The sequence below is a fragment of the Trematomus bernacchii genome, unplaced genomic scaffold, assembly GCF_902827165.1.
Source record: "Trematomus bernacchii unplaced genomic scaffold, fTreBer1.1, whole genome shotgun sequence".
Lineage (NCBI taxonomy): Eukaryota > Metazoa > Chordata > Actinopteri > Perciformes > Nototheniidae > Trematomus > Trematomus bernacchii.
In genome coordinates this window covers 888,513-939,714 of record NW_022987708.1, presented here as the reverse complement: position 1 = coordinate 939,714, position 51,202 = coordinate 888,513, and the positions used below count along the sequence as shown (strand labels likewise).

The window sequence follows — 51,202 nt, the reverse complement described above, 5'->3', positions numbered from 1 at the left end:
TGACCGAGAAATTATATCATGAAAGTTACGGTGCTTATTAAGCGAGCTTTGTTTTGAACGTTCATCAGTATTATAATCAAAAAGAGAAATATGAACTTTAGTTTTTACTGAAATTATCAAATAAAGTCAACATTTCACAGTCTTTACTGAGCTGTGTGGGGTTTGTTCAACTTTAAAAGATGTTTGAATGGTGATATACACAGTGATAGATGTTAAGGACTAACGTTTATAATAAATACATTTGTATTGATTTTAAGATCTTTTCATAGTTCATACAACCAGGGGCGTCGCCTGGACCTGAAAACATTCTGGGCTTAGCCCACAGTGGCGGCGGCACTACAGTGGCATTTTTTACTGCAACACTCCCCACACGCACACACACAGTACACCCGCGACTGTTACAATGAAGGCTCGATAATCAGCTCACGGCATATAGGCAGGGGTAAAGTGGTATTTTTTATGAGTGGGGGGCTCACCTCCTCTAGGGGGGTCCGGGGGGGGTGCTCCCCCGGGAAGATTTTTTTTTAAATATTGAAGTTAAATGCATCAATCTGGTGCACTTTGAGAGCAAAATGAAGAGATCTATGGATACCTCTCTCAACACCCATATGAAGCAGAACTGTAAACAGATGTACTTTTTCTTTATGGATATTTTACTAATCACTCCCCTTTTAAACTCTATTCTTGTTTTACTGCCATACTGTATAGTATTTCATAACTGTTTTTCCTTTATTCTCTTTTTTTTAATAACTATAATGATCATATGAAGGTGTGCCGCGGAAATAATCTTTTGAATAATTTGTGACCAAACCGTTTGAGACCCACTGAGATAACTTAGACTAAAGTTAACTATCTAAACACTCAGAGAGTCCTTTAGCTCACCTGAGTCTCTCAGTCTGAGAGGAGAGGACTCTCCTCCAGCTTCTTGTGGAACAAACAGCTCCTTATGTCCGTTAGTGCAGCTAGCTAACCAGATGCTAACAACACGGTCCATGCTGACACCGGTCCCTCCCTCTCTCTCTATCACACTAAATGCGCTATTGCCACACACACAGAGCCGAGCTTGAATGACACAAGCACACATTTATTTCCATGCAACTCTCTGATTGGTCTGGTGTCATGCCTCTGTTGCATTCACTGAACACGGGAAATTACAGTGCTGCCGTCCTCTCTTGTGTCATGATGAGGTTCACGTAAAGCACCGTTAATGTATTATATTATTGAGGGAGAATTGTCCGGGGCTACAGAAAAAACATTCGGGGCTAAAGCCCCGGATGCCCAGGCCGGGCGACGCCACTGCATACAACCATACGTATTGGGATCATTTGTATTAATGTGGACCAGAGGAAGAGGGTGACGAGCATAAGTTTCACTATCCTTTTTTATTTCAATTCCAACTTTGGTCATGAAGAATATGTTTCTCTGTTGTCCACGTTCATAAAGCATAAAGCAACAACATCAGAGCACGGTGCAGAGTCTCTAGATGAGTTTACAGTAGTCCCTCGTTCTTATTAAACATCCATGTTGTAGTCCGCTGTATAGAAAATTGTAGTTTCCATAGTTTCCCCACAGCAGCAGACGCACGTTTATGACGTCCGCTGGCGCATCATAAACACGTCGGATAGTGAAAGTGCAGTCGGATTCTCTAAAGTACCGCAGTCTCTCCTCCTAAATCCTTTTGAATTCTCCTATCCACTATCCCTTAACCCTGTGACGTTTCACACAGAGGTTAAGGGATATACGTTAGGAGCTGATTTTTGGACTATTCGACTGCAACCTCGGACTCGCGCACTGATTGACGCGACTCGGACTTGGACTCGTGAATTCTCGCGCACGATGACTTGGACTCGGACTCGGACTCGTGCATTTTCGCGTACGATGACTTGGACTCGGACTCGTGAATTCCCCCCCCCACTATGACTCGGACTCGACTTGTACATTGACGCTCCGACTTGGACTCGGACTCGAGCAAGTTTTCTCTGGAGTCTGATGTCCTCTATCCTGGCGTGTGCACCTGCGAGGCGAGTTCACGTACTGGGCCCCGCTATTTCAGTCTAAAGATGTCTAGAGACACACCCCACATCGTGCTGTATGCTTTCACACATTCTGCTTCCACATTGGAAAAGAGCAGCGCAAAATGCTCGTTATGTGGAAAAAAGATTGAAGCGAAGGCTCCGTAACACATTACTCTAAGGATCGAGTTCAGACATATAGGCTGTCTTGAACACTATCATCAGAGTAACGTGATCTAATCAATAAATAAAGATTCAGCCGATAACACGAAAGCACATGGCTAACATGCAGAATGACGTCATGTGCTTTCTGGGGCTTAATCTTTATTGATCATATCATTTTAGATATAGTTAGACATATTAAAGGTCATTTACAATAAAAATAATAATAATAATAATAATAATATTAGTAATAAGCTTTATATTTGTATAGCACCAATTACAAGAATTGTAGCCAAACTGGCTTCACAGCAGTTCAATAGACAGATTAGTATAAGAGTGATTCTATAATTTAGGGTGCATTTCACATCAACAAAACAGTACAAAGAAAGTGTTCTTTCTCAATAGAACAATCAGTGGTTCAAGTTAGTATATTCTTCATTATAAAACGGACAAGTAAAATCAAGCAATCTGATTGGTTCTTAGCCGTGGTATACTGAGCGTATACCACGGGTAGAATTGTAAGTTACTTTTCACAACAACTCAGTAACCCTCCGCGTCTGAGATAAACAGTATACAGTTGGGCCGAAAAGCAAACTGCTTGCAGTTTGCTTTTCAAACTGGAACAAGAAAGCAGCGGAGAAGTAACGGAGCAGAAACCCTCCTTTTTACGCAACGGTCCAGACATAGACATCAAACGGCAAAACCATATTCAGTGTGCAGTTCCTTTGGCATTAGGGCAGGGATATTTAGATACTTTCCAAGGTTTGACATAATGAATTGTGCTACTTTTAAAGCGAGCAACGATGTTTTCAAATCTGTAATCAAAAAGGTCCGCAAAAACATTTAAGATTAACTTCGACCTCCGGGGGGGGGGGGGTGTCTTACTATGGAGGAGTGGATTGAGGAGTGCCTATCTCCAGAACAAAAAGCACCTAAACGACGACATGTAGAGCTACGTGAAGAGCAGGTCGACCAACTGGAAAAGTATCACCATTCAAAAGCTTTCTGATGCGGGTCTTGAAACAAAGCAGAGAAATTATGACCGTTAGTGGCCACAGGTGCGAAAGCTCTCTCCAGAGCTACTGGAAGCCGAATCTCGGGGACCGGAGAAAGTGGAGCAATATTCTCGCCACGCCAAGCAACAGCCTAGAACAACCTCAACCTATACAAGTAACCACGTAAGCCATGCTACTGATGCTGGACAGTTTTTCAGTGAGTGCACAATAAACGGCAACATACACATTAATGTAAATAAATAGCCAAATAATGGATCAACGCTCTCTGTCTAATATGTTCGCTAGCTGTTGTTAGTGTTGTTGCATAGCAACCACCTCGCACTATGTTTCGTGCAGAAGGCAACAGAGGGACTATTTTATTTTGAACATCATTATTTACTAATAAAAACTATTTAAATTAGAGTGTGTATTTTTCTTTCATATTGCCACACTTGGTAACCGTTTTATAAAAGCAATAGCTCACTTCAGGCCGTGATATATGCTCATTATATCACAGCTAAGGGGGTTGTCGACCCTCCGCTTCGCGTCGGGCCGAACCACGCCCCTTAGCTGTGATATAATGAGCATATACCACGGCCTGTCGTGAGCTATTGCTTAAGTGTAACATATCCACTAGTTGCAAAGCTTAAACATTTTTTTATTTTATTTTATTTGAAGGGAAAGGATGTTTTCACTACTATGTTACGGACAAACTTGATGTCATTACAATCATTTGATTAAGTCCTGCACTTCAAGTAAAATCACATTTGAAAGGCTCTTGAGTCTATTCTACCATATATCCAAAGATTTTTTAAAGTTTAAAAAATAATTGTATTAAAGTTTTGTTTTTTCATGTGATATGTTCAGCACTGTCATTAAGTTTAGGGATATTTTGTATTATAAAACTACCATACAGGTGATTTTGATAGTTTTAAGAGATGTCATGTAAAACTCCAACCTGTGTAGATATACATTATACTATAAAGGATATCAGAAGCACTATTTTAGATATTTTAAATTTGAAAAAATGAGGTGCAACATAGTTGACAATGAAAGTCAAACATTTGACGCAAATAAAATAGTTGACTGGACACATTATTAACCATCAGCACTATGTTAATTTCAAGGCAGAAGTGCAAAATTCCATTGATAATGATGTGTAATGACGTCTACATGTCCTACAAATTGTCAACTAGGTTACCTGTCAACTAAGTTACTACAGTTATTACAGTACTGGGTAACTTAGTTGACAGGTAACTTAGTTGACAATTTCCCTATTTTGACCCATCATTTCAATGGTAGGCCTTGCTTGGATGACCACATGTCATTTTCTTGAACAGGTAAACATCACATTTGAACATATAATTGAATTAAAATCATTAAACAATTGTAAACCATAACAATGTACGTAACATTGTTAATTGTCAATGAGTATATTAATTGACCATGTGCTATTATACATAAAATATTGTAAAAAATTAGAGGACAATCACCACAGTGTGTTCAAAATGTCTGCCAAAGAGGAACATGGCATCATGTGATGCTGGTGACATGGTATTGGGACAAACCATTTTTGAGTTAAAGGGGGGAGTTCTGTTAGTAACATAGTTGACAGAACTTTTGCGGACATTCATATATTAAGATATTTAAATTATTTAAAGGAGGAAATCAATTAAAAAGATGTTATTATTCTTTAGTATTTAGACTTTTGAAATAAATGAATACTTTTTTTTATTTACTTTAATGGTTTTTATTCATTATTTTGAAACCAAGACACCCTCAACTGAAAAACGGACAGAGCAAAAATTGACAATTTAAGAACATCATGACACATTTCAAGCTAAATAAAGCATAGGATGCACATAATGTTTGTGTGATATTATAACATGCTTTCCAATAATAGGCAAAATATGATATTTTTGAAGAAAATACTTAGAATAATTATAATTATCATCAATGGACATCAATGGACATGGAATGTACCCTAAATTGTAGAATCACTCATATGACAGGATAAAAGCAATGTAGACGAGCAGCTAAATTTCAACACATATATCCATGAAGATTAATACATGAAGACTTGTGACTCGGACTTGACTTGGACTCTTCTTGGGTGACTCGGAGTTGGACTCGGACTCGAACACAGGTAATGATGACTCAGACTCGACTCGGACACTCCTTGGGTGACTCAGACTTGGACTCGGACTCGACTACGACTCTCCCTTGGTGACTCGGACTTGGTCTCGGACTCGAAGAGTGGTGACTCGAGAGTGACTTGGATTCGTGAATTGGTGACTTGACTACAACACTGGTGTGCGTGCGCAGGACTTAAGCAGCAGAGCGCAGCACGAGCAACAGAGAAGGCAGGAGGCAACGAGCAGACGGGAAAACACAGGAAGCAACGAGCCCACGGAGATCAGCAGCAACAAGCAAGGCCAGGAAACAGGAGACGCTAACATCCGGGAAGGACGAGGCGGACTGTCTGTGATGGGCAGAGGCGGGCAGTGAGGAGGATTATCACCAGCGGCTCCAGTAAGGGGAAGTGACGTGGAGCAACAGGGGTGTAATTGTGATTCACCCCTCTCTCAGCTAAGTACCCTTTTGGATATCTTCAGCCTTTTAACCCTCACTTTTAAATGCCTTTTTAACACTTTTAATTGGAGCATTTTAGTCCTTGCTTTTAGCCCTATTTTATAAACTTTTAGTATAAAAACCACGGGACCCTGGACAATCGAGTCCCTAGGCTTTTAAGTGTGCAGTGAAGTGTTTGTGTGTGGAGTGGCTTTTTAACTTGAGTGTGTCTCACCCAGTGGCTTGATTATATTGTTTTTATCCGCTCAGGGGATCTTGGAGCGCGTCCTCGGGCTACCTGGAGGGACAAGACCGAGACGCAAGACCTCTCGAGAGACTTTGGGCTGGGGCATTTTTATTCTATTTTTAACATAATAAACTGTTGTCAACTTTATTTGTTTGTGGTTCTTAACTCTGCTCACCCCTGATTTTAAAGAACCTGTGTAGCCTTTTAAGTAGGAGTCCTTGGCTCCTTTTAACCTAGGTGGCGTTGTCGGCAACTATCTTAGTTATTTTCAAACCTCGCCACAAATGCACCTGCCTGACCTGATCAAGTTAGTTGCCGCCAATCACAGTGCACTGAGATTTGTTACTAACTATAAAGCATTAACTCATCACTGTACCCTGTATGCCAGGGCAGGTTTGCCTTCCCTAACTGTACGGAGGCTCAGTCACTGGTACTTGTTCATCTACAAAGCCATGTTAGGTAAACTACCATCTTACATCTACTCTCTGATCACACGGCAAATTGAAAGTAGCTACTGCCTGAGATCTCATGCTGTGGTTTTGTTAAATGTGCCAAGTGCTAGGACTGTCAAAAAGAGACTGTAGCGGAGCGCGGTTTAAGCGTGCCGTGCCGTGCCCGGCCCGTTTTTGGTTGCGTTTCCACTAGGCGTAGTTCCGGTTAGCGGGTACTTTTTCACAGTTTTCTGGCTCTCCAAAATCGAGGTTCTTTCCGGGCCAACAACCGGGCTGAGTATGCTAAACTAGTGAGAGAATCGCTGGCAACTACAACAAAATGAACATATTTTACCGTGATTTAATTGTAATACACGTTTCAAAATGATGCCGAAGTAACAACATACTGATACCGGTTAGTAAAAACCATGAATTAATGCTTTGACAAGTCTGCAGACAAGACGGCAGGCGAAAAACCTTTTAAAATGCGTGTTTTCTGAATGGAGATTGGCTAAGCTAAAGTTGTATATGCTCCGACCGTCCACACTCACAACAACGGCCTACAGACATAAATAAACCAGCGACTGTATTCGCCATGACACAGAGAGTCTGTGGTTTGTACTTGTTTAACTTTTGTCTAGTTTCTGAGCAGATATGAGGAGCTGTGAGCTCTGAGTGCTAACAGCTAACGGCTGATGTTGGTTTTGTGTTTCGCATTGAAGATGACGTCACGGCTCCGCCTACACTGCGTTACTATAGATACTACCCCAGTTCCTAAACTGTAATGGAAACGCAGCATAAAGTGAGCCTGGCCTAACAAGGCCTAACGAGACCTAGCCATACCGTACTAAGCCGAGCGAGGCCCTGCAGTGGAAAAGCGCCATAAGGGGCGAAAGCTTTTAGGTGTGCAGCTCCTCTAACTTGGAACAGTATGCAAAAAGAATGGAAACTGAGCAATTTGGTTCCACTACATGTTTTTAAAGCTCGGATATATACTATGCAAGCTGATACTGTTGGTACCTGTAAATGTCGTTAGGTATGTCAATTGTAAATTCCTGCATCTATGTTGTATGATGTCCTTTTTGTTTTTCTGTCTTCATGTGGAACCTACTTGCAGCAGGTCTCCCTTGAAAAAGAGATTGAGGATCTCAATGGGATTCACCTGATTAAATAAAGGTTTGAAATTAGATAGATAGATAGATAGATAGATAGATAGATAGATAGATAGATAGATAGATAGATAGATAGATAGATAGATAGATACTGTAGATAGGTACTTTATGGATCCCAATTTGGGAAATGTTTGCGCTGCAGCAGCATCAAAAACACAAGGCACAGAATTAAACAGTCCAATATATTTCAGAAATAGAATAAAATGACATTAAAAAGTAAAAAAACCTATACAATTGTTTTATCCTTTAGGTAAAACAACAACTGAAAGCAGCGTGATTTAAATAGAAGACAGTGGTTAATCTCTGCCCTGAAATGGAATAGGAAAAATGGCATGCAATGAACTGTAAATGTAGTGTAGTGACACGCCTCATCGGCAGGGGGCAGGCTGCCGGGAAGATGCACCAAAACCTGCAGGAGGTAGCGTAGAACCGGAACTAAGATTAATATCAACAACCTGAGTTACTACTAGGCAAAACTTGTCTCCAGGTAAAACTGACACACTTTTAAGTTATTATATTCGATACGATTCCGTATTATGGGGGAAGTATTTTCCTGCGCGTTAGAGAAGTGTTTTGTTTGTTAGTTTAGCATGTGTAGCAACTAAATTAGCTAACTTTGTGTCACCTGTCTAGCATACATTCATGTTGACAGTCTCGGTTAACAGACAGTACTTGAATATGCCCAGGTGTCGCTCTGTTCTCAGCTTTAACAAGGTTGCGGGTGTAGCTGAATTGTGTGCGAGCTGTCGTTGACACGTCCTGGTAGTTTTATGTGGCGCTGACAGAACCCGGGTCGTTCCCAATGCTCCTGCAGCTGCTCCCACCTATCAACTAGCCGCCCGGCTGCTCTCCTGTCCGCCGCCTGCCATGGCTCACTGCGGCCCCGCAGAGCCCAGCGCAAAGGCGCAAGCACCGCGTCCCGACAGCAACAAGCCCGCGCAGGGCAGTGTCGACCAGGGTATGAAGCCGGTGCTTTTCGAGATCTTTGGGGAGTTGTGGACCGTCCAGTCCCGGCTCGGCCAAGGAGTCTCGGCCTCGGTGTACCAGGTCAGCTCGGGCAGAGCCAGCACAACCGCCGCTGTCAAGGAGTTTCAGGCCAACACTCAGGGAGGAGACTACGGGTATCACAAGGAGAGGTCCGTGCTGGAAGATATCCAGGGACATAAAAACATAGGTAACACCATTATTTGTACTAGAATATCGCAGGGTTTAGGATACTGGCTACTGTTTTGAACCCTTATGTGTCTTTTACATAGAGCAAAAAGGCCAAATTCTATTAAAACATCTATCAATTTAATAGAAACGTGCTTGTCATCTGTGGAATACACCTGGTAGAACATACAGCGAGACCATTCACTAATAGTTATGGTCTGGCTTTTTAATTCGGCACATGATATCACATGACAGGATCTGAACTCAGTGTAACATCAGGCTTTTAAATGTGTCACACTGTTGTTCTGCTTTGGCTGACAGTTGTAAGCTCTAAAGAGTAGGGTAGTAACCCTAGTAACTATCATTATCCTGTAGTAAATGGTCCTGTCCAGTAAGAGGGTTGTTTTTACATGAAAACATGCATCAGGTCTATCTGTTTGCACTGACAGCTCTGTTCTCCTCTCAGTCACACTTTACGGGGTGTTCACCAACCACAGCTGTATGGGTGTTGCCACCCGCTGTCTGCTGCTGGAGCTCCTGGATGTCAGTGTGTCTGATCTGCTGACCAGTGGTACCCAGGGTGGAAGGTAAGTGAAGTCTTGTCTGCTTCTCATACAGTATTCATCTGACTGTAGCAGGTTGCCAGTTCATCAGATTGGCTCCACAATTTTTAGATTTGAGGGTTATAATTTGCACACTTATCTGTATTGATTAAAAGGGATACATTCTGATTTGTTGAAGTGGAGTTGTTTGAGGTACTTCATAGCCAGTGTAGCACATACAGTAGATGTAGGTTGGCACACCCCCAGTATGGAGATACAGACAGGAGTACCGCAGAAAGATAAGCAATTAACTGATTGGGGCAGTAGCAAAATGTATTTCAGACACACTTAAAAAAACAATATCAGTCACTACAGTACACTATATTTAGAAAACCTTCGCCGTCAGACAGCTCTTTCCGACGGGGAACTTAAGTACTTTTCAATGCTCTCTTCAAAGCCACCTGACTCCATTGACAAAAACAATAATTTTACCTGGCCATGTATCAGCAGCTCTTAGTCAGTTGCAACTGATTTAACACGAATACAAAAGTAAAATGAGTAACTTGATACAGTGTAGTAGTAGGGCTGCTCGATTATGGCAAAAATCATAATCTCGATTATTTGGGTCAATAATTGATATCACGATTATTAAAAACGATTATCCATTTACTTTGAAAACATCCATTTATTGAAAAAAAAATGTGTAGTATGTTTTTAACAGTTGATTACCCTGAACTTTAAGTATAATTCAATTGAAAAACCAATACAAAAATATATAATTTTCTTTTTTTTTAAATAAATATATATTTTTTTTAATAATAATCGTTTTATTTCGATTATGTTGTTTTCATAATCGTTGCAAGCCAAAATCGTAATTGCGATTAAAATACGATTTAATTGAGCAGCCCTACAGTGTCGATTATATTTCTAGTTGCAATGACTATTAACTTATGACTGACATTGAACTCAGTTTTTTAAATGTGACAAGGGGCATTCAGGTAATTGTAAAATGGCAAAAAAGGTTCAGAAAGATTATGCTGGTGAGTGCAGTCACTGTGAAGCTTTCTTTAATTTAGCATGCTCTCTCGGTTTAACTTGATTTTTGATGTTTTTGTCAGACCCCAGCAGGGCCACTCCATGTGGCTGGTGCAGCACTGTGCCAGAGACATCCTGGAGGCTCTCGCCTTCCTCCACAGGGAAGGCTACGTCCACGCCGACCTCAAGCCACGCAACATCCTCTGGAGCGCCGATGATGAGTGCTTTAAGCTCATCGACTTCGGACTCAGCTTCAAAGAGGGAAACCAGGTGGGTGCCTGGGAGTCTGAGGCCAGTTTAAGGAGCAGCTAGGATAATAAATGTTGGTCTTCTTAACATTGCAGTGTGGGGGGGGGGGGGGGATCTATATTAAAGATGATTGAAAGATAGTGATATATATGAATTTCTAACTCACCTCTTGCTTCACTTCTTCCTTCAGGATGTCAAGTACATCCAGACAGACGGGTACCGGGCCCCGGAGGCGGAGCTTCAGAACAGCCTCGCTCAGGCGGGGGTGGAGGTGGAGGGGGACTCGGGCTGCACCCCCGCTGTGGACATGTGGGGCCTGGGCATCATCCTGTTGGAGATGTTCTCCGGAATCAAACTCAAAGAGACCGTCCGCTCACAGAAGTGGAAGGTACTGTATGACAAAACTCTTCTCCATACAAATCTTTGTGTTATTAAAGGAAGTTTGCCAAAGCTCCATATGTTTTGAATTGAAGTCAGAGCATATAAATAACTAAATACAAATATGAACCTGAAAATGACTATAATAGGACCCCTTTAAATCCTCTTTAAATGTATACATATTATTTGTTATGTTGAACCTTTGATCATTGGGGTTAAGTGACCCCCCCATCCCCACCCAGCACTTACTCTCTGCCATTATCTGAGCAAGCAGAAGCCTTGGTTCCTTCAATCTGTTTTCCTCTTCTTCAGGATAACAGTGCTTCCATTGTCGACCATCTTGTTGCCAGCAACAGTGTGGTGTGTCCCGCCATCCCTGTCTATCACCTCAGAGACCTTATCAAAAGGTACGCTCTACACATACAGCCGTGAATTCACACTGCTTTCATATGTGAACTGTGCTGTTAACTATACTGTGTATTGACCTGCTTTCCTGTGTAAGCAGTCTTATGGCGCATTTCCACTACACGGCCTCGCTCGGCCTCGCTCGGTATGGCTAGGCCTCGTTATGCCTTGTTAGGACTGGCTCACTTTATGCCGCATTTCAATTATAGTTTAGGAACTGGGGTAGTATCTATAGTAACGCAGTGTAGGCGGAGCCGTGACGTCATCTTCAATGAGCGCCACAGAAAAACAACACAGCCGTTAGCTGTTAGCACTCAAGCTCACAGCTCCTCATATCTGTTCAGAAACTGGACAGAAGTCAAACAAGTACAAACCACAGACTGTCTGTGTCATGGCGAATACAGTCGCTGGTTTATTTATGTCTGTAGGCCGTTGTTGTGAGTGTGGACGGTCGGAGCATATACTGCGTTAGCTTAGCCAATCTCCATTTAGAAAACACGCATTTTAAAAGGTTTTTCGCCTGCCGTCTGTCTGCAGACTTGTCAAAGCATTAATTCATGGTTTTTACTAACCGGTATCAGTATGTTGTTACTTCGGCATCATTTTGAAACGTGTATTACAATTAAATCACGGTCAAATATGTTCATCTTGTTGTAGTTGTAGCCCCCTTGCCAGCGATTCTCTCTCTAGTTTAGCATACTCAGCCCTGTTTGTTGGCCCGGAAAGAACCTCGATTTTATGGGGCCAGAAAATCTGGAAATAGTACCCGCTAGCCGGTACTACGCTAAGTGGAAGCGCAACCAAAAACGGGCCCCGCACGGCTCGACACGCTTAAAGCGAGCTCCGCGCTGTAGTGGAAATGCACCATTAGGTGCTTTCACACCAAGTACTTTTCCCAGGAATAGTTCCCGGAACTTAGTTCCCCGGAAATCTTTAGTTCCAGAACTATCTAGTAGATTACATTCACACTGGAACAAGTCCCTGATGGAGGATTACGCAAATGAAGCCGCTGACGTAACTTCTTCTTCTTCTGCTTTGGGTTTACTGGCAGGCCGCAAACAACTTCACGGCGTATACTGCCACCCGAAATCCCCGACCGGAAGTCCCCGGAGTTGGGGACTGGCTTCAGTAGAAGCTGCTGGGACTCCCAGCAGCTTCTACTGAAGCCTTCCGAGTAAATCGCCAGAACGCCGACACCTCCTCATCTCCACCTCTCCCATGTTTTCTTTTGTGTTGCCATAAGTTAGTCTCTCTCCGTTGGTGCGCTGGGCGAATGCTAATAATGCTAATGCGAGCAAATAAAATGGCAGCTTCACAAAACTTTTCCGAGTTTTACGGGGCGTGGTTTGCAATCCGCCCAGCCAATCAGAAAAGGTTCACAAGAAAAAGTTGTAGTTCCAGATCTTTTTGGTGTGAACGCAAAATCCCAGGAACTATCGGAACTATTCCTGGGAAAAGTACTCCGGTGTGAAAGCGCCTTTTGTCTATATTAATTTTGTAACAATTTTATTAAACTACCACAGACTTCCCCTTGAACTAAGGACTTAACCAAAAGAAAAAGGGGAATAAAAGAAAGGAGGATAAAAAACAGACATCATTTAGAATACAAGAAAAGTGCACAAAAATACAAGACACTCAAAATCCCCCCCCAAAAATAAATATTTAATAAACACTACAGGGGAAACAAGCTCTTGACAACATTTACATTGGCATTTCTTTCAGGCATATTTAGTTTTGTAAAAAAATAAGGTATAAAGGATCATCCTTTCTTATATAAACACATTTGGAAATCACAATTGAAGAAGATGCTAAACAATGATCATATGTAAAACCTAGCATATCTGACGAATCTAAATGTCACAAAGAATGTACAGTTACATAATGTTGATAATGTTTGTTTCTGTCCGCAGCATGCTGCTCAACAACCCAAAACAAAGATGCTCTGCTGAAACTGCCCTGCTCAGCCCGTTCTTCAGTATTCCCTTCGGTATGTTGAAATATATAAAACATCCTCCAAGAGTAACATGTGATATTTACCTGTGTGTGTGAATGTGTGTGTCAGCTCCTCACATTGAGGACCTGGTCCTGCTGCCCACTCCTGTCCTGCGCCTCCTCAACCTGATTGATGACAGCCATCTGCACAATGAAGAAGAGTATGAAGGTACACCATTTCTTTCCTAAACTTAAAGGGGACCTATCATGCAAAATGCACTTTTGTACGTCTTTTATACATGAATATGTGTCCCCGGTGTTCCAGGGAACTCACCAAGTGTCAGAAAACACAACCCTCTCTATTTTCCTCCATACCCAAATCTCTAAAAAAGGGGCTGCAACGGATCTGATAAAAACTGATCCAGATTTGAACACTGTCCTGACGTCAGGACGGTGGCGCTACGGCTATTGGGCCAACTCCACCAATCAGGAGGAGACAGCCACGGCCATTGCCATTCGAAAGCGCTGGAGACGCTATAGTACATATGCCAGGCCAGTAGATGGTGCTGTTCTCACAGAATCAGCCCTTGCACAAACAGAGCTAGAAATTGTCAAATTGAGCAAAATGAGGCATGGCTAAAATGCATGATCTGTTTGGTATTTTGAAAAAACAAAAGTATAAATATGCCTTTATATAGGTATGGTCCTACACTATATTATTCAAATATAGCATGATAGGTCCACTTTAATTTAACTAAATTCATTTTGACGTTGATTTCCCGATTCTTCCAAGTGAGCACGAGTGAAAGTATGTCCAATTATCTGTCATTGTTTCTCCCAGAAATCCTGGAGGACATGAAAGAGGAGTGCCAGAAGTACGGCTCCGTGGTGTCTATGCTCATCCCCAAAGAGAACCCAGGAAAAGGACAGGTGAGACCGATCTGTCCCATGATCTTCAAAGATAATTCAAATCAAACTGAAAATGGAGTTTGCTAGGAGGGAGAAAGAAAAAACATTTACTACAGCCTTATTTCTATCATCCATTCTTTCCATATTTACTGACCTCATGAGGTCCTAGTATACCAACTTTTATGAAAACTTTTTTTAGGTCAAGTATGAGGAAAGGGGTGCAATATACCCCTTATTAGTAGTTGAGTATGATAAAGATGACTTTTAGCAGTTTACTTCTGTTTATTGACTTCAGTATTTGCAGTACCCTTACTACACTGACACAGTAGGTTCATCTCAATGTCCCTCCTCGACTCCTCTCTCCCCCTCCTCCGGGACTTGACCCGGAAATCGATCAAGACACGCCATGTTGAAGGACGTCCCAATCGCTGAAATGCACACGGAGGAGTCGAGGAGGGGTGAGGGAGGAGGGGTGAGGGAGGAGGCTTCCAGAGGAGACGAAAGGGAGGATACACGAGAGCAGACTACGCGGAAGTGTTTTCACTACTTGCGCATCAGAGCTCCGCCCCCAGCTGCACAGCCTCTGCTCACTGCAGCTGATCTTACCGTTAAAGGAGGATCAGAGTCATTAAATGTTTAAAGTGCTTCATTAAGAGTAAAATATATTACATCTCTTAAACGAATGAGGAGATCATACTCTATAAAAACATTAAAGTGTGTGAAATATACTTACAAATTCAATAATAATGTTTTGATTATAAAATAATAACTTAGCCTACAGTTCTTACAGTACTTGTGGTTTTTGATGCATGTGTGGTAGACCCCCAGAACGTCAAACATTTAGGATATATACAAATACGGGAAGCATAACTAATAAATATTTGAGTGATTTGTGTCTCTCTTCTGTAGGACAAATTAAATAACAGCATCCAATACAAAAGTTGATCTGAAACAAGCTCAAATACCATAATGAAATGAATCCATCAATTATTATTATTATTGTTATGATTATAATTATAACTTAAATGAAATGTTATACCTGGAAAAACCAATACAGGACCGAAAATAATACATAGAAAACTATAATAAAAGAGATGAATGGAAGAGATTGACGAAATAATTTCAATGTGAAACTAAATCCCAGTTTTGAAGGGATTGATGTGGAGGGAGTCCAGTGTCAGGGGATAAAACTGCACGCACCAGAAGTAAAGGGCGTTGTTTATGGTGACGCTGGAGTGAACGAGGACATCCCAATTAATACCTGAGGACTCCTCTGTTTTCCTCGTGTCTCTCGCTCGCGTCTTACGGAGGCGGAGCTAAGACGAAAGGAAGGGACGCGAGTGAGGGAAAGGAGGAGGTGAAATATTCAATTGAGATGAGCCTAGTGTTCTCTCCTGTGATCACTTAACTCTGTCCACTGGGTGCAACTGCATGTCACTGCACGTTGGTGCTGGAAATGATTCTCTCCAATTCACTGCTGATTGTTAAGAAATGCTTCAGTTATGGATGCTTTACTTGAAAGTGATACTTAATGACAAAATTAATTTGTTAGTGTCGTTTTCTCAAAATACAGGGAAACAAATTATTCTTGTTTGTGTGAAGAGAGAAAGATAAAGACAAATATATTCAGTTGTATGGAGTTCTTTTCTATAGTCAAATGGGCGTATTTTAGACACGTACAAACATTAATATTAGTTTAGCTTTACGTTTTATTTAGAATATAAGGGAAACTGAAGCTGTTAAAAACTTCTCTTCCAAGCCTCTAGATTCCTTTAAACAAAAGATTACACATTTTTACCTAAAAGAACAAGCAAGTTAACAATCTACCACAATAACACAAACAAAGTAACAAATCAAAGGTGTCTAAAATACGTTTGCTGATGCCTACATCAGCAGTACATTGATGAACTTCCTTCTAATATTCCTGTCTGTTTCTCCAAACGGTACGTACATCTACTGTATGTAATACAGTAACTAAGACTGAGTACATGATACAACCCAAGAACAAAAATCCAAACTACATTTTATAACAAATGACACCATATAAAATGCAGCTTTGGCTTGAAATGACTCTGCCTCTGATACTCTTCCAGTGGACTTTAATTTGAAACAAAGCCATGACAGCGGTCAGAAAGTGATTCAGTCTCATCACATGTTCAGTCATTCACCTACTATTCTGTGTCTCTCCATCAGGTGTTCGTGGAATACGCCAACTCATCTGACTCCAAGGAGGCTCAGAGGCTGCTGACGGGCCGCACCTTTGATGGGAAGCTGGTGGTGGCCACCTTCTACCCTCTCAGCGCCTATAAAAGAGGTTACTTATACCAGACTGTGCAGTGAAGCCCTAAAGATCATTCCCCACCTCTGCACTCTTAGCATGAAAACACAGGGGAGTCTTTGAAAACATCTACAGCCAACACAAAGTCCTGAGTGTTTAACCTGTAGTTTGACTTGATATTATTCAGTTATTAATGAGTGTAGTTCAAAGTTCTGCATGTCATTCATGTGGTTTGAATCTGTGTTACATGCAGAGGGTTGATTGAACTGAGCTGATACTTTTTATTTGAGCTTCCTCCAGTCTGCACATTGCACATCCATCTTCAAGGTGAGCTGCAGCTACATCTTTAACTGGCTCACTGAGTACAGCACTTCCTGTTCTAGCTTCCATTTCACTCTCATTCTACAATGTGTCGTGAGAGAACAATTACATCTTCTCTGATGTGGGTGGACAAAGCAAAAGCCTTTATCAAATGAAATGTAAAGTTTGAGAATCTGTGCTCTACATTATATCTGAAAGTGAACACTTATCTCATCAGTTGAGTCAGGGATGTGTTAAGAAATATGTAGCAGGATAACACTGATCTCCAAGTGGGCTAGAGCTTTATGTCTGACAAACCTTAGAGAGGCCCTATAATGCTTTTGGGGGTTTTCCTCTCCTGTAGTGTGTTCTATAGGTTTTTGTTCGTGTAAATGGTCTGCAAAGGCTAACATCCATGTGTTCCCTCCAGAGGGAGATTCTCTCCCACACACTCCCCCCCCACCCCCCCCCCCCCCCCCCCCCCCCCACCCCTCTCTGAAACGCCTCCATTGGACTCTTTTGTTTACTTCAGTAACATAGTGACATCACAATTTGCGACAATTTGCGACATGGGACATCCTGCGATCACCTGGCCTTTAAGAAAAAGCGGTCGTCGATCGTGACTGCAACTTTGTCTTTTCATTTAGTCAATCGTCAGGCCTTCCATTGTACACTGATCGGGTACAATATCATGTACTGAAACAAATAGAGAAAAGCACTACCAAAAGCAAGTTGAATAAGGCCTCTGCAGTATACATTATAAATAACTTAAGCAAAATACACCTCCATTTGTTCATAGGACCTCCTACTCATGGTCTAGTTAATTATAGTCTAGAAAAACACGGTAGCCAGTACATGTAAGGAGTAGTTTAAAGCTACTGTGTGTAACATGTGTAGCATCTTTCACATTTTTGCTAATGGCTTAGGTCGTGTCCTGGTGGAAATTGGAGGAGTTTATGTGTTTCGCCAAAGTTGGACAATTTCAAAGATACACATAGTAGCTTTAAGGGTTGTGTAGAACTATGCATATGAAAATGTGAAGAGAGATTCTGCAGTGGCTATAATAAACAGACTTTCTATCTCTAGTTTGTGCAAGGACTAGTGGACTGATGATGGACTGCAAGCCCTGTGATCATACGTTTTACCGATGAGTCACATAGAGGTGTTTCCTACTTCTGTTAGTTTCAAGAATTGTGGCTAGTCACGCAAAAAAGTATAGAGGTTTATGAGTAAATAATGTGGCAAATATCCTTGTTGAAAGAAAGTGTTATTGTTAGCAACAAAGTCATATAATTGTGTCACATTATGTTTGTTATACCAGGGTAGTGAGACAGTTTTAGTAATGAGAAAAAGAGTCAGCAAGCTTGGTCTTTTTTGCAGTGGAATGTTACCTTTTTTTTTTGTAGAACCAGAAATTAGTATTTTATCTTGGGTTTTGATTCCCTTGCTTCCACTTTGTGATAACAGCGGGTCTGCAGTACCCACTAATCCCACATTTTGTCACACTGATTTATATATACACAAGTGCCCTGTGACATTCAAGCTAGCCAAATAACCAAAATGCTGCTATAATGCTGTGTTCACACTAAACAAGAAGATAATATTTTCCTTGCCTTACTTCATATGGCTGTATCAATCTAGTTTGCTACAATTTATTGTGATAGACGGATCAAAAGTTTGGTTTATATAAACCAACTGGCTATTTTTATTATTGATGAAAGGTGCCCACACTACAACCAATGATGTCTTTCACAGGCACAAACACACGTCTTAGCGTTTGATGTGAACACACGCTAACAATGCGTTCATTTCTTGAGTAGCCAGAGCCTATGCAGATGCCTTTAGAAAATCATTCCCTTCCCGTACAAAAAGTTCAACTCCGTAACATCTGACTGTTAGAGACATGGGGCCGCTATCTTTCTATGCTTCCTTATAAAGCTGTTGATCTTTTTCACTGTACAGTATTCTTGTTAAAGTCAGATTATGTAATTGAACTGTGGCCAATGCCACTACAATTGAAAGCAAAGGTATATTGCTAATGCTAGTATTACCTACTGTGAATGCTAAACGGATGGTATTAGCTAAATGATTCAAATGCTATTAAAGAGGTTCTATAACTAAAGATAGTGCATTATATTTAGCGCCAATGCACATGTACACTTCCTGTCTCCTAAATAGATGTGGTCTAATATATATTTATTTTATTTGGATATTTACCTATCAAACAAACTTTAGAATTACGAATATTAGTTAGCTAGGGTGTTAGCGAGAGTCAGTTAGCTTAAAATGTTGACACAGTTTCACTGATGATAAACGCTCAGTACTGCTGAGATAGAAAAATCTGTTAGTCTCAAACTAAGTTTAATTTCATCTAATTTGGCATACATAAAAACGCCACCTAAGTGTCAGAATGCTCAGAATATACGGGGCTTGTGAAAAATGCGCCCTATATTTACGTTGACTCTCTGGGAAAACAATCAGTTATAATCTGTGCTCTCGTTCACCTGCTGTTAGTCCACTGCAAATGTGTTGAAACCCAAGTGACACAGGTACAGGAAATAGTCTCTCTTTCCTGTCTCTGATGCTCTATTATGGTTTCACATAATATACTTTTCATTTAGTAGTTCCATTTAGCTCAAATGCTAAGCAATTGTGACAGTAACACATTCATGAAGTCTCGAAACTGACTCCGTAACATAAAACAATAAAAATCCATCTCTCTGTGAGACCTATATTTAATTTAATAATGTGTTCCTTTCACTCAAAGAAAGTATGTCCAAGTTCATAAACGTTTCAAAACATAAAACGACTACGGTAGTTGTAGTTTTGTCTGTCGTAGTACTACAACAAATATATATTTTTCAACGAAATGTTAATTAATGTGCCTGTAATGTGAATTTCAAAGTTTCCACTAGAGAGCGTCACTGGCCGTTTGTTTACTGACAGAACAGAATCAGCATAGGTTTACTGAACGTTATCAAATTACAAGCATGGGCCTTTGGAAGGATTGGAAGTTGTCAAGAGAACTTTCTTTCTGCTTGTGTTGAATAATGCATGGAAAATGTATGCGCAATATTCATGAAATAATCGCTTGTTTTTTAAACTATTTGAAAAATGGCCATACCAGTCGTAGAATCCAAGTAAGAGTGAGTTTCTGTCACAACCTGATGATTTTTTGTGTGCCTTTTTTTTTGCCCGTCTTTGACAGTGTAGAAACAGAGACGAGTGGGGAGACAAGGAGGGGTACGACATGCCACAAATGGCCCAAGGCTGGAATGGAACCTGGGAAGTTGTGGTAGTCTGTTGGTTTCCCAGGTGGTCTAAGTGGGCTGTCTCATATACTTAATATAGTTTTATAGTTGGCATAAATCCCTTTTTGGGACATGACCACTAAGTTACAAACGGCTAATAAAAACAAAATCACAAAGGAAAAGTTAAGAGATGACAGTTAAAAGACAGCAGATGACTTTATTCCGTTGCCATTGGCAGGAATCCACTGTTAGAGCCACACTGCCATAGTTAAATGCACTGCAACATGATCAGTTTATAAATGATTAATTAGTTTATTTGTCGTCTTGTATCACATACTGGACAATGCTACTGATTCTGTTAATGGAAAACCTATGTTTGGTGTGCATTAATGTTAGTTTAAGTTGTGAAATTCCTTCGGATGTAAGTAGTTTACATACTAAACGGCACTGCCGGTTTCCCAATATTGGCAGCACCTCAGAATTATAATACTAATAATAATACATGTTATTTATATAGCGCTTTTCCTGGTGCTCTAAGCGCTTTACAAACAAGTAGATACAAAACGTGAATAATGTGACCGCCCTGCCTTTATGGAAAAATAAGAATGCTTAATAATCAGTACTGCGTTTGCAAAAAGTAGGTTATTTCTCAATTAAGTAAAAAAAAAAAAATGAATAGTCTAAAAAATGAGAATGTGAGAAAAACACTTTGTTTGCTGTATCCTGTAGCTCTCTTCAGTCAAATCCTGAATTTTCTTTTCTTGCTAGCTTTTCTTTCTAGTTTGTTTACACAATGATTGTTACTTTTATGATTTTATGGTTGTGTACTTATATAACCATAAAATGTGTTTAATCACTCTTGCCGTAGAGGGTGCAGTGTTTTGTTGCTACATTCACATGAAAAGCGGTAAAACAGCTCTGCTACGATGTGTCGGTTTCCTATGGAGAGAGCCTGACTAGGGGGGAAGCGCTACCCTCGGTGCTGCGCACCGGTAGAAGTTATTAAAATAATTTCCACTTTGACCTTGATTGCCACTGACCTTTTCGACTCGCAAACAATCAGATGACAGCTGTATGTAGCTGCACAAGCTAACTAGCTGTTTTCACCGCAATGCTCTGCACCCAACTTCGCGTTGAGTAAAGAGCAAATCGGGTATCATGTGAATGCAGCTCCTACTCTTGATAGATTGCACTCACTTTCTGTTGATTGACTTATCAGTTAATGGTTGAGCACTAATGCAACATATATACTTGCTCACCATAATCAATCACATCAACATGTGTAAGAAAGAAGCACAGTACTGTCTTGATTTTATTGTTAGCGTATATGGTATTATGTTAAACTTTGTTGATATCACATCCAGCTGATTGATAATAGTCTGTGGTGAGGCACCACCGCACATGATTCAGCCCATGCATTCTTTGTCAGCGTCCTGGCATTAGTCCTGCTCAGAACAACATCCAAGAGTGTTGTAGAACTTTTTGTGTGAGTGGTAGTAGACTGCAGCACTGATGGGAAAGAACAGAATTGGATGCCTTTTAAGAGCTTTGTCACACTTGTTGTGTGATCCTGAACCCAAATAGATTTTCTTCCATTTAGCGCTTCATACAACATCGCTGAAATGGGGTTGAAGCTGCCTTTTCGTTACCTACACTTGCTTCAAGTCAAACATAGGACACATATGTCTACTTCCAGCTTATAAAGCTGTATCTTTTTGTATTCAGATTTCTAACTGTCTTCCCATCAATTTTATTTCAATACTGGCTTCGAAAGGCTCTTGCAAATGCAACAAAATGTAGTTGTTGTTTTTCCATCGACACTGCATTACATCATTTCTAGTTGTTTTAGTCTTAACATTTCAAACACTTCCTTCTCTTTGCACATTTGGGTCTACCAATGAGCCTAAGTGCAGTGTATATGTCATAATATTATTTTTCTATCATCGACAGAGACATTTTTATTTTGTGTCTTTGTCTTTGCAGCTCGGCTGACAGAGACTCAGGGTTGTGCTTAAATTTCATGGCACCTGAACTCTCAGCCAAACTTTACTAAGCGCTCAGCACATTTGTGCATTAGTGGGTGTCTATAACGTGGACAGCCTGCCTGCGTGTCTGTGTGTGTGTGCGCACGTGTAGAGAATGAAGTTGCAGTTAATGTTAATATCATTTTTGGGGGCAGCGTTAATAGTTTACAAGAGGTGTGTGTGTGTGTGTGTGTGTGTGTGTGTGTGTGTGTGTGTGTGTGTGTGTGTGTGTGTGTGTGTGTGTGTGTGTGTGTGTGTGTGTGTGTGTGTGTGTGTGTGTGTGTGTGGTGTGTGTGTGTGTGTGGTGTGTGTGTGTGTGTGTGTGTGTGTGTGTGTGTGTGTGTGTGTGTGTGTGTGTGTGTGTGTGTGTGTGTGTGTGTGTGTGTGTGTGTGTGTGTGTGTGTGTGTGTGTGTGTGTGTGTGTGTGTGTGTGTGTGTGTGTTCCATTCCTCTGAATAAAGCACACATTATTTAAGGCTAATCTTAAAGTTCTTAACCGCACAAAAGATGAAAGGATCAAATATTAACACAATTGATCAACTGCTTCGTTCTGTTCAACACACTCTGCTCAAATTGTAATAATTGAAGTCCCAAAGCGTCCCGCTGCAGAGCTCCAGGCCCACCTTCAACGCTAGGACCCATGGTGGGAAATCATGTGTGATAAGATTAAACATGCTTCCCTATTAATACCTAACGTTTAAATTCCACTGTATTATAATGAGCAATGTTTGGTTTTATTACACTTATCATTTATAAATAGAGTAGCATTCTGAGTGTTTATTTAATATATATCACATCCACGCAGCACAACCCTCACCTGTAACCGAAGGATATCAATACAACCTTAAGTCTATAGAACTATTACTTATGAAGTCAGGTAACATTAAATAACTTGTACTAGCCTTATAAGTTTGCTTACGCTATCTAGCTATGTTATTGATGTTAGCAAACTGATTGAAACATTAGCACAACAGGAAAAAGAAGCCAAAAGCGTATTATAATGATTTCAGCTAAAATAAGCTAGCTAGTGTTGTAAGCAAACTAATGTTAACATTAGCACAATGATAATATAAACTGCAACATGCGTATTGTAATGATTTCACTAACGTAAGCTAGCTATGCTCAGGTCATTAGCAAACTAATGTCAACTTTAGCACAACGATATAAACTGCAATAAGCTTATTGTTATGATTTCAGCTAATCTTAGTTTATGAAGGTAATGCAGGCTAAAGCTAACATGAACAAACCCGTAAGGTTAGCACGGGTAATATGCTGATTAACGTTACTTGACGTTGAAATATTAAGGTCGCACTGTTTACACGTGTGTTTTTGGTGGCTCATTCAATCTGCATCTGGTCTGAAGAACGAGGTGGGCGGGGCCTTGAGCTCTGCAGCTTGACCATATAAGAGCAATCAGACCACAGCAGTGATTACGCATTCAATTTCAATTCCATTTTGAAGCGTGGTGAATGTGATGCATATAAAAAGTGTTTACTGGTGGCATAAACAAGCTGTGATTTTCTATCAATACCAAATGACTTACTCTGATATAAAGCTGCATTTATTGATAGATTTTGCATGCATTTAGCAAAAAAAACTAAACGGACTAAAAAGCTCTGCAAAATTGGGTTATAACTCTCTACCAATAACCCTCTCCTCAATATACTCTGATCCATCGCTAATGTAAAAATATGAATAAGTGCAGCTTTGTCATGCTTCAAGATAGGCATTTTCCTAAAAATGGGTCCGATAGGCCCGAATAACTGAGAACATTAAATGAAACTATATCTGTTGAGCTGCACATATACCAAATCAGTCAGGCAACCGAAACCAAAATTATTTGATTTTGCAACGTTACTGTTGCAATCAAATGTCCGACAGGTCAAATGGAATATAAGCAAATGATTATATAATTTATGTTTCAAAATGTTTGATGAAGGGACGGACAATGTGAGAAGATCTCTGTATGCAGGAAACATATAACGTGTAAAACTGTGCGAGTTAATCCGTGTTTTACAGCCTTCCAATGGAGAGTGAATCATGACACTTGTGCTGTTATATTTGAAAACCTCATAATAAAAATTATGATTGACCTGAACTGATGTTTGTCTGCTGTTTTTGGCTCAAAAAGTGACTGATTGATGGACAGAATAATGAAACGGGTATCATATAGTACATGTATTCTCTGTGTGACCCTTTGGTTGTTCAACGATGCTCTTCGGTGTTGCATGCTACCATTTCAGACTTCAATCCCTTCAGGAAAGCCATCTAGATGTGTGGCTATTCCACTACTGATAATGCACTCCAAGCTAGCCCTAACTGAATGCAGGGCTGTAGCCAGGATAGATGAAAATATTGTATTAACGGGTACCTCTGTCTAACCCCACCACACTAAAAACAAGTATTAACTCGGCACCCAATAAGGTATGCAAACGTTTTTTTTTTTTTTTCAAACATTTTCTTCAACATTTTTTATTTTTATTATCATACATGAAAATTAGTTGAATGTCTAAATAACAATCTAAGATAATTTAATAATGAATTCTCTCTTTTTCTGTTAAATGCTGATTCTCTCCTTTGATCGGGACATCATGGAGATGTGAAAGGAGATGGTAAATCTTTGGTTGGGTGCTCCTGTAATACAATAGAGACACATTTAGTGCAGATATTCAAACACAAACTAAAGGCATACGTTTGCTTCAGATGCACAAATGAATGCTAACCTAAATCACCATGATGTGAAATACTGCTGACTCTCACATTTACTTACACTCACTTCTATGAATCCAGGCATGTCCTGGATGATCACCACCCTGTCGCTCTCCTGCTGTCTCGTCTTCCTCCAGGCTCTCCCTACGATCGCCATGGAAACCACCATCATGGCTGCTGCCACGCACCCTGCCACCGCTGCCACCAGCGTGTGCTTAGCGGGCCCCTCAGGAGCATCTGGGTCTGCAGCCTTCACCAGCCTGGGGTCAGCATGGACTGCAGAGCGGGGAAGAGGCTGTGACACCAGCAGGTCCGATATATCTGAGAACAAGGAGACAACAACCATGGTGTTTCAGAGATCTTAGGTGGACAGTACAGATGTTTGTTATTGGCATGGGGTGCGGTTATTGCTGCTTGTGGAGAGACAGGAGTGACTCAGCTGGAGATGAGACAGCTGGCAGAATCAGGTGATCAGTCAGGCGATAAAAGCATGATGGGAGCTTGGTTCTTGTCTCCTTCTGTAGGCTGATTCCTGAGAGGAGGGACGTATTTGGAGTAGTAACATCTGGACTTGGGGAGTGTTGTGTTTGAGTTTTTATGTTGAGTCCAAAGGCTAGTTTTTGGGAAGAAACCCGGTTTGTCTTTGTCAAATCCTCTTCTCCTTCAATCATAATCATAATCAGTTGTAACTGCAGTGTAAGCAGGGATTCTCACAGTGGCTCCTCAACAGGAACACGATGAAAGGACAAGAGGATTTGAAAAAAACAATCAGGTTTGTATTCCAAAATCTTGCCTTACCCAACAAAAAAACCTAAAACAAAGAGACTGCCATGCCGAACACGTCCCCCCACACGTCCCCCCCAACAGGACCCAGCCTGTTGCAAGAGACGATAACCCAAGACCCCTGGAAGTGCGCTGGCCGTTGATGCAAATGTTCCATTGTGGGAAAAAGTTGATACCACACTTCCGTTTGAGTTTGTGACTGCATATAGGCCCAAAATACTTCTCCCTATTGATTATATTGATAAAAAGAGGTCTGGTAGATCAACTACCCAGTATGAACACTTTTATAGCCCTTATTAAAATATTTAGGGTTAAAAGCTTTAAAATGCACTCAAAGCCAAATCCAGAGTTATTTTCTTTCTCCATTTATTTGCTTGGGCCAGGAACGGAGGCAGGGTTTTAGGAAAACGCAAGTGCACATGCTCTATGAGCCCGAGTCCCTGAATGATCCAGGTCCTTTTTGTTGTCAGTCAATTTTTGGCTTTATGCGGCACTGAGCACATTTTTTAAAGATGACACTGTATCCAGTTCTCTTTATACATCCATGCAAGAACCAGGTTACCATCATGTTGTTATTGTCTAACTGATCACCTGATTCAATCCAGCTGTCTGATCACCGACCGAGTCATGCAGGTCTCTCCGCCACCAGACAGCTCCATAACCACACTCTACCGCCATATTGTTATATACTGGGGTCATCTGACTCCACACCTTCCAGACTGAATAGGAAGTAGGCATCGTCTCCTTTGATGAAGTTCCTGCTCTTGAGTCTACTGTGGGTGATGAATGAACTTGTTCCGGTGCCTGGGCCTCGATAGTAATAGCTGCCATCGGACGCTATCACCTTCGAGCCCACCTTCCGGGGATCGTCCCAGTAGAACTCAGTGCCTGGGAGAAACAGACCCACTGTCATTCTCTGACAAAGAAACAACTCATTGTGTAAGGAGTTTCCATCCTTCTCTTACCATCAGAGGACATCTTGTCAGGGTCGGTGGTGACCATTCTGTGCATGTTCATTTGCTGTCTGATGTCAGACTGCTGGTCCATAAGGGCCATAGTTGCCTGTTGCCATGGACACGGCCACTTGAGTTTGTGGTCGTTGGGGCCGGAGGTCAGGTAGAAGTATGTGCCCATGTTATCCGGACTGCTGCTTTTTCCGTTTAGGTACACACCGACCTACAGATCACAGAACAGAATGAAGTCATTTTAAAGTTTTTTACTTTAACTTCATGATTAGATGATTCGAAAACATTGTTGCAGCAGACATCAGTGCAAGAATGCTACGGAAATGTGAGTTAAAGAAGTATTGTGTGGTATTAGTGGCATCTCAAAGTGAGGTTTCAGATTGCAACCCTCACTTACTAAGCGTGTCAGAGAACTTTGGTGTCCTTCGGGTAACTACAAATCTCAAAGGCCCTCTGTAGAACCAGATTTTGGTTTGTCCATTCTGGGCTACTGTAGGAACATAGCCAAGAAACATACAGTGGTGAACTCCATGCAAGAGGACCTCCCCCTATGAAGATATGAACGACTTAAGCTAACAAAAAAAACAAAAAGGTTTCAGGTGATCATAGACTTATGAAGTTATAGTTATACATGTAGTGTTCTGTTAATAAAATCCACTAAATCCTGAACTAGGGGTATCTCAAAGTGTAAATGACTTGGTGCTTCAGGACTTGTGATTTTGAGGTAATACAAAGTCATCCACTTCTACTAAGCAGTCACGTAAAAAGTCTCCATCAGGGAGAGCTATTAAGCGAATTATGCTTACCAATTTTGTGAGATACCATATAGCTTCCTTGTGTTACACCGTACTTCTCAAAAGGTTTATGTAGACTCACTGTTGGCCATATCAATTCAAGTCAAATTAGATGATAGATTATCATACCAAATATATATTTTATATTTGGTACCTATTTGATATGAATAAAATATGATGCCCTACACCCTGGTGCTTTACTCGACCAGTCCACAACTGTAACTTAAAGGGGACCTATCATGCAAAATGCACTTTTGTACGTCTTTTATACATGAATATGTGTCCCCGGTGTGTCAGGGAACTCACCAAGTGTCAGAAAACACAACCCTCTCTATTTTCCTCCATACCCAAATCTCTAAAAACGGGGCTGCAACGGATCTGATACAGACTGATACAGATTTGAAATTGTTCTGACGTCAGAAACGGTGTGCTCCGCCTATATGGGCAACTCTCCACCTATCAGGGGAATGAGAGGTTGCGTGGCATGGTAACAGCATGGTAACAGCATGGTAACATGACGCTCGTGCCTCGCCCCCCATATATAGGTATGGCCCTACAATATATTATTCAAATATAGCATGATAGGTCCACTTTAACTCAACGGTTGAGCTCTTGATTGTTCCAAGATTAAATATTTCATAGGCGTTTACCTGGAAGGAGTAACCTGCAGGGGACAGAAAGCGGGGGCTGTACACTTTCTCTCCTACAGGGGTGGTGTCCAGCAGGCGGGTGATGTTGCGGATGTGCCAGATGTGCTGAGGGCACTTTGCAGAGGACAGGTTAATGTCATCCAGAGAGAAACCTCCCTTGGTTGGACTACTCCCCCTCACGCCCTCAAACACCACACGCGCCTTCTTCGTCACATTCACATTGATGGTATGCAGTTCCCAGGAGCCCATGACTCCTCCTGTAAGAAAAATAATGTAGATTTTATAACAAAACTATTTCCTATGTTGTTGGTGCATTTTGAAGCTTATTTTGATTGATCTGATTACATGGTAAGCCGGTGAAAATATGTACAGTCACAAACTTCAAAATTGTGCAGATAGAAGCTTCAATTGTAATTAAACCGTGCATCACATAATATGTAATTTTTAGTTTGTTACCTAAAATACTCTTGAAGAGCCTCAGTTTGCCACCGGGGTTGGCCTCGTCATACTCTCTCACCCAGATGTTGAGAACATCATCGACCGCCCCGCTGTTATGGAGGAAGAAGGTCAGACACTGGGCTCCGGGTTTGGGGTAAAGCCAACGACTCTCCAGGAAGGCACGGTCACCAGGTTCAGCAGAGGCTGTGCTGAAGTGCATGAAGTAACCTTTTCCTGAGGGCAGCGGGAGACAACGCTGGTTCAGTTGGCTCTTTAGAGGTTTGTCATATTACATTTTATGGTTGCCTATTTAAAAACCTCAAGGTTCAAGGTTCTTTATTTGTCAAACGAACATAGCTACAGTGTAGTTATGTCGATGGAAAATCTTGTGTCACAGGCTTCTCCAACAGTGCAACACAAAACACAGATAAACAGAAAAATATAGTGCAAGTAAATAGTAAATAGTAAATACAAGAAGAAAATAGTTTTAAAAAGTGAAATAGTGAAATAGTGCAATAAGAGTCTATATGCAAGTCATTGAAATATGATATATTAGGTAAATAGATAAATAATTTTTAAGTAGCAGCCAGATGAATATTGTGTGTGTTTAACAGTCTTATTGCCTGTGGGATCCGCCTGCCAGACGGCAGCAGGCAGAACAGTTTGTGGCTGGGGTGATGGGGGTCTTTTATAATCCGGAGGGATTTCTTCCTGAGCCGCTGGGAGTAAAGGTCCTCCATGGATGGCAGCTCCCTTCATCATTGACAATTCAGTAGGCTTAGGCTTAAAGTCACCTCCAAATCATACTGCCTGGACTATGAGAGGTTAAAGTTATTAGCTACCGTAAGGGGTGGATGACTAAAGCTCTGAGAGGCAAAAATAGAGAATACTAGGGATCTATTTTCTAAGTGTGGTTTAAAATAGATTGTCATTGGAAAATAATCCTTACAAATTAAAAACAACAACAACAACAACAACTGTGAAACAGATTCAGTCAGAATAATATTTCTGAATGAAAAGTCTTCGTCTGGGAAACAGGTGGAGAAATACAACTTTTTGTCTGGACAATCTTTCAATGTTTGTTGTTGTAATAGTCATTTTGGCCACTAGAGGCTGAAGTGCTCCACTACACCATGTTCTCAATAGAGTGGTGCAGGGATTACGTATTTACACAGAAGTAAACTGCGCATGGGTTCCCTCGACCAAAAAGCAATGGGATTTCTCCATAGGATTTTGGAAAATAGCTCGATTAAGATCTGTGGAAAACGAACCTGTTTGATAAATGCACATTTTGTTCAGCCGGATAATATCCACATGTCTACTTTTATAAAAAAGAAATCTAATCGCCAGAAGCAAAATGCTAACGTTATGCTATAAACGAGCTAGCCGAGTACAGCAGGGTCGCACGACTTCAACGTCACGCCATATTAAGATCAATATTCAAAAATACAGATTATAAATGGTACAAGTTGAAGCGTTTGTTTTAACAGTTTGCAGGAGGCAGGTACTTGCTTTCAAGCAGAACAGGGCAAACAAACTTAGCGGGAGTGTTTTACGTGTTCGGCGTAATGACGTACAACGTCCTCGACAACTTCTGTAGTCCTATTCAGCCACTTGTTAACAACCATCGTTTTTCAGACACGTAAACTCTTCAAAAATCACCAGTGGGGTCACTGCTGATGTATTTAATGTCGTAGAACAAAACGTGATCTGTCTCTTAAATTTGTGTCAACCACAGACCTTATTTCGAGCTATTTTCCCAAATCCTATGGAGAAATCCCATTGACTCTGAGACGAGGGAACCGGTAGCGGTAAAATGCTAACTCACTTCAGGGTTTTAGGACTCGTCACGGCACCACTCTATTGTTATAGCAACTAAATAGTAATGTGACACCTGTTGTTATTGAATAAACACAGTAGAAAAAAACCATTTAGATCAGAATTAAAACATTTGATTTCCAGAGCTCTCTCAGAGCTTGAATCCAAGAACATTTTTTTTCTTTTGTAAAAGTTATTACAAAAGCCACACTTGATTGCATCTAATAAAACCTCAATATATTGCTATATAGCTTAACAATATCAAAACTAATCATAATAACAATCCTAATAAAAAATAATCAATGTGTTTTTCACTGCCAGCCCGTACTTTGTACAGCTTATGTTATAAATCAGTCAACACCAAGGCCAGCAAACTATGAGGCTAGATAAGAAAAAAATAAGTGATTAGCTTTCTTTGTCATAACTGCTACCTGTACAACAACACAGATAATTGTTTAGTTTTAAATAAACAGATTCTTTATCTGCATTTTCCAGGGTTTCACTTCCAAATAATCTGTTTAAACTGAAGAGGCCATTTTTGTGACTGCATTATTTCCCTGAAATTGAGACTTTTAGATATTTTGTGACATATTTGGTTCCTTTAAAAGCGTTCTGATTCCAAAGTAGATTAGATAAAAGCAAAATCTACGACTTTTCACCATCACTTTTGATTGACAGTCACCTTTACATTGACCCAAGTTGGAGAAGTCAGTCTGAGGCCCTCCACTCACAGAACTGCGGTGCTCCCACTTTGCATTACCAGGACCCAGAATCATGCCACATATGTTCTCCTCCTCAAAGTTACAGCTGTCCACAAAGGTTGAGGACTTCCCTGTGGAGAGGAAACAGTAATATTTGAATGAAAATGGAGATGCAGCAGCCTTGAATAACCAAGACTTAATCTTGTTTGACTGATCAGAAGTGCTGTCCTGGAATGCTACCAAAATGTACATAGTATTGCAAAGATAAATACAGTATACATAGATATAAAATAACACAAAAAGGCAGTAAGAATGTGATAGTGGGTTTTACAAGCAATCACATCCATCCTTCAACTTACTGTAGGCAACAAACATATTCCTTAGAATAAGCAAAATCAGCAAAACAAAGTCTTTTTTTATTACTGTCAGTTATTTTACATTCTCTGACCATTTATAATTAAACCAAATAGTAACAGAAGCAGCCTCATTCCTCAACTCCAAGAATCACAGACTTTTGAAATATATGTAAACCCTAACAAACTCATCTAACAAATTAATTGCCATAGCCATTCCTCTTTGCAATACATTAGATCAATTCTCTCCAAAAGATGCACAAGTTGTAACATTTAAAAAAATCTCCCAAATATAGCATATAATGCACAACTTAATACTTCCAATGTTAAGATTTCATCGTTGCAATAGTTGCTGTTTGATCCATTCAAAGGAATACACTTATAACATTCAGTATGCATGACAGCACATACTCAGACCCCATTTACACGCAAACGCATACGAAACGCAAACGAACCGAATACGATATCAAAAAAGTCTTCCGTTCACACGAGACCGCCCGGGAGCGCTGGAGACGCTGTAGTACATATGACGGGCCTGTAAGTGGCGCTGTACTTCCGCACGAGACCGCTCGAAAGTGCTGGAGACGCTGTAGTACATATGCCGGGCCTGTAAGTGGCGCTGTACTTTCGCCACAAAATACACCAAAAGCAGCGAAGAAGACGAAGCGAAGTTTATGCCCCGCGGTGGATTTAGCAACATGTAGTTCATGTAATTCTCCATGTCCACTTGTTGCTGATGGTTGTGGTAGAGGAGCTGTAGATTTTGCACTAACATCTGTAGCATGGTCAGTAGCAGTAGCAGTAGCCACTGACAGTAGCTACTGACCATGCTACAGCAGTGAGCAGCAGAGGTGGGGAGAGGTGGGGCTATGGCTTCATCGTTATCAGGAAATGATCGTATAGAGGCGTACACACCAGCGACGTGCAGTCAGGGGAGGCAGGGGAGGCAGAGCCTCACCTGTCATACTCCAATGTAACAGAAAAACAACTAAAGAAAAACGAAATAGTAATAATAATAAATTGTCTCCACTGATCTGTGTTGTAAGTGTGATTTATGTATGATTCCAATCGATTTTTATAGTCAAAATCAGCAAATTGGCCGAGCTCCGCTACAACTACATGGGAGCGATGAGGAGTGAGGCAGGGACGAGCTCTTCCTCACGTAAGCCCACAGTAACTTGCTGGAGCGCGGGCACTAATTTAGCGCGGGCACTTATTTTGTGAGCGTGCTCAAGCCAGTTACTGTGGGGTAAGGTGAGGCACAGATGAGATCTGCCTCACCTCAGAATGCGTAACCCCACAGAAACTGTCTGGAAAGCGGGCCCTAAGCGCATGCCTGTTACCATCTCACTGTAGGTCACCAATGTAATGTTTGTAGATCCCTTTATTACATTTATCCTCGCCATCCATAGTCTCTAAATAACTTATTTCACGTATATATGATATTTAGGCTCGCTGGTCTCATCATACAACGGCAATGAAAAAAGCACCAGGGGAGGCAGCCATAACCTCTGCCGCACTGAAGGGGGCGCACGTGAGCCCACAGGTTCTTGTTGCTACTGTTATTCTACGCAGAGACGGTAGACGCAAACAACAAACTAGACTTTTGAAACTAGAGGAAGATAAGGAGGACTTTTACAAAAAAGTAATAGAGATTGTTGTCCAGAAGGATAGCATGGACTTCATCTTCAAGTCAAGGTAAGACCACAATTGTAATGAAAATGGGATCTTACTAAGAAAGAACAATCCAATATTTAGATTTTGGGTATCCTTTTGTTGAACGGTCTGTTTAAAATGCATCGAAGCATCAGACTAAAAAAGCTTTTGAAAATAACCGAATATTTCGATTAAGGTCAAAATATAATATTTGTAAATCTGACTCTGAAAGAGTCAGTGCCTCACCAGCCATGAACCTCACCGCACGTCACTGGTACACACGGAGCCGTTTCCCCCCCAGAGTGTTCCGTTTGCAGATCTATCCACCTTGGGACCCGTTATCGTTTGCGGGGTCCATTTCCGCGGTTCCGTTACGGCCTTCTGTGAACGAACGGGCTATACGAAAGAGAAAAGTAGCGGATACAACCGTTTGCGTTCTCGTGTAAACAGCACATCATTCATTATTAGTTGGAAACTTCTTATGTAAGAGTTTTGAATCAGGACACCTTTGATCAAATATGTTATCACATAGCCAGCTTTTATTTACCCTGCATGAAAGGAGTGATACAAGGAACAAGGTGTTGATATGAGGCAGTGCATCAGTCAGCTTGATAACTGAGGGCTGATATGCAGGTAGAGAACAAAAGTTCCCTGACACAATATTGTTACATCATCTCCCAACATAGGTTCACCTGGACCAGAAAAACACATTGAACCGAAAAGAGCTTCAACAGTTCAGAGCGACTCTGTTCTGATCTGACACCTGAAAACTTTCTGCATAAATAAGGCCATGAGTGAAAGATTTTAAAAACACCACCAATGCCCTTTCAAAAAGGGAAATTGATTGCATGTTAGCCAGTGCTGCATAATTTCAACAAGTTAAATTAAAATAGGGCCAGTAGTTTTCAAAATTAGAGTCAGATTACTGCATTTATCCCGGGAAATATTGTGTTGACTAATCCCTCAATACTGCTGACGAGCAAATCATAACAAATGGCTGCCGCTTTAGTACTAAGGGCTAATAATTAGAGATGACTGCCTACAATTATTTATTTACAGTATATAAGCATCAGTGTACACCAGATAAGTCTGACCTTACTTGTACCTCACACAAATAATATTTTATGACCCAATTTGGGTTATTGATTGTTGAACTCTCAAAGTTCAGGTTTTATGCTTCATTTAAACTTTGATGGCCAAATGGACTCACTGCAGTTGTAGAGGTGGTTGAGCTTGGTGAGGTCACTAGCACTGAAGCCCATCCTCTGACCAATCACGTCCATGAAGTGGGGGATCTTGGTGACGATGGTGGGCTCGGAGGCGATGTTGAAGGAAGTCTTGCTGTAGTGCATCACAGAGCCGTAGTCATAGGCAACGCCCAGAGCGCTGGACACCGTGTCGTCGTATGTTTTAAAGTTGTGCTCTTTACCTGGGAAATTGAAGAATATGAGGCTGAATTCAGCCCTTTGTTTTTGAAATTGTATTCAGGTAGCATGAATGTTTAAGGAGAAAATAACATAGGAGATAAAAGAGCCGGCAGTGATGACGTATTTTTGTAGACCGACCCGGAAGTTAGCATCACAAGGGTTCCCTCGACAAAAAGCAATTCTGGCAATTTGGTTTTTCCATTGGATTTCAAAAGATCACAGAAAATAAGAAAAGCAGAATATTCTCTAGATATTATCTGATGTTTTAAGCGTAAATACATGTGGCAAATGTCGTGGACGTGAAACCAAAAACACGTTCCAAAAAAATCGAACTCGTTTTCCGGTTTTTAGGACTCATATCTGCACCACTTTATAGTTTGTGTACTCATATTGTATAAAGTCCCTGCATGAGTATCCACCATTTTAAGTGAGCTGTAGTTCAAGGTGTTGCAGATGAATGTTACCAGGTTCGATGCGATCCCACATGATGTCAACGTAATCATCGCGGTCAGCTCTGGACTGCTCGTGCCAGAAGCCAAGAGCGTGCAGGAACTCGTGCTCAACGGTTCCTAGGCGATCACAGTTTCTACCTATGGACAGCCGCTGCTTCCCCACTCGCTGGTTTCCTACAGAGGAGTAGCATCTACGGAAAACACAACGTGCACATTTCACTTTATAGTCTTTTTAACCAAGGGAGACATCTGACATTAGGAGGATGACAAAACATGGGAAGCTCTCCTGGAGCTTAGAAGATCCTGTGTTACTTTAATGTATATGCTCTTTTGTTTGTCAAGACAGGTTGTTTGTCATGTTTATGTATATTTAATATTCAATAAGACATGCAGTGATCCAGTATCAGAAGACTGACATTTGTGCATAAACCTTAAATAATAGCACATTATCCTGGAAATTATTCTGCACTTTGATTAGGTTTTTGTTGAAATTCTATGTGGCCTAAAGCAGTTATAAAAAATGTTGCCACTTGGGGAAAGCAGATCAAACTGTGAACAAAACACTGACGGACCAACACATTCTCATACCTACTGGACAACATTTGACAAGTTGACTTTTGGTTTCACAAATGAGACAAACAGTGGTCTCCTGGCTGAAAGTCCTGTTTGTTAGACCTGCCTATCCACTCATGCGTTCTCGCTATACCAAATGAGTTACTTTTTCATAATAGTAATAAAAAATTCTAGATCCTTTTAGACATGATTTGGTTTCAATCAATCCCAGAGAAGGATCTTGTGGCCAAAATGTTCATCTTAGGTGCTGGACAGTTAGCGTATAGTTGGTTTATTTTAGCTATTTCACTGTAAACTGTTTAGGTTGTGCACCGAAAACCCAAACGGAGCGGAAAGATCCTAAAAGGATGTTTGGCCTATGGCAAGGTGTTTGGCCTATGGCATTTCTAAAAGTATTAGGGTAGCTCAAACATTTGTTGGGAATGTAGTGTTTGCCTTGACATATGTTGGGACACATTTCCCCAGCAGGCATGGAATCAGCACTGACATAGTTCTGGTTTGTTTGAATGGACCAAACACAGCGCTCACCCACTCCCTTTGAACACAGAGATGTAGTTCTCCTCTCCTTTCCATGGAGAGAAGTCAATGCAGGTCTTCAGTCTGTACTGGTCAAATGCCTTCAGGATTACCCCCTTTGCATTCATTTCTGCAGAGTATAAAACAAAGATTAAAAAACATTCCAATTTGTTGTATATCCATAATGACATGATAGGGTTATGTGTGTGAGCGTCTTACCCAGACTGTCCTCCAGGTAGTAGGGGATTGTTGTTGGCCAGCGGTACTTGTCTCCTATAATGGAGTTTCTGTTGACCGACTGATATCAATGAAGAGAACAACATGTAAACAATAGAAAAGATAACGAAAAAGCACCAACAAGAACATTCTCACTTTAAATGATGTTCTTAAATGGTTAGCTTTGCTAGATTGCATGCAAATTAGATTATTCTGTTTTATGGGAAGACTTCACCAGGAATCCCTCTGTGTCTCTTTAGACAATTATACATACTGCATATATACTGTACATAAGAATCATTATTTTAATGCATGTTTGTTACTAATGTTTGTAAAGTTACATTAAAGCCTTATGATCTTCATTAGAGCAGAATCACATAATTATTTTTGTGTCTTTATTAATAATATACAAATGATTAATAATAAACGAAATATAAATAATTCTAAACAAATATAGTCGAATGAATTGCCGAAAAAAGAGGGAAAATGCAGTTTTTGCCTGATATCATTATTATTTCTGTTTTAAATTATCTATACATATCACAATAATATCAATATTCTTTTATTATTTTGGCAATGATAATCATGGAGTGCAAATCTGATATGGTGACAGATATGTGAATGAATATATTATGAAAATAAATATATTTAAATTTGTTCTGATTGCTATCGGTGATAAGCTGAGTATGGATGCTCTCTTTTCAGTATATCATTTTGTGTATGCAGATATAAAGTGATACTCAGACGGGCTCACCTCCTCCAGATCGATGTCTCCCTCCAGCAGATCCAGCCCCCCCGCTGCACAGATAAATGGTATTGGTATATTAAAATCCTCAGAGACATGGACAAATTATACAACAAAGCAAAACAAATAAATGTGTCCACACACCTTTATTGATGTTAAAGATGTCCCAGTCATGGCCTTCATCCACATCCGTTTCTGTAGAGTCAATAATATGAAGCTCAAATATGGGATTACAGTACGATATTATTAACGTAATTATTAATGTACTGGTGCAGTTAGCATAGACCTGAGGCATGTTAACCTAAACATGTCACATATATTTTCATACTCAGAAACAATAGCACATTAAAGCATGTGGGTGTGTGTGTGTGTGTGTGTGTGTGTGTGTGTGTGTGTGTGTGTGTGTGTGTGTGTGTGTGTGTGTGTGTGTGTGTGTGTGTGTGTGTGTGTGTTTGTGTGTCTGTGTGTTTTGTCATCTTAACCCCACCTGACTAAAACACTTTAAACCCAAAAGCATCATAATATGTGCCTCACCTGTATCTCCTGTTAGCTTAGCTGCTGCCTAAAAACAACATGCATACATTAGAAAAACAATTAATCAAGATTATTCATGACATGATTGAAGAAATGTACTGACAACAATGTAACTTTAAAGCGGGAGACTACAGCCAATTATTTTATTGTTTTAAGTTTTTATATGCACTGGTACATTTTAAGAGTTTTGTCTTCTTTCAGACTAGTTTGAAAACATCCAACATACACATTTGGTGATTACTAACTATTTTTGGTCTGTAGATTTCTCCTACATTCACCCACAGTCAGCATTACATAATGGCTTATTTGCATATAAAAACACAACATGTAAGAAAACGTTTCATACTAATAATCACATTGTCAATCACAACAAACAGGTGTCCTACAGTGGCTAAGTGAAAGTCCAGATCTCTATCCCATTGAGAGACCGTGGTGCTGTTTGAAAGCTGCAGTCCACAAGAGTCATGCAACCAATGTGAAGAACCTGGAGCAAATCTGCCAAGAAGTCAGAAATCCCCCCAACAGTGTGCCGAGCTGGTAGATACTTACCCCATTGGCTAACAGATCATTCATTTTGGCGTTGAAAATGTACTGCTGGATCATATGAGTTTTCTTTAAAAAAAACTGACTGGATACATTTCTAAGAATACTTTGTAATCCAGACATCTCTGATACATTTCAAGGGGGTAAAATACTGTTGCAAGCCACTGTATCCATGTATCTGAACGTTTCACAGAGGGGTTTCTTCATAAATTGTTCATAACCTGATTTATAGAACATTTTTTACCCCAAAAATAATTAGTTTTTCCTGGCAGCATATTGTGATTTATAGAGCAAGCAAAAGACATATCCAAAAGTCCCATTGTAAAAGCTATTTGATTTAATATGTCAACAAAATAAAACAAGTGAATTGAACATGGCTTGTTCAACGTTCCCATTTATATGGGACATTTTGTGCAAATTAGCACAAATGCATAATTTGCAAATTGAATTTTTTTTTTCTCTTAAAGTAAGTAATTAAATGGGAAAGTTTTATGATTGATATACTATTTAATTAAATGTTTTATTTAATTTAAATTATATTTAATATAATTATTATATTAAATATAAATTACATTTAATATTTTAAAATGTTTCCTATATATCTGTAGTGACTCTAATTGAAGCCCTGGAGATCAATACGATTGTTAATTTTTCACACTTACCAGTCCCAGCCCAAAGAACAGAACGATCCACCGGAGTGCCATGGCTGCAGCTGCACACACACACACTAACACACACTGTGCTGGTGTGACCTGCCTCAGACCTGCCGTCTAAACAAATGTTGCTGCTTTCATTTAGCACAGATAATCAGTGCAGAGCACGGAACTTTCACATGATCGGATTTTTACAACGAGGAGATCACACGGCTGTCGAATTAATTATTAATTCAATAAGCATGATTATCTTATCTTGTATTTAGAGCCACTCTTATAAAAATACACTCGTGCAGAGGGTTAGATTACAAAGACAGACAGACAGACAGACAGACAGACAGACAGACAGACAGACAGAAAAAAATAGAGCAATAATAATATTAGTAATAACATTAATGATGATATTGTTAATTTATTATTAAGGATAAACATATAACTATAACGTGCTAGATCCATAGAAAGTAATGCATTATGTGGCATTTGTGTCACTGACAGAGGATGGTTGTGTTATTAAGTTATTGGGTTAATGTTGCATATGTATTCTTGCAAACATGCCAGATGGATGTTATTTGAAATCACAATCTGAGGCCCCCCAGTGGAATCTATTTGAACTCTCACATTATAATTTGGCAGGTTATCATGATGAATTAATCTTTCACCTGAAAAAAGGGTCCGGATTTGTGTATATGGCTGTTTATATGGAGGACAATGAGGTACAGTTATGGAAAGAAAAACAAATCGATACTTTTTTAATTCGCTAGGAGACACACTGCGTCTACTACTGAGGATCATGCAGTGACAATAAAGAAAAAAAAGGTTTGGGTAATTTAAAGCAAAAACACAAATAAATACAATGAATGTATTGTATTGTAGTGTGTGTAATATTGTTAAACCTTTATGCTGATGAGATCTGCATTTATTTAGAGAATAGTGAAACGGTTGAATATGTTAAGCTTGTGAAAGGAAAAGGCAAAAATATCAACACTTGCATCAGGGTGGCAGGGAGAAAGCTGGACGGCATGGCTATTAGTTGATGTTGGCAGCAGAGTTTTCTAGGTCTTATAGCTATTGGAATAACAGACAAAATGTGCAGTCCTAGGTTGGGGGAGGCAGCATAAAGAGCATATTGAGAGTGTGTAATGATAAAAGGGTCTTAACAAACACAAGACATTTGCAGGTATATGCCTTTTATGTCACCTGTGAAACCATCACCATCCTTGACTTATTTTAATTATATCCACTTTGGCAGTTTTGTTTTGTTGTGTGTTTAAACAAGACTCGATGTATCTAATGACAACAAGCTAAAGGCCCTGACACACCAGGCAGTCACCAGAGAAGACACCGACAGTTCCATCGACGAGTTCTCCTGCGTCTTGGCCATGTGTCGCACTGGAACACACCGCAAATACTTCAGCCGAGCATGTACGAACTGCGCATGCGTGAGTGGCAATAACTGTCCTTACCAGCAGGCGGTGGTAGTGTGTATTCGTCATTCAAAATAGGCAACAACCGGAAGAAAGAGAAGAAGAACAGACTGTGATATAAACAAACAGCAAATAGCGTGTGTGTTCCATTTTCACTCTCGTCCAGTTTTGAATTGATTGATTGAAAAGTTTATTAACAGCTTGTATATTGGGTACAGTACAGTACAGCTCAAAACATACAATTGTTAAGGGGATGCAGACCAGAGAAAGACTTTCGTCTTGTTTACATCAGGGTCCCCCATTTCCAATTCATCATACATTCAGTGACGTTTTTATATGTACAAAAGTGGTGGGGCACAAAAAACTTAGATGTCTATATATAAGCTTCTGCAGTGACGTGCAGTGAGGTTCATGGCTGGTGAGGCACTGGCACTGACTCTTCAGGTTTACAAATATTATATTTTGAACTAAACCAAAATATAATATTATTTTCAAAAGCTTTTTTTGTCTGATGCTTCGATTAATTTTAAACAGACAGTTCAACAAAAGGATACCCAAAAAATGTAATTTTATCATTTAAATATTGAATTGTTCTCTCTTAGTAAGATCCCATTTTCAATAAAATTGCGGTCTTACCTTGACTTGAAGATGAAGTCCATTTGCCTATCCTTCTGGACAAAAATGTCTATTACTTTTTTGTAAAAGTCCTCCTTATCTTCTTGTAGTTTCAAAAGTCTATCATAAATCTAATCGATAGATTTATGATTAAAAAATTATAAAAGTAGGGTAGACATGTGGATATTATCCGGCTGAACAAAACGTGCATTTATCTAACAGGTACGTTTCCCACAGATCTTATTTCGAGCTATTTTCTAAAATCCTATGGAGAAATCTCATTGCTTTTTTGTCGAGGGAAGCCATGCGCAGCTTACTTCCGGGTTTTAGGACGCGTCACTGCAGCTCTCTCGTCTCCTCTTCACACACCACACTTTTCGCGGCACACGTACTTACAGCCAATCAGCTCAGAATTATGTGAGATGACGTATGGTGGGGATGGCAGCTCAGTGCCCCTATGGTCATTATTTTTTTGCCACACACATTAAATAGGAAAATACTCTGAGCATGCACAGTGTAGTTTTTACAGTCACCGTTCACTCACAGTGAGAGGGAGGGGGCATGATCAGGTTTTGTCCCACATGGCTCTAAACAGCTCAATAGCATAGACTGTATATATAAAGCTCAATAGGCACACACTGTAGACACTAATTAGAAGTACACAGACTAAAACAGCAATGTACAGACGAATCAGATGATTAAACATGATCTTAAAATATATTTTATATATTTTTTAATTTATTTTTTGCATTTTTTGTAATCATTATTTGTAATACTTTCTGCTGACACTAGGTGGGGCTGTGCCACCTGCCCCTAATGACCAGTCGCCACTGCTCTCGTCCATCGAAAACATGTTTTAGAATATAAAAATACATGAATGATGAAATGAGCACATAAAGTGCAGACATACTATAAAATCACAGTTAATAGACCTGCATCTGATGATCGCAGTGTTCTGGCGGGTGTGTAGTTTATTGAGTCAGCAATGTAGTAATGTAATAATGGCCACTTCTTGCTAAATTTACATTTCCATGTGATGCTTTTATCCGAGGCGACTCACAATAGGTAAATGAACAGCAGTAGACAGTATCTCATTTACTTAGACACTGTACTTAAGGACAATGTTGAGATACTTGAGACTAATCCTGCAACTTTATACTGACAAATAAACCGATGAGATGAAAAACCGGACTTGACCAAACAAATCACGGAGCTCTCAGCAGAGGACAGCCGGGGACGCTCCCGCCGATATCAGAGATGTCCCTGCTATGTGTGGGAGGTAAGAGAGGACATTTAAGGGCTATGTTTGATGTCTTTTAAGTATCACCTGCTGGGGTTTAGCTGCTGTCCTGTGCCTTTTTAAATCGTTTGTTTACGTCCCTCACTTCCGTTTCGCTTCTCATTTGCTAGCTGAACAGCTGATCAGATTGGTTTCTTGGCCCGATAGCTTGTGTCCGTGTCGACCGTGAAAGGCCAAATAAGGCGTGTCACGGCCGAGGGTTCGGGACACACCAAATTGACTTTGGGCGACAAGGAACGCCTGGTGTGTCAGGGCCTTAACAAGTACCACCATTTATTTACAATAGGCGCTTTCACACCGGAGTACTTTTCCCAGGAATAGTTCCGATAGTTCCTGGGATTTTGCGTTCACACCAAAAAGATCTGGAACTAGAACTTTTTTTTGCGAACCTTTTCACCTCTTTTTAGTCCCTGCTAGAGAGCAGGGACTTTCATGGGGGGAAGGTTCCAATTTCTGATTGGCTGTGCGAATTGCAAACCACGCCCCGTAAAACTCTGAAAAGTTCTTGTGAAGCCGCCATTTCATTTTATACAAATGAAGTAGCTACATTATTCAAGTTTACATTAACTTTGGATAATAACACGGGTCACGGGAGAAATAACGGGAGCCTCTCTCTTTTCCTCTCTCCCTCTCTCTCTCTCCTGACAGCCTGTCAGTATCCGTCTCATGCAGCTCACTGATCCAGTAATGAGTGACCCGACAGTGAAGAATAAATATATTTATAACTAGTTTAGCTTGTTCCAGAGGTAGATAAAATAGCTAAGTGTGTTAGGTCTAACTCTTAGTGTGTGTTTTGCTCCGCTCACCGGTCCATCACTGCGGGCGGAGCTGCAGGATTTCTGCTTCACATACATTGCATACCGCTATTTTATTGTCATTTTCGGACACCTTAAAATACTGCCAGACTGGTGCAGCCAGATGCCGCCCATCTCATGGTTTCGACTTTTAGCGCATTTTACAACTTTTAGGATTTATTTATATAAATAAGGGCTATGCAAGTGTTCACACTGGAAAGTTGATTTACCTCAAAAAACATTAGAAGATTTACGGACGTCTCTTTCCCAATGTAATTGAGAAAAAGTATTGTTGGGCCCCATGCCGTGTAATTCCACCGTTTGGCCACTACGAACATTTGCTTCAGTGCCTGGCGCACTTCCTGAGGAACTTGCTTTAAACACAGCTGATTAAAAGAAGAGTGTCAGCTAATGATTTTGTTAACAAGAAAATCTGTCAGTGGGCAATATCATGAGTGTCAGCATCAGTTCCATAAGATACATTAAAGTTTGATGTTAGACATTCTTCATATTTTTTCAATAACGGCAAGATCAATCATATTATCCAAAGCATAACTTTTAAAGTTTTTTCAGCTTTCTAAAGGTTTAGTTATAGCTTTTGGCCTATATGCTTTCTGTTTGTGTGTGTGTTATTGTTTATGCAAATAAACATGACTAGTGAAGTCTTGTTCAGTTGTCTTTTAATATGCAGTATAGTAAGCACTTTCTCAATGTAGCGGTTAGGAAAATAAGATGGTGTTTTTTTAGCTTTGTCTTATACCATGGGAATAATAAATACTTAAAGTGGACCTATCATGCTATATTTAAATGATATAATGTAGGGCCATACCTATATAAGGTATATTTATACGTTTCTGTTTTCAAAATACCAAACAGATCATGCATTTTAGCCATGCCTCATTTCGCTCTATGTGCTGTTTGCTGTCTACGGGTCTGATTCTGCTGACCACGCCCCCCTGCAGGAGGGGAGACGTGCTCAGGGGCCTCATTTATAACGCCTTGCATAGGATTGTCGTGAGAAGGTTGCTTACGTAGTACAAAGCAAAAAAATAGGTACAGAAATGTTCCGACATTTTCCGATTCACAAAACATTGCGTACCGGCGAAGGAAGTGCGTACCGGCACTTCATACGCCTGTTTCCCTTTATAAATCACAATCGACTCGAAATGCGGCGCAGCTTTTGCAGGCTTCACGTAACGCCCATATTTGTCTATAAATAGTCAAAGAAACGCCCATTCATTCATTCATTTTGACTGACTGCATGAAGAAGATCGCAGGAAATTACGACCGAACAGCTAAAAAAGACATCTCACACCGTGTCAGATTTTGGTTATTTTGGGGAGGTCGAGATAAATCATATTGTTTGGTGGATGCAGTTTGAACCAGAGTAGCAGCATGGAGGTCGGATCGTCACCAAAATAAATAAACAAGTGGTCCGAAAAAAGTTAATGACAAAAAAAATACACATAACCTTCCACAGGCAGTGTGTTTGTCCCGGGGACAGGAGACACCCCCTTGATGAGAAACTGTAAGAAATGATCGGGGAATCCCTCCGGAGTGGAGTCATGACGACTGGATCTGAATTATTTTGTTGTATTTGGTGGTTTGTGTTCCAGCTGTCGATCAGCAACTATATATCCATAATCCACCAGTTAAAGGAAATACAACTAATGGGTTGTGTTATATTAGCTGTACAATTTACCACATAGGTGTTCTTAGTTTCCATACCTCCTGTGTTTTACGAGCGACTTATCAAGTCTTGGCAAACGGCATAAAATACGATTAAACGTGATAGTATATAAAACCATGCTCGTATCTACAACCTATAGAAATGCAAAACGGCGTCAGTTTAGACGTTATTCTGTCCTCCTGCTTACCGCATCATTTATGAGAAAACATTTCATAACATGAATACAACATATTCGAGGTGGTTTAAATAACATATCCGTATTTATTTATTTCTCCAAGTTATGTTTTTGTGTGCACTGAGGAGTCTCAATCGTTTGTTTAATCATTTTAAGATTGGCTTTAATCAATGTTTGAAAATGAATTCTTCATATGATAAATGAGAGGTAACATTTTATTTATTTCCACATATTTCTCTCCATTCTTCCTTCTGCCAACGGTGTCGCAGTTTCTCGTCTCTCCCGTTGTTGTGCTTAGTGCGTACGCATGGGTTAGAGTTTGCGTGGAGTACCGCACATTTTCCCGTCAAGTTAGTATTTTATAAATCGCAAACATTGCGTAGAAACTGGCGTACGCCATTTTTTGAGCGTATATCCCTTTATAAATGAGGCCCCTGATCAGCTGCTGGGCTGTCAGAAGAGGGGGAGAAAAAGAGATCTCCGTCCTCCGTGTTTTATTATATAGAGTCGTTATTCATTTGTTTTAAAGCTCAATAAATAACAAAGAAGACCTTTGACCAGCACTTTTCTAATTTTGTCCGGAAGATTTAAACTTTAACGGACATCTTGACTGGCGAAACAAACTGAAACTGAAACTCTGCCGCACGGTCCCCTCGTTCCTTGGAAGAGGCGGAGAGGTGGGTGTTTGTCATTACAGTGCTTGCCTCGACGGGGAGGGATTGCATTGCAGCGGGAGCAAACGCTTGCCTCGGGGAGGGAGAAAAAAAGCCACAGCGGAGAATAAACAGAAGGGTAACCATGGTAACTATGGGCGGGAAGTCTTCTTCGCTGCTTTTGTGGCAGACTACAGCACCACTTACAGGCCTGGCATATGTACTACAGCGTCTCCAGCGCTTTCGAGCGGCAATGGCCGGCCGTGGCCCAACCCCACATTCCCCTGATAGGTGGAGAGTTGGCCCAATAGCCGTAGCGCCACCGTCCTGACGTCAGGACAGTGTTCAAATCTGGATCAGTTTTTATCAGATCCGTTGCAGCCCCTTTTTTAGAGATTTGGGTATGGAGGAAAATAGAGAGGGTTGTGTTTTCTGACACTTGGTGAGTTCCCTGGAACACCGGGGACACATATTCATGTATAAAAGACGTACAAAAGTGCATTTTGCATGATAGGTCCCCTTTAAACAAACATGAATAATGTTCTCTTAAGCATGATACTCCAAGCAAACCTAATTTAACCATAGTAAAGTAATTCTAAGCTACAATATGTTGAGGAAAGAGGGTTGAAATGTGCACAGATTATTATTATTTCAATTATTTAGTGGGAATGCTGATAACAGCATTCCAACTATATGTTATGCTACGGACACATTTTTTATTATTATTCCGCCGTCTTATTTTGGCCCTCTTCTCCTCCCACATTCAACATCGCAGAAACTCCGTTCAAACATCAAAGCGTTCAGCTCGGTCGGGAGTCGCAGGCTATTACTTTTATCATTCATAACTTTCATAATTCCAGAGATACATCCCATAATTCATCAAATGTTTAACATGGAAGTCAATGGAGACATTCTTCAGACTTCAACAAATCTTCATGCGACTTCAACTGCTCACTGTTCATTCATACTTTCACTCAGAAACCTCATTCCAACTTTAAAATGTTACACATCTTTCTGACATTATTCGTGTAACACAACTTTTAAATCTGATTCTTACTTTTAGAGATATTAAACATTGTTCAGACCTTGTTAAAGAGGTTTTCTTCAGAGTGCGTGATGTCACAGCTAGAGTGGAGCAAATCTTGAAATTTGCCTTCATATATTTTTTTAAAACTGCCATAATTCCCAAACCCTACATTCCTGAGACATAATTCTTCATGACAAACGTAGGAAAACATCTCGTAGCTTGAAAAATGACAAATAATTAAGCAAAAAATAATTAAACAAAATGCCTCTTGAGGGCATGAAGTGACAAAAACGTTCAACATGTCTCCATTAAAACCCATTGTAATTTCAGGCTGATATTTCCTCGCAGCAGCCGCACACCTTTAGTTAAACTGCCAAAAAGGCCACATTATTAACCCGAAAGTACACAAAAATTACACTTCAGATACTCAACTTCCTTGACATGCTTCACGTTTTGAAATTTCACAGATATCTGTTATCGTTCTTCCACAAAACGTTCACATGTAAGAGGTTTATCTCTCACTCAGAACAATGCAAACCTTTGATCTCTACAGAGCTCGTTAGCTCAACTATAAACACCTGTGTAATGGAACACGATGATGTCATCACTCCAACTGACAGCAGTCAGTTCTAACTGTTCATTTCATATGGGGTTTCTTCAAATGCCGTTGCCATGGTAACACAAGGCTCGCCATGAAACACGGTTTTCTCATAACTTCAGTGAAAATGCTCCAACCAGCCCAAAACTTCACAGGTTTGGTAACGTATCTAAGCGTACTATGGGATGTCATCAAATGCTGTTGGCATGGCGACAGATCATTCACCATCAAGTTAGTTCAAAAGTTTGCAGTTCAAATATTCTGCTGCTTTTCCAAGCCTTTTTACTTCTTTTCTTCTCTCATCACACATTCAAGCCCCCAGTGTTCATGTATCATTTCAATCTAAATTATTCACTTTCTTCTTACACATTACATTTCAGCATAGCAGTTTAGCGTCAGATTTTCAGCATAAAGCATTCCCACTAGCAATTTCTTCAGGAATTGCATTCTCTTACCACTGTTATTACTACTTATACTTTAGTTTAGTTCATTAGTGACTGCCCTCATAACCGCTAATGATTCATGTGGACAGTTGTTGGCTCAATCATTTGTAAATACATTTCAAAATATGCATGAGAGACATGGATCAAGAGAGGAAGGGGGCCCACAGAGACAGTTTATGTATAGGGCCCAGAGTTTTGTGCTACGCCCTGGCCCATTACACACATAGTTTTTTCACAATGTTTTATTTTGTTGTTGAACAGAGATGCTTCTGGCCGTCTATATTGTGTCGTTGTATCTCAAACTGTCAATTCATCACATATGAAATAATGTGGAACTTTATCACCACCAGGACCCATGTGAAAGAGATAACAGGCAGTATAGGATTTTACAGGAGTTAAAATTAGACTTTTTGGATAACTTTATTTCTCATAATGTATAGCATGTCACCCTACACTGCCAATTAAACCCAATCTTGCTCATTGATAAACCCCCATTAATTTACTTTTATATTTCCGTTTTTCTGTTAGTTTATTCAAATTATAAAGATTCCAATAATTCCGATTATTAATATTAGATATTATCAACTGTTCAAATAAATAAAAAAATATCACATGTATTGAAAATGTATTTAATTGTACCTACAAGATACCCAGCTGTTAAAGTATAACAATAATAATAATAATAATACTAACATCACAACCACTACTACTACTACTAATATTAATAATAATAAAAGTAACAATGAATATTCAGTCAGTCGTTTTATTGATTAATGGTCTTTTCAGATGAAGTTGTATAAACTGTTTGGTAGATACATTTGTAACAAAACATGATATTCTATAAACTTTTCAAATGCTTTGCGTATGCAAAACTATATATTTGAAAAGTAACAGAAGATATCAGATGAATGTATTGAGGAAGAAGCAGGAAAGGACATGACAATTAAAAGCTCAAGCAAAGTAACATGTTTTTATACTTTTGTGTAGTACATATTATATACCATGACTGCTGAATAAGATATGAGTGTGAAGTCTTTGAAAGCAAAACATTTTATGATAGTGTTACTGTTCATGCTCAAATCAGATGAGAAATGTTTCCTTTTGGAATCACTTTACTTGTTTTGTGACCTTTTGTTGTCTTGTTTCAAATTCAGGATATTGTCCATTTTAGAAGCAGAACATTTCTAAACAGCACTATTATGCAGGTGATTCTATCTGAAATACTTCCACTTAATTAATTACTACTCTTTTAAAAGGAAATATAGACCTGAGAAGTGTGTATCTCCTCACATATTGTTTGAAGGAAAAAAAATAATCTGAAAATGTGTAGCCATATTAAAAGAACAAAAGCTCACAGACCATTAGAGGTTTTGATGATGAAGATTTGAATATGCATAAGACAAGAAAGAACAGTTTTCTCTGCAGGATTTAGTTGTGCTTAAACATATTTAGTCTGCTCTCTTTAACTTAAGCTCAAGAGACAGTCCAGTTCTTTAAGAAGTGTTACAGCGATGGAAACGAAACAAAGATGTGAAATGATACAAAGATCCTGCAGGTGATAAGACACATTGACATGTATTTGTGATTTTGTTATGGACTTTGCCTCTCTTTCAGCACAGGAATCAGAGGTTGATTACGCTGCAGACAGATGAGCATCACTCTGCATGTCCTCCATATTCTGTAAGTACCAAAAAGACACGAGTCAGTAAAGCACAATGCAAACAAAGAGCTGAACCAGTCAAAAAATGAATCGCTCTGTAGACGCACACTTAGTTGAATACTCGATTCTGATTGGTCAATTTGGACATTTCAGAGGTTGTTAATACTCGATAACACACCGCTGCTAATCAAAATAATGACTGAGGTGGATTAAGGGAAAGAAGGAAAAAGGTTAAAAGACAGAGCTGTGGACGTCAAGAAGAAGGCAGACAGGAAGTAAACACTAACAGGAACAGGGTATGGGCTCTTCTGGCAGTGTTTAAGGTCTTTGAACAGACTTGGACAGTTACAGTTAACACCAATCAGTGCTGCTGTTCATTTCAAGTGATGTTGTTGTTGTAGCAGTGCCAGCCATTGGTAGGCCGTAGAACAGAGTATTCTTTCTTAGTGGTCAATACAAATCCTTTTCAAATAATATTGTTAGTCAATTCGTTGGTTTATTTAGAATGTGGCCATCTAATAAGTGAGATAATACATACACCATGTTCACAATGTTGATTGGTTTACCTCCAAAGGTTATTAGGAGGCGGCAGCAGTGGTCGGTTCCTCCGTTTGAAAAGCCTCTCTGTATTTTTCCGCCCACATGTTGCATGTTTCCTTATCAAACACTTGCAGGCACATTTCCTTTAGTGAAGATCAACAGACAAAATATTCAATTCAACCAAATTTGCAAGTAAATAAAGAGTTAAAGATTTGAGTAACCTAGTAGAAGGTAACTTAATACATTAACTGTACTCTGCGTACTCTGCTTTTTACAAATATACAAAGGTCATTTAGTATTTCCATTTCATACAACTTCACACTTTTACGCTACTTTACACGATCCCTACCAGGGTTTTAAAGTAAAGGTTCTGAGTACTTTTTACAATTACACTGAACAAGAAAGCATCTCAGTTACCTCAGAATCATCATAAATGATGAAGTCTGGATCGTAAAGGAAACAACGGGTGTTGGTCATCGTCCAGACATCAGGAAAAAATTGATATCAGGAAAAGGAAAGAAAGTAATAATGAGTTGCAGGAATATGTATTTGCAGGAAAACATTTTTGACAAAGTATGATACATTTTTTCGAGAGAAAATAATTTGGTGATGGAACAACAGTAAGTAAGCCAATTTAAAATAGTCATCATTCATCAGTCATCATTTTAAATCCAGAGAAATATACATTCACCTCATCTGTCTCGTCCACTGAAAGAAGTTATATTTACAGTTCTGAGTGTTTGCCGGAGCACATTTTACAAAGCATAATGCATTTTTGTAAAAGAGAAGGAACTGGGAACGGTACAGGTACTATGCAATGAAATGGTTTTTCTGCATTTGACCCATCCTAGTGTTAGGAGCAGTGGGCTGCCATTATGAACGGTGTAGGGAACGGCGTCTTGCTCAGGGACACCTCGGTAGCACTTGGGGTGTTTCTCAATCGCGAGTACGCTTGCTTGGTAGCACAAGTCTTCCGAGCGTCTTGCTTCAGAAGCGAGGCAAGAATACTTCCTGGCATTCGGAAAACAAAGAGTGGAACCGGCTAGCAAGTGTGCAAGTGTGCAGGTGTGCGTCATATGAGAGGCCCCGCCTTACATTTTCCGCAACAGATTTGGGGAAATTGGTCTGCGCGCAAAGCATTGTGGGGATTTTAAGACCGCTGAGTCTACACATGTGCAGCCTCGAAATTTCCCCAAACGAAGTACGCCTGGCTCGGTAGATTTCCAAGTATGCTGGACATTGGAACAGTACTTCGGCGGCACTCGATGCTTGAAATAGTGGCTCTGCAGCAGCTTTACTTGCGATTGAGAAACACCCTTGGTCTTGCTGGGACTTGAACTGGTGACCTTCCAGTTGCCAAGCCAAGTCCCTATTGACTTCGCCACCACCGCCCACCTAATGGAGGTCCATCTGTGTCTATATCTGTTTGAGTGGGACCATTTCACGTAAAAGGAATTGAACCGGGTCTTTTTTTAATTGAGTCTTAATAAGTCATTATTTTAAATCTGAAGCCCTCACACTCTAAAAGATTGGATGGATAGTTTGATACAATAGTTAGAAGTTGTTAATGGAATTATTTGACAAATAGGGTCTAGATTCACCAAGCTCAAAAGCTCATACACATTTTTATTTAACACATCTTTCTCGAAGTTTATCAGAAGCGAGACAAATTAAGTACGTAACTCTTTGTACCTGCACTGTCTTTGGTGAAA

The 51,202-nt window shown here is 40.1% G+C and overlaps 2 protein-coding genes across 3 annotated transcripts; one reads left to right on the top strand and one right to left on the bottom strand.

Annotated features, from left to right (window-relative positions):
• Positions 1–8,031: 8,031 nt before the first annotated feature.
• uhmk1 (U2AF homology motif (UHM) kinase 1) lies at positions 8,032–17,180 on the top strand. The gene is made up of 9 exons (XM_034140744.1): positions 8,032–8,764; positions 9,209–9,329; positions 10,403–10,589; positions 10,759–10,956; positions 11,259–11,353; positions 13,262–13,338; positions 13,414–13,512; positions 14,125–14,213; positions 16,386–17,180. The coding sequence occupies exons 1-9, from the start codon at positions 8,458–8,460 to the stop codon at positions 16,530–16,532; spliced, it is 1,320 nt and encodes a 439-aa protein (XP_033996635.1). The 5' UTR covers positions 8,032–8,457; the 3' UTR covers positions 16,533–17,180.
• Positions 17,181–24,551: 7,371 nt separating this feature from the next.
• On the bottom strand, positions 24,552–38,702 carry mep1b (meprin A, beta). 2 transcript variants are annotated; one of them, XM_034140742.1, is made up of 15 exons: positions 38,581–38,702; positions 37,376–37,403; positions 36,986–37,036; positions 36,851–36,894; positions 36,100–36,178; positions 35,893–36,010; positions 34,804–34,982; positions 34,123–34,341; positions 30,885–31,034; positions 28,403–28,618; positions 27,947–28,203; positions 26,503–26,713; positions 26,249–26,425; positions 24,816–25,075; positions 24,552–24,679 (listed from the first exon to the last, which is right to left on the bottom strand). In XM_034140742.1, exons 1-15 carry the CDS (start codon positions 38,620–38,622, stop codon positions 24,635–24,637), a joined length of 2,076 nt encoding a protein of 691 aa, XP_033996633.1. In that variant the 5' UTR covers positions 38,623–38,702; the 3' UTR covers positions 24,552–24,634. The 2 variants fall into 2 exon arrangements, with proteins under 2 accessions (XP_033996633.1, XP_033996634.1); XM_034140743.1 differs by having other exon boundaries at positions 24,822–25,075.
• Between the last annotated feature and the right edge of the window lie 12,500 nt (positions 38,703–51,202).

Coding starts and splice junctions, on each gene's coding strand:
- uhmk1 (XM_034140744.1), top strand. CDS start 8,458: ATGGCTCACTGCGGCCCCGCAGAGCCCAGCGCAAAGGCGCAAGCACCG. Junction 8,765..9,208: donor CCAGGGACATAAAAACATAG/GTAACACCATTA, acceptor TTCTCCTCTCAG/TCACACTTTACGGGGTGTTC. Junction 11,354..13,261: donor CTCAGAGACCTTATCAAAAG/GTACGCTCTACA, acceptor TTCTGTCCGCAG/CATGCTGCTCAACAACCCAA.
- mep1b (XM_034140742.1), bottom strand. CDS start 38,622: ATGGCACTCCGGTGGATCGTTCTGTTCTTTGGGCTGGGACTG. Junction 37,404..38,580: donor TGTTCTTTGGGCTGGGACTG/GTAAGTGTGAAA, acceptor TGTTGTTTTTAG/GCAGCAGCTAAGCTAACAGG. Junction 36,011..36,099: donor CTACCTGGAGGACAGTCTGG/GTAAGACGCTCA, acceptor TATACTCTGCAG/AAATGAATGCAAAGGGGGTA.